The sequence below is a fragment of the Aristolochia californica genome, unplaced genomic scaffold (assembly GCF_029961685.1).
Source record: "Aristolochia californica isolate CCGP_79_NKW_82.1479 unplaced genomic scaffold, dmAriCali1.0.hap1 SCAF_13, whole genome shotgun sequence".
In the NCBI taxonomy this organism is placed as follows: domain Eukaryota; kingdom Viridiplantae; phylum Streptophyta; class Magnoliopsida; order Piperales; family Aristolochiaceae; genus Aristolochia; species Aristolochia californica.
Window position 1 is genome coordinate 1,141,081 of NW_027181804.1, and position 59,284 is coordinate 1,200,364.

At 37.5% G+C, this 59,284-nt stretch overlaps 7 protein-coding genes across 13 annotated transcripts; 4 read left to right on the forward strand and 3 right to left on the reverse strand.

Annotated features, from left to right (window-relative positions):
- The first annotated feature begins 247 nt into the window (after window positions 1–247).
- LOC137948422 (G-type lectin S-receptor-like serine/threonine-protein kinase At4g27290) lies at window positions 248–6,561 on the forward strand. Its single transcript, XM_068794508.1, has 8 exons — window positions 248–399; window positions 3,524–4,743; window positions 4,833–4,958; window positions 5,122–5,264; window positions 5,378–5,588; window positions 5,681–5,918; window positions 5,994–6,144; window positions 6,250–6,561. Exons 1-8 carry the CDS (start codon window positions 248–250, stop codon window positions 6,559–6,561), a joined length of 2,553 nt encoding a protein of 850 aa, XP_068650609.1.
- Window positions 6,562–8,766: 2,205 nt separating this feature from the next.
- Window positions 8,767–11,154, forward strand: LOC137948423 (receptor-like protein 46). The gene has a single exon (XM_068794509.1). The coding sequence runs from the start codon at window positions 8,767–8,769 to the stop codon at window positions 11,152–11,154; it is 2,388 nt and encodes a 795-aa protein (XP_068650610.1).
- Window positions 11,155–18,392: 7,238 nt separating this feature from the next.
- LOC137948330 (myosin-12-like) lies at window positions 18,393–29,575 on the reverse strand. 2 transcript variants are annotated; one of them, XM_068794387.1, is made up of 38 exons: window positions 29,347–29,575; window positions 29,133–29,261; window positions 28,442–28,585; window positions 28,201–28,346; window positions 27,948–28,104; window positions 27,797–27,855; window positions 27,523–27,682; window positions 27,248–27,397; window positions 27,022–27,158; window positions 26,799–26,945; window positions 26,506–26,607; window positions 26,341–26,398; window positions 26,139–26,240; window positions 25,855–25,892; window positions 25,639–25,765; window positions 25,366–25,536; window positions 25,145–25,276; window positions 24,948–25,054; window positions 24,729–24,789; window positions 24,442–24,619; window positions 24,147–24,352; window positions 23,808–23,927; window positions 23,620–23,718; window positions 23,007–23,222; window positions 22,652–22,791; window positions 22,449–22,550; window positions 22,186–22,312; window positions 21,979–22,092; window positions 21,720–21,890; window positions 21,268–21,420; window positions 20,659–21,000; window positions 19,853–19,923; window positions 19,634–19,733; window positions 19,462–19,518; window positions 19,315–19,371; window positions 19,127–19,207; window positions 18,838–18,920; window positions 18,393–18,714 (listed from the first exon to the last, which is right to left on the reverse strand). In XM_068794387.1, exons 1-38 carry the CDS (start codon window positions 29,347–29,349, stop codon window positions 18,591–18,593), a joined length of 4,671 nt encoding a protein of 1,556 aa, XP_068650488.1. In that variant the 5' UTR covers window positions 29,350–29,575; the 3' UTR covers window positions 18,393–18,590. The 2 variants fall into 2 exon arrangements, with proteins under 2 accessions (XP_068650488.1, XP_068650487.1); XM_068794386.1 differs by lacking the exon at window positions 29,347–29,575 and having other exon boundaries at window positions 29,133–29,267.
- Window positions 29,576–39,410: 9,835 nt separating this feature from the next.
- Window positions 39,411–41,822, forward strand: LOC137948651 (putative H/ACA ribonucleoprotein complex subunit 1-like protein 1). The gene is made up of 4 exons (XM_068794765.1): window positions 39,411–39,630; window positions 39,771–39,919; window positions 40,039–40,154; window positions 41,325–41,822. Exons 1-4 carry the CDS (start codon window positions 39,507–39,509, stop codon window positions 41,476–41,478), a joined length of 543 nt encoding a protein of 180 aa, XP_068650866.1. The 5' UTR covers window positions 39,411–39,506; the 3' UTR covers window positions 41,479–41,822.
- Window positions 41,823–42,399: 577 nt separating this feature from the next.
- On the reverse strand, window positions 42,400–48,321 carry LOC137947813 (glutamate dehydrogenase 1, mitochondrial-like). Of its 3 annotated transcripts, none has more exons than XM_068793604.1 (11): window positions 48,074–48,321; window positions 47,777–47,834; window positions 46,562–46,683; window positions 46,194–46,307; window positions 45,651–45,872; window positions 45,222–45,296; window positions 44,657–44,773; window positions 44,245–44,495; window positions 43,061–43,136; window positions 42,875–42,961; window positions 42,400–42,707 (listed from the first exon to the last, which is right to left on the reverse strand). In XM_068793604.1, exons 3-11 carry the CDS (start codon window positions 46,667–46,669, stop codon window positions 42,522–42,524), a joined length of 1,236 nt encoding a protein of 411 aa, XP_068649705.1. In that variant the 5' UTR covers window positions 46,670–46,683; window positions 47,777–47,834; window positions 48,074–48,321; the 3' UTR covers window positions 42,400–42,521. The 3 variants fall into 3 exon arrangements, with proteins under 3 accessions (XP_068649705.1, XP_068649704.1, XP_068649706.1); XM_068793603.1 differs by having other exon boundaries at window positions 47,777–47,979; XM_068793605.1 differs by having other exon boundaries at window positions 46,562–46,702; window positions 47,777–47,979.
- Window positions 48,322–49,197: 876 nt separating this feature from the next.
- On the forward strand, window positions 49,198–52,021 carry LOC137947878 (small ribosomal subunit protein eS24z-like). 2 transcript variants are annotated; one of them, XM_068793698.1, is made up of 6 exons: window positions 49,198–49,322; window positions 50,226–50,317; window positions 50,420–50,461; window positions 50,567–50,737; window positions 51,637–51,723; window positions 51,808–52,021. In XM_068793698.1, exons 2-6 carry the CDS (start codon window positions 50,246–50,248, stop codon window positions 51,847–51,849), a joined length of 414 nt encoding a protein of 137 aa, XP_068649799.1. In that variant the 5' UTR covers window positions 49,198–49,322; window positions 50,226–50,245; the 3' UTR covers window positions 51,850–52,021. The 2 variants fall into 2 exon arrangements, with proteins under 2 accessions (XP_068649799.1, XP_068649800.1); XM_068793699.1 differs by having other exon boundaries at window positions 50,229–50,317.
- A 2,012-nt stretch (window positions 52,022–54,033) lies between these two features.
- On the reverse strand, window positions 54,034–59,070 carry LOC137949076 (cysteine synthase). Of its 3 annotated transcripts, none has more exons than XM_068795349.1 (11): window positions 59,021–59,070; window positions 57,875–57,926; window positions 57,661–57,770; window positions 57,342–57,399; window positions 56,023–56,286; window positions 55,806–55,943; window positions 55,594–55,645; window positions 55,202–55,281; window positions 54,700–54,759; window positions 54,543–54,623; window positions 54,034–54,374 (listed from the first exon to the last, which is right to left on the reverse strand). In XM_068795349.1, the coding sequence occupies exons 2-11, from the start codon at window positions 57,914–57,916 to the stop codon at window positions 54,282–54,284; spliced, it is 978 nt and encodes a 325-aa protein (XP_068651450.1). In that variant the 5' UTR covers window positions 57,917–57,926; window positions 59,021–59,070; the 3' UTR covers window positions 54,034–54,281. The 3 variants fall into 3 exon arrangements, with proteins under 3 accessions (XP_068651450.1, XP_068651451.1, XP_068651449.1); XM_068795350.1 differs by lacking the exon at window positions 59,021–59,070 and adding an exon at window positions 58,595–58,984; XM_068795348.1 differs by lacking the exon at window positions 59,021–59,070 and adding an exon at window positions 58,515–58,983.
- Window positions 59,071–59,284: the final 214 nt, after the last annotated feature.

Genomic DNA, 59,284 nt, shown 5'->3' on the forward strand with positions numbered 1-59,284 from the left:
TGAAATTCCTGCCTCCATGGGCGATCTCAAAGGTCTGAAGGTACTCAACATCTCCCACAATGAGCTTTCAGGTAATATTCCTGTCAGCCTTGGTGGATTAGAGATCTTGGAGAGCATAGACTTGTCATACAACAAGCTCTCAGGGGACATTCCACAAACATTTGAGGATCTCTAGGAACTGAGCAAACTGGATGTTAGAAACAACAATCTAACAGAGCCAATCCCTTACGGTAGTCAGATGCGCACGATGAACTACCCGGTTGCCTTTGCCGGCAACAATGGGCTCTGTGGGAGTCAAATTCAGGTGCCATGTCCGATGGGGTTGCCGCCGGACGGTTCACCGGCTGGGAATGACACAGAAACTGACTTGTGGTTCTCATGGCCAGGTGCAGTGACAAGGTATCTAATTGGCTTAGTTGGGACAGGGGGGGTTGCTTATTTCAGAGGATTTCTTAGCTCAACTTAGTACAAATTTGAGATGCAGATGAGGTAGGAATAGGTTGTCAATTTATTTGATTACTCAAATTTTCATTGTTATTTATTAAATGGAACAAAAATAGATAAAAGAATCTTACTTGTATATGCAATCTGGTAATAGTACCCGTTTACCCGTTTAATAGCAACCAGAACAGCTAGAAAACCCTGTAAAACATGTAAGTATAAGTGCCCTTAGTGAATGAGGATAGTAAAGAGGACTTTTTTTTCTTTGTGGCAACACACTTGCAAATAGTTAGGAACTCATTAAAATGAAAATAAGATGTCTTGATCATGTTTAAACTCTTTAAAAGATCATTGGTATTCCACTCATCTTTTAAGACCCCGTTAGTGCCCCTAGTTGGAAATTTATATCCCAAAAAAAGTTAAAAATATTTTTCTTAGGATACACATTTTCGAGAAAACTTTAAATAAAATCCTATTAGTGCCTTACTAGGAAATTACTAGGAAAATTTTAGAAAAATTCAAGGACACTTAAATGGACATGTTAGTGTTGTTTCTAGGGAAATAAATATTGGTGTACATTGTTTTTTATTTTTGCTTCTTTTTGGAAATTTTGTTGCGAGTGCAAAAAGCAAACCAATAAATTTCGTCTTACCTTTTGTTTGTTTCTTCTTTGTACTCTGGTTCTAAGTGTAAAAAAGAAAAAACAATAAATACTGCCCCTTGCGTTGTGAAAACTGAAGAATGCAAAACAAAATCATACTTTTTTTTTTTGCTTCAATGTTGGTAATACACACATTCTCCATCAACATTTCCAAAACGCAGCAAATGTGCTGACCTTCCACCTTTAGAACCAATACTCATTGCACAAACCACCGACAACAAAGTCCAAACACTTCTTGAATCCACATGCTCCAATAAACCTTTCGAATGATGGCTAAAACAAAAATCATTCCCAAAATCAAACTTATTGATCCCAATAAGCTCATTCGTGTAAAACCCATGGTTTATACCCCTTTAGATGTTGAGGAGTTCTCCCAACAAATAAACGATTTGCCTAAACAAGGCCTTATACAAGCATAATCAATCTAATACATTACCCTACTTATTTGATAAATTTTTAGTAAAATAAAATATCAAATACAAAATTAACATAAAAAATTACTTTGTGCTGGAAGTATTGCAACTTTAATTGTCAAATATTTATTCAAAATTATTTCATAAGGTTTTTTGGCGCAACTTGGTTGAAAAATATTACCTAGAAAATTATATGATTTTCTTGGTATGAATTTCTAACTAGAAAAGTGTTTCCAAGAAACATGAGGCACTAATGGTCACTGAAAACATATTTCTACTAGGAAATTTTTGAATATGAAAAAATTCAATAAAATTTTATCAAAGGAAAATAATATTTATATCATTTTATTTTCATATGGCAAATTAACAATACAAAGAGTTTCATATAGTTAATGATTTCCTTGGTCAAATATTAATTCTTCCTATCTTATAAACAGTTGAAGTGAAGAGAGAAAAAGATGAGTTTTCTATTGCTCAAATAAAACTTATGAAAAAAAAATTACCATTAAACCAGCCTTCGACCACTCAGATGTGTTGTCTGCGCCTGTTTTTTTGTTATTTTTTTAGTAAATAATCACTATAATTAGTTCTTTTGTAATTGCCTATAGAAACACAAATGTAAGAAAATCGATCAAAAATAACTTTTCATATAGAAACTTTCAATAGAAAATTTGTTTAAAGAAAAATGATATTTCCATTATTTTATTTTATTTTTTATAACACTCCTTATTGGTGGTACTTAGAGAGAGAGAGAGAGAGTATTGAATCAATCATATGTTGATGTAATGCTAAAGACAAGTCAAATTAGGAAACCTCTTCCTAGATTCCTAGAGCTGTAACTTGCCTATCCCTTGTCTTCCTTCATTTGATGAAGAGTCTTGGAAAGAAATGGAAAGGACCCTGATTAATGTTATCATCCACGCCCGAAAGTTTCTTCTACACTCCAACGGATCTCATTGGGTGCCATAGTGCCTCTTCTTTCTTCTCCTCTTAAGTTCTTGTAGCTTAATAAATAATAACTCATATATTCAGATCTTGGAAAAAGGCTTGCAAAAGCAAAGCTGAGTATAAGTTTGATTTAGGTTCCCCTAATTAAAATTAGTGGATCAGTAAATTCATATAAAAGAAGAGTAATTTGAAGTATGATAAGTTTGATACAAAGTCAAACGGACCATTAGTGATTCAACACCGTAGATATCACTGCGAATATGATGTGAGAGACCTCTTTAATGCCGGCAGTTCGAGTCATTTGACTCATTTTTTGTAGAGAAGACTTCTCCTTCCTCTTCTTTCCCGCGGGTTTTCTGATGGTACCAGCTACCAAACAGGTGAGAGCTTTGCAATTCTCACAATCATGCCAGAATGAGGTCGAAGATGGAAAGGTTGTTAATGTCCGCGTTTTGAGCAATCTGAAAAGGTAGGATTCTCTTAGTGGAGAAGAAGCACGGGATGGATTGATAGAGTTTCAGTTTTGACTCTGAGAGCAAGTTCTGAAGATGGTTTATGAAGACCCTTCAACCAGTAAGTTTCTGGTGGTAGGTAAGAATTAAAGTTTAGTTCTTTACTGGATTGGAGATGAAAGAAGTAACTGGGTTCTGTTAAGTTGTTATTTCTTTTTTCACTGGAAAAAACTGCGCAAAAACCACCACCGGAAGAAGCTAGAAAGTCGCCCAAGAGAGAGTCAAATGCCAGGCGTTGATTCAATTCCGTGTTCAGATTAAAGAGAGAGCTATGATGTCACAACATTGTCTGACTATTCATGGTTGGACACGGTTGATCAAACGAAAGTAAATTCAACTGCAGGAAACCCTGTTCTAAATTTTTTTGTTGGCTTCCAGTAGTATTATTCTCTTGTACAGAGCCCAACTCTTTTCAGGACTTTAGCAAAAATGAAACAGCGTTTGCTTCCTTCCTAGTTCTTACTGCCCATGATTTCTTTGAGAAAATTCCAATGGGCTGCTTCGGTGGTAAGAGATTTGCTAATCGTGCTTTCATTGTTTTCTGCCAGATTTTGTGCTGCAGAAGAAATTCTAACGTCCGGGAGTTCCCTTGGTATCAATCAGACACTCATCTCTAGAGGCGGCACCTATGCTTTTGGCTTCTTCAAGCCAGGCAACTCCACTAAAACTTATGTGGGGATATGGTACAACAGTATTCCTGTCCAAGAATTTGTCTGGGTGGCTGATAGAAATGCTCCAGTTACAGATACCACTTCTGCTGTGATCACAATCAACAGTGATGGAAATATCGTTGTGTTGGAAAAGAAGGGAAATGTAATCCAGTTGTCTAATGGGTCTCTTCAAAAGAAAAATACTAGTGCAGTTCTATTAGAATCTGGTAACCTTGTTCTGAGAGATGAAGAAGAAGGGATCTTGTGGCAGAGCTTTGACTATCCAACAGATTCCTATCTGGGTGGATGGGAATTCAAGATGAATTTAACATCAGGTGTGACTAAAAACCTGGTGTCTTGGAAAGATGAGAATGACCCATCTCCAGGAGAATTTTCCTTCGGACTAGACCCGGATTGGCCATTTCAGACAGTCCTGAAAAAAGGGTCTGTTAAGGTGTTTAGGTCTAGAAGCAATAATCCGGCTATTGTAAAAGAATTCTTGGCCCGTGAGAAGGGTATTAACCTTACTATTTCTGAGGTTAAGGATGAACTGGCCATATCATATAGCCGCTTTAATTCTTCGGATCTTTCAAGAGCAATGGTGACTTCATCTGGGTCATTTACATATTTGATATGGAAGGAGGACTCCAAATCATGGGCAGCAATAACTACTAGCCCAAGCATCCCCTGCCACTCCTATGCACACTGTGGTCCATCGGGTGTCTGCAGCAGTGCCCAGTCACCCCAATGTGTATGTTTGAAGGGGTTTGAGCCCCAGAAAAGAGTAAATTGGGATAAAGGTAACTGGTCTGCAGGCTGTGTGCGGCGAGCACCCTTGGCATGTAACACAACAGATGGGTTCATCAAGATGGAGAACATGAAATTGCCTGATATTCCTACTTCTTTAGGAAGTTTGACTAATTCTGAATGTCAGTCTCAATGCCTTGGCGATTGTTCTTGCAGAGCTTACTCTCTTGTTGACGTGGTAGTTGAGCCCTTGCCAAGATGTCTGATATGGACTAGGGATCTGATCGATCTCGAAATGAATAACAGTATAGGGGAAGACCTATACATTCGTCTTGCTTCGTCTGAACTGGGTACCACTAATTTCTCCAAAGGTATGTTCAGCAGTTCAAGATGATTCTCTATTTGTAGAATTAGTTCGCTGATACTATTTAAAGAAGCGTGTACCTCTCTCCTAGTGCAGGTAGTTTGAATGATGGAGAGCCACAAAAGAGGAGACGTATAATTGCAATTTTAATATCTGCTGTTTCTGTAGGAATGTTCATCTCTTTCATATTGGGTTATTTTTCATGGAGGAGATTAAGACAAGGTTACCTATCAGTTATCTTTCTTAATGAACTTGAACATTCATTTCAGTCTTGCAGTTTTTGTTTTATAACATCGCAGAGTTGTTTTTATACTACATCGATTTCTATAAGTAACACAAATTTTTCTCTCCAATAAAGAAATAATGCAGAATAGTTTTCTAACAGGAAGAGAACAAAGAATAGACCATGGCATTGGGGAAAGCATCCAAGATCTTCCTTTCTTTAGTTTTTCTACTATATCAGTTGCCACAGATAATTTCTCTCAGCAAAATATGCTTGGGCAAGGTGGATTTGGCCCTGTCTATAAGGTAATGCTTCATTCACCAATGACTTTATAACGAATCCAATAACCCCTTTGACCAGACAAGGGGGATTCTTTAGGCTAGAACTTGCTGCCCATTACCTAAATTCTTCTCTACAGGGGAGGATGCCAAATGGTGAAGAAGTAGCTGTGAAAAGACTCTCTAAAACCTCTGGTCAAGGCCTGGAAGAGTTCAAGAATGAAGTACAACTTATTGCCAAACTACAACACAAAAATCTTGTTAGGCTTTTGGGCTGGTGTATCCATGGAGAAGAAAAGATACTGATTTATGAGTTCATGCCCAACAGAAGCTTAGATAAATTTATATTTGGTATGTCCTTTTCCTGTCGTAATTTAGTGATACATTTAAAAAAAAGCTACATTTTAGTAATTAATCACAAACTTAATTTTATCAATAACCAGATACCAATGGAAAAGCAAAGGTCGATTGGGGCAAACGCTTCCACATTGCCCAAGAGATTGCACAGGGACTCCTTTATCTTCATCGGTTCTCTAGATTAAGGATCATTCATCGGGATCTAAAAGCAAGCAATATTCTCTTAGATGATGCAATGAACCCCAAAATCTCAGACTTTGGAATGGCAAGAATATTTGGAGGAAATCAAATTGAAGGAAACACTAACAGAGTGGTGGGAACATTGTAAGTGTCTCCTGACTATATCAAATTCGGTGTTTTTCATTTATATTTATCTAATTTGTTTACTGATTCTTTCAGTGGGTATATGGCTCCCGAATATGCACTAGATGGGCTTTTCTCTGAGAAATCTGATGTGTTTAGTTTTGGGGTGCTGTTATTGGAGATTGTGAGTGGTAAAAGAAGCAGTGGCATGTCTTCATACGACCACTCAGTCTCCTTTCTGGGCCATGTATGCGGCATTAATAGTTTCTTTTCCTTTCTCATAGATTCACATTCTTTGTGCACTGACATTGTTTAGTTCTACTGGTTCACTATCGAATTCAAATTATTCCAGGTTTGGTCGTTATGGAGAGAGAGCAAAAGCTTGGAGCTGATAGATTCATCTCTATGTGATTCATTTTTACCTCATGAAGCAGAGAGGTGCATTCATGTGGGGCTCTTATGTGTTCAAGAATCTCCAGCGAACAGACCCAATATGTCATCTGTAGTTTCAATGCTGGGTAATGAAAATGCAGCTATGCCATCTCCCAGGCAACCTGCATTTTTTAATTCTGGGGCTACTACTTCACAGTCTACTTCAGATTCCACTCCATTAATGTATTTTTCATCAGAAGAAAGTAATATAACAGTTCTTCAACCCAGGTGAAAGTTGATTTTTACTATTCATGAATTGTATCTTCTGTAATCCAATATTTGATAATAATAATCAATTCCTCTTTACCAAGATATGAATATGGCAGTGTCATGGGTTTCGAAAATTTATGCTTGTCTATTTGAATTTGTAAGACTCCCGTCTTTTCTGTTCACACATGGATTCAGGTAATAAACCTGAAAAATTGTTACATGACAGCATGAGAATGACGATAGCACTGGCATTGCCGACATTTACAGGCGATTCGCCCCGTCAAATCGTTTCTCGACAGGTCTAGGTGGGAGAGAGTCTGAGAATCGAAGCGCTCAGGAGGTAAAGTGTACCTGAAAGGTCGTTGCAGGAATGGGTCGTTTCAAACCGAGTCGGCTCGAGCTCTCGGTATCCCAAGATATCGAGCGGAGTTCGAGATCAGGGATCTGCTCATTTAAATTAACGAATTGAGGTTGACCGAATCGAGATTCGTCTTGAGAGCTTCCTCATTATTGAGCTGAGTCGGGACAGGGAGGTGGAGCGGGGGAGCGGAGGAGCGGAGGAGCGGGAGCCCGCCTCTGTTTCCGTCGCCACAACTTCCGTCACCGCCACTTTCGTAGCTTCCGTCGCAGTGCCTCACCGGCGCCCCCCCCAGATAATGATTTCGCACGTGCGAGATAAAAACAGTGAATTTGTTTTTTTTTTCTTACTCTCCTTCGTTATTTGAAGAAATTTAAAATACATTTTAATAGAAATAAGTTTCTAAAGAATATTAGTGTCTCATGGTTTTTGTAAACATTTTTCTAATTGAAAAATTTTAATAAAAAAATCATATAATTTTCTAAGTAAGATTTTCCTTTCAATATGGGCTAGAAAACCGTATAGAAAATTTTTGAATAAATATTTGACAGTTGATGTTATAATACTTTTAGCATGAGGCAATAAGAGGTCCATTTAACTTTCTAAGAAAATTTTAAAATATTTCTTGTAATTTTCTAATAAGTCACTAAAAGTAATAGGATTTTATTTAAAAAAAAATTTGGAAATATGTATTATAAGAAAAATATTTCTAGTTTTTCCTAGAATATAAATTTTCAACTAGGGACACTAAGGAGGCCATGGTAAATTTATAGCCAGATTCAAAAATTAAAAAACAAGTTAGACAACATTTGGAGTAAAAAAGATTAATATTGGTGCGTTTTAATCCATTATTGAAATTCAATCTGGAACCTCCCATATCATTCTTTTTTTAAAATGTATGCATAATTTTATATATAATTTATTTGACATATATTTTATATAGAGGTTAAGCTCGAACTCGGTTAAATTTATTAGGTTCGAGTTCGATTACAATTTTAGGTTCGAGGTTAGGGTCGGCTCGAGCTCGAGTTCGAAATATTTAAATCAAACTCTGCTTTGAACAAGGTTCGAATTCAGTTGGATTCGATGTCACCCTTATGTTCAATTTTAAGTAGAGGTCATTCCCAATTTTATGTACAATGTATGCATAATTTTATTTATAATTTATTTGACATGTATTTTTTGAAAAGTTTTAAATGTATGTTGGAGTACGAACTCGAGACATGTATTTTTTGAAAAGTATTAAATGAATGTTGAAGTTCGAACTCGATAACAATTTTACGCTTGGTTCAAGTTTGAGTTTGAAATATTTAAATCAAACTCGGCTCGAACATAGACAGGTTCAAGCTCGGCTCGACTCAATACCACCCCTAGTTGCAAGGATTGTGTGGCCAATGTTCTCACTAGAATCCAAGAACCAGACTCTATTGGGTGTGAAAGCTTCCAATGAGGCCGCAAGATCTCAGAGACAACTGCGATTAGTGGTAAATTGATCAGCTTCCCTAATATAATATTTTCTCAAATGCTAGGAAAATCCCTGGAAAGCTCAGAGAAATGCTTGCGAAACTAACGAATAATAACATTATCTAAGAGACCAAAAGACAACTGGGTCAAGTCGTCATTGCTTGATGAGAGAGAGATAGGCCTTTAGGTCTTCTTTGTCACTCTCACTTTCTCATATTGATTACAAGAATTACATGAAGAAAGTGAGAGTGGCACTTGTAGAGGGACTTTTCTCTTTTTCTACAAGAATGTTGACCAGGGATCATGGCCTCAACCACGGCGGAGAGCGTATACGGCAGGGCGTCTGACTGGACCCACGAGCCTTCATAACAGGCGGTAAGAGCAGAGAGACCGCTGCAGGCACCCATGGCCATGGTTGGGCAAAGCAGGCATGGAGTTGTCTACTTCAGCTTCTTCCTCTCTTCTCTCTTCTATACATCTTCCTTTTCTTGTCCTCCAGATCAAAAACAAGCCCTCCTTGAATTCAAATCCTTGGTCGCTCTGAATTCTGAGAAGTTCCCGTTTGCTTCATGGAATGCCTCCTCGGATTGTTGTGAATGGGATTTTGTCACCTGCCGAGACAGCTCTCCTTTCCGTCCGGTTGTAAATCTCAACCTCTCTTTTACCGTTCCCTTGTCGCCATCAAACTCTGCAACCTCCGCTCTGTTGAAGCCGATTTTCCGCATAAGAAGCTTGGTCGAGCTTGACATTTCGTCGAGTTCTTTTCGGGGAGAAATCCCACCTGGGTTATCTAACTTGACCCGGTTGCTTCGTCTTAACATGAAGTCTAATAGCTTGAGTGGACTCATCCCGGCTGAACTGTTTCGGCTCACGAAGCTGCAATATCTTGATCTGAGGAGCAATTCCTTTGAAGGGAATCTGCCTCCGGAAATCGGCGCTCTGCGAGATTTGAGATATCTGAACTTGGAAGGAAATTCTCTCGACGGAGAGATCCCTTCAGAGATCGGACAGCTATACAATTTACAAAATTTGTCACTGTCCCAGAACCAATTCATAGGGGACATTCCAACTGCTATCGGAAACCTATTTAGCCTATCAGATCTGATTCTCAGCAAGAACAAATTCGGTGGAGGCATTCCGGATTCTATTCGAAAGTTGGAAAAATTAGAAACACTTCAATTGGACGATAATTTGCTTTCAGGAGGGATTCCGACATGGCTATTCGAGTTCGAGGGACTCGAAATTCTCAAACTTGGAGGAAACAATCTAACCTGGAATAATTCTTTGAATATCATTCCAAAATTCAGCTTATTCGAGCTGTCTCTGAGATCTTGCCGCCTTATTGGAAGCTTACCCAGATGGCTTTGGACCCAAATGAATCTGAATTTCTTGGATTTAAGTCAGAACGAGCTCACCGGGACAATACCTGAATGGTTGACAGACTTGGACATCCGCAGTATAATCCTCTCAGACAACAAGCTTTCAGGTACTCTCCCGCCTGAGCTCTTCACTTCAACACTCTCACTCCTAGACCTGTCGAGAAACAATTTAACGGGCGAGTTGCCTGAAAATGTCGGCAATTCCGGAATCATGGTGATTCTCATGCTGGCAAGTAACAAATTTTCAGGTTTATTACCTGAATCCATGTCTGAAATGCCGTTTCTCACCATGTTGGACCTTTCGAACAACAGTTTTTCAGGGAGTGTTTTTCCGAAATTCGATGCCTCTGATCTCGCTTATGTTGACTTATCAAACAACAAATTCTTCGGTGAGATTCCCACAAGCTTCGGAAAGTACTCTTTGAGGATTCTTTCCCTAGGCCAAAACCTTTTCTCAGGACACCTTCCTGAAAGCTTAACCACCTACAGCTATCTGGAACATCTTGATCTCAGCAGCAATAATATCACCGGAGAGTTACAGGAGTTTCTGGGTGAACTTGAGTATCTTAAGGTACTGAATTTAAGGAATAATTCCCTCGCCGGTTCAATTCCAAAATCATTACCCAACCTCACTTATCTCCAAATCCTGGATATCTCCAACAATCAATTGCAAGGAAACATCCCCACGGAGTTGAGAAATCTCATGGGTATGATCAAAGCACAACCAACTGATATGTACTTGGGTAATGGTTATTTCTTAAATCTAACAGAGAACTGGAATGCCTCAGTTGAGTTCCAAAAACTGATAGTGGAATGGAAGGGATCTCTGCGTCCTCTGGCTAGAAAGAACATTGGCATATACTTTTTGCTGGACTTATCGAAGAATCAACTTTCCGGCGAAATCCCAGCATCAATTGGTGATCTAAAATCCCTGAAGACACTGAACATTTCGCATAACAACCTGGAAGGAAGAATTCCAGGTAGGTTGGGCAATCTTGAGAAGCTAGAAAGCATGGACTTATCATACAACAAACTCTCCGGTGAGATACCCAAGTCTTTTGCGCTACTCGGCCAACTCACTACATTGCGGGTTAGTAACAACAAGCTGAAAGGCGAAATTCCGAGGAGTCCTCAGCTGGACAGAATGAACGACATCAACGATTTTGCGAACAACAGTGGTTTATGCGGGATTCAGATCCAGGTGCTGTGTGAAAAGAAGGTATCGCCGAAGGGAGGAGAAGATGAGGAGGAGGTTGAGAGTGAGCAGTGGTTTTCGTGGGAGGGGGCAGCTGTTGGATACCCGATGGGATTGTTATCGGCTGTGGGTACAATTTACGCCGCTGGGTATCTCATTCCTCCTCCAGCATCCAAGGCGCGGAGAAGCCGACGTGCTCATCGTCTCCGGCGACGGTAGGGCGGTGTTCTGTGGCTTGTCATGGTAGTAGAAAACATGGAGGAGGATTACAGGATCATTGAAAGCATGATTATGTTTTACGAAAGAAAATGAAATGCCATGCATAACCTATATTTAGTTATTAGCTCGATTACCATTTATCAACGCACGCACACTCTGACGATCAAATTAATTTCTGAAAAAGTGAAAACCACATTAGGGAAACCAGATGGGACTATCCCAAATCGGGTTAAGCGTATTGAACCATTGGTTAGACCAGCTCCAATTGGGTCACCTTCATATTTTATATTTATTATTTTATTGATACTACCTTTTTTTAAGTAGGTAGGACTTTGAATCCTCTCTCTATTAATAAATCTTTCACCATTTCTTTATAAGAAAATGATTAAACCGAACCAAACTAATTGATCCCGTTCAAGTTCAGACCAGACCAACCAGCCGAGTATTTATATTTTTAAGCAAAAACCGGAAAAAAAAAAAAAAAAAAAAAAAAAAGAGTCCTAGATCGTAACACCCACAAGTTTCTCATCAAGCTCTGTTCTCTTTCAGTTTCCAACAAGTGTGGTGTATAGGAAAATTCCAGTTGAGCTCCAAACACTATTGGTTAACTGGAAGGGATCTCTGCGTCTTCTCCCTATAAAGAACCTTGGCTTACACTTTCTTCTCGACTTATCGAACAACCAACTTTCCGGTGAGATCCCAGCATCTATGGGTGATCCCCTTGAAGACATTGAACATTTCATACAACAACTTGCATGGCGGAATTCCGGCTAGCTTGGGCAATCTAGGGGAACTAGAAAGCATGGATTTATCTCACAACAAACTCTCCGGTGAGATTCAGAAGTCGTTCACGCAACTCGGTATATCAGTACCTTGCGGGTGAGTAACAACCAGCTCAAAGGCGAAATTCCGAGGAGCAACCAGCTGGAGAGAATGAACGACATCAACGATTTCGCGAACTACAGTGGCTTATGCGGGATCCAGATTCAGGCGCCCTGTGAAAAGAACGTTGCCAAGGAGGTACTGAGCAAGGAGTCTTGGTTTTCGTGGAAGGCGGCAGGAGTTGGATACCCGATTGGGTTGTTCTCGGCGGTGGCAACGTTTTACGCTGCATGATACTTCAGTTCCCCTGCTGCAGTATCCAAGTCGCAGAGAAGTGGACGGACTCGCCGTCTCCGGCGACGGTAGCGTGTTTTCTATGGCGTACCATAGTAGTGAAAGGAAGGATTAAAAAATCACGGTAGTCATTATTTATGTTTTAGAGAATTTTAGGTTTTTACCTAACTTTGTAACCATAATTACATAAATAACGAAAATAACTGGTTAATTGTGTCATTCGAATCGCCGGGTTTTGAGATAGTAAGACGAAGGGACCCACTGACTTTTCTCGTTTCGTTTTTCATGGACGCCATTCAATTATTAAGAGAGAGGAAGTCACTTCTCCGAGTCAACCCGACCCGACCCGACCCGACCCAAAAAGAGTGTTGATTCCAAATGGCTAACCACTCTACCATGATAAATGTAAATATAAATAAACGTATATTTAACCACTAAGAGTTTGGGGATCTTACCCAACTTGAGAGAGAGCATAATTAATGGTTCATCAAAGCAAACATTTTGTGGGAATTCCAGCATCTATCCTGCAGATGGAAGGAGTTGCAGGTATCGGATTTGATTTGGGTAATCACTCTTTGTCCTTGGAGATTCAAGTTGAGATTGGTGATCTCACCAATATTGTCACTCTGGCACTAGCAAGAATGTTTTGACTGGGGGACAATACCGAATTCAATTAGGAAAACGAGGAGGCTGGAAACTCTTTTAATTTAGATGATAATTTGCTCTCTGGTGACATCCCAACATGGTTATTCACAATGGAAGCATTGAAGATACTTTTATCTTGGAGGTGACAAATTCACTTGGAACAACGGTGCTAATTTGAGTCCCACTTGGTCCAAGTCTAGATTGTCTCTAAGGTCTTGCACTACAGCTGGGAACATTCGAATCTCAATTTCTTGGATTCGAGTTACAATGATCTTAATGGAACTATTCCTGAGTGGTTCACAACATGGGCAGTGATAGTGTAATTAATTGGCTTTCAGGTTCTGCACCACCAAAACTATTCCAATCTTTAAACTTGAAGATTTGTTGATTTTCAAGACTCCATGGATTTATTTCATGGAGAAAAAGAGAAAAACACCCGTAGGGAGAAAACATAAAGAAGAATAAGTTCCCCTAGATTAATTGGACTTGTTGTCCTAACCCTCCCTCCTAAAGCTTAATTTATAGATTAATAATCTTAAAATATTACAATGATACCCCTAGAACCTTAACCTAATTACATCAATGTCATCTTTATGAGGTGACTCTTTATTTACCATCTTACCGTCATTATATGGGCTTGTGGACCTTCTTCTTTGTCTATAGGCCTTAAGCCCATCTTTCACATATTTTGAATTTGTGGGTTTTTTTTTTTTGTCTTACGGGTTTGGGCCCTTTTTTCTAATATTCCCCCTCAAGTTGGGGGTGAGAGAACATCATGAACTCCCATTTTGTTGCAAATAGTGAATAGGATCTTCTCGTAAAAAATGACAATCTTCCATATCTTCCAACACTCTCCCTTACCCTGGTGGTCTCTTCCATAAGGCCTAGCTGTCATAAGATAAGTGAGAATAAAATCACTCTAACTCATATGACATTGCTTCATACTCCAATCATAACTCATGCTGGATGTAGGACACATTCCTATCTTCTGTAGGTAGTGGGTTTATAAGCAGTGCTCAAAAGTATAATAAAACTCCATCATCGTGTCTCTCCACAGGACATCGACTCTCAAAATGGCCAATTAAGGGAGATAACGGGTAATTACCCGAAAAATAAGATTCTCGGCCACCTTCGTTTTCTTCATCATAAGAAAACTAATGCTGACAAAAATCACCAACTGAGAAGTCCTTAATAATAATGTCTTATATACATAGACATAATAGCAACAATTAAAATGGGTCTAGGCCCAATAACATGCATCAAATAATAAAAACCCTTGTAAAAGAACCTATGAAATAATCCGATGCAAGTATCTGCACCAATTAATATGTTGACCAAGGAATAAGCAGTCAATATTATAAAATAATAATCCACCGATATAGTTGAATCACAGAAGAAATTTGTATAGAACTTGGGACTTAGACCTATATAACCGAGGCAGAAAATAAGTGGGCCGAGTTGGGCTGACCGGACTAATTTGACCTAGCCGAGTTGACCGGAGTTAACTCGACATACATAAGCAAAGCTGGGTCAACAGGGTTGCTGGGTGAACTCGGCCCGGTCCGAGTTGGGTCAGAATAGGCGCGGCCCGGCGCGAGACTCAGAACCTGCGATGAATTTCTAGGAAAAATTAAAATTTTCAACAGTGCGTTTTCAACGGTGGTCGTCTTCCCCGAAGAGAGCTGGCTTTGAACAGAACGGAAAAACCAGAGAGGCGTAGCCGGCGCTGAAAGGAGTTTTCGGAATAAGAAACATAATCCGAAACATCGATCCGGTTGGTCTCTTCGTCCTCCCGAAAAGGCAACCCAACTGGCGCTGAAGACGAGCCAGAGAATTTTCTGAAAAAAGAAACAGCAGCATTGTTCGGAGCAACGGCAAGAGACGAGCCAAAGAGATCACCCAGTCTCCATAAACAGCAACAAAGTTCGATGGAGAATCGACAGCAGTAACTTCCGATAAATAATACCAGATGATCAGTAACGTTTCATAATTATAGCCTTCCGTGCTTGTCTCTCGGCAGAGTGAGGCTAGACAGAGTTTATCTTCTGGATTAACAGCAACACAAAATAAAATTCTGAAGATAGATGGCAGCTGTGCTGGTTTGAAATAATTTTTCCGGATTCTGGACTCGCTGAAAGGAAACTAAATCTGAACAGCAGTGACGATCCAGCAGCGATCTACTGGGCACTTTCTTCTTCTACACTGATCTCGAATGCCTCTTCCAATCCCATCACAATCTCGACCGTATCAAGTGAATCAGCACCAAGTTGGGAAAACTTTGATTCACCAGTGACAGAGGTATCATCAACCAACCAAAGGCCTCTGAGCTTTTGATCTTTTTTGACGAACTGGAATAATCTTTCTGTGTCGCTGCCAAATTCCAACTCCATGATTCATTTTCGTTAATGTTAGATTTGTCATTAAACAACTTTTCTGGCAACAGGTTTCTGGAATTCATTGAGGATGATGCAGAACTAGTTTATCCTGACCTGTCTCTTTAAAGTCGTTCATTGGCCAAGCTCCAGTGAGATTTGGGAAGGAGCAGGTTGTACTTGCCCGGCCACAAAACGGATTCTCTGGCCAACTGCCTTACAAGCTAACAACATTCAGGTTCTTGGAACACCTTCATCTCCACTACTATGGGTTTCTTTAGATAAACTTCCCCACTCTTTGTGTTCCAAACACAGCCTTATGACGATTGGAGAGAAAGTTTAAGAAAAATCCAAACCATACTCTAGAAAAACACATTTAACTGTTAAAGATTTGTGTATAATATAATTTTCAAAAAATAGGAATGTAAGCCTCCCTCTCATCGGCCTCTTTTGTTGGATTTGAAAGAGAATCTAGATCACATCCAAACAAGGAATTGTTCAAATCTTCTAAAAAAACACCCAGCACCTTCGTTTAACTGATTTTATTAAACAAGTATGAACATTCCTCTTTGAAATCGAATTAACGTCAGCTACAGTCCATTTATAGAGCCGAAAGGTTATCGGATTACAAACTGAATAATTCAATTCTAGTCGACTGCGACTGATGGGTTACTGAAAATTGAAATGACACTTCTGCATTGGTGACGGCGGCGGCGGTGTTTTTTCAACGGGGATGTTGCGATGGTTCGCTTGCTTGAACACTGATGAAAAGATTTTACACCCAGATTCAAGCTTTCTGTTGCTCTGACAGAAATGGGGGCGTTGTTTATTACTAATAACAAACCAGTTGATGCAACCCAAGTTGGCCTGCCGGGTTTTACGCCAAATTTTAAATCATCCCTGTCATTGACTCGCAACATCTGCTATATGATGCTTGGAAGAGAAGAAGAAACATGGTCAGAACAAGATTTTTGTTTATCCTCTTCGTCATCATCTTCATCTTCTCTTGTTTCTCCTTTATCCCGTCTTTCTCTTGTCCAGATGATCAGAAACAGGCACTCCTCCAGTTCAAATCTGTACTCCCGCAAAGGGTCAAAGCAGGCTCCTCCTCGAATCCATTATTCCCCATCTTGGAGTCATGGAATTCGACTAGTGATTGCTGTCATTGGGCTCGAGTTACCTGCAATTCTAGCACGCCGGCACGACCCATCATCCATCTCAACTTCTCAGCACTCGTTTCTTCATCATCTTCTGCTGTTTTAGCTCCTATTTTTGGTATCATGAGTTTCGTCGTGCTGGACCTCTCTTCGAATTCTCTGCAGGGTGAGATGGGTATGCTAACCTTTCTCGGCTGGTTCATCTCGATCTTAGCTTTAATAGCTTCAATGTGTCTGTTCCTGAAGAAATATTCCAGTTGATGAATCTGGAATATCTTGACTTAACTTGGTCCTGTTGATGAGTAGGAATAAATTTCTCGGCTACCTCGGAATATCGGAAATGCCTCTGGGCTCTTGGTCCTTTTGATGGGAAGTAACAACAAGCTGAAAGGCGAAATTCCGAGGAGTCCTCAGCTGGACAGAATGAACGACATCAACGATTTTGCGAACAACAGTGGCTTATGCGGGATTCAGATTCAGGTGCTGTGTGAAAAGAAGGTATCGCCGAAGGGAGGAGAGGAGGAGGAGTTTGAGAGTGAGCAGTGGTTTTCGTGGGAGGGGGCAGCTGTTGGATACCCGATGGGATTGTTATCGGCTGTGGGTACATTTTACGCCGCTGGGTATCTCATTCCTCCTCCAGCATCCAAAGCGCAGAGAAGCCGACGTGCTCATCGTCTCCGGCGACGGTGGAGCGGTGTTCTGTGGCTTGTCATGGTAGTAGAAAACGTGAAGGAGGATTACAGGATCATTGAAAGCATGATTATGTTTTACGAAAGAAAATGAAATGCCATGCATAACCCGTATTTAGTTATTTGCTCGATTACCATTTATCAACGCACGCACACTCTAACGATCAAATTAGATTCTGAAAAAGTGAAAACCACATTTAGGTCTTCTTTGTTCTTCTTTGTTCTCTCTCACCGCTTGATATCTCTTCTCTCCTCTTGCCCTCTCTCCCTGCCGGCTGCAGTTGCTTCCCCCCAATTGCTGGCTGCTATTTTATTTTATTTTTTATTTTTTTAAATTTAAAGTAATTGTATACCCAAAATTTTTATTTTTAAACTCTAATATAAAATTTTCATATTTTGTTTCAATTAATAAATATTTTAAATCAATAATAAATGGTGTTAAATAGGTAAGAAAAAAATTTTAATTAATTAATTTTTTAAATAATTTATTGTTTTAAATATATGAAAATAAAAAATATATCAATAAATTTGATTTTAAACTCTAAAATAAAATTTTTGAATAAATTTTTTAATTTATTAATATTTTAAATCGATCATAAAAGGTTTTACATAGATGATGACATGGTTTGCCATGTTATATTTTAAATTGAATATTTTTTTATCATTAAATGGGGCGGCATCTTATATGGTGATGATGTGTAAGTAAGTTGATGTGTCATTCGGGTGTTGATGTGGCATGATAACATGGCAACACATAATCAGAAAAAGCTTATGTGTTATTTTTTAATATACACATGTAGTTGATGGATCAAAGTTCAATATTTTCCTAAATAAATTTAAAATTTCATTAATTTATCTAATTATGTTTAAAATTTTGGGTAAAAACCTAAATGATCCAATGTTTTATGAAAGAAAATGATGTATAAGCCGCATCTTGTCGATTACTATTTATCAACTCGTGGCGATCAAATAAATGCATGAAATTGAGCAAAACGAACACAAAACGATAAAACCGCATTTGGCGCCAACGGCAGTAGAGGAACCACACAGACCTCCACAATGTATTCCTTTCATACGGATTCGATTCTTAAAGGCAACTGCCACCAGAAAAAACACAAAAACGACAATCATTTTTATTTCTCACTTCAGACTCTGGTACATAATGAACTGCCTTTGCTTCTTTCTTTTGATTTTCCTTTTTCCAGTCTATATATCAATGGAAAATACAACAAATCAATCAATCAGCTGTCTGTATCGCGTCTCAAAAAATTTCTTTTCCCAAACAAAAAAAAACACTCATCACGCCCATTTCAAGGAGGCGCAAAAAAATTGGCCAAGGTCATGAAAAAATTACAATTACATTTCCAGCACTCACAAAAAAGGGAAGGGGAGAGAATTTGAAGTACAATTACACTATGTTCATTGCTTTTAACCTTTCGGCAAAGGAATGTAAACTCTCAGTCTGCACGCTGCAAAAGGAAATGGAAGTCCGATTTCTGACGGAGAAGTGGTGGAGGCTCTACTTCAGCGACGTTGATTTCAAGTCCAGAACGTGAGATGTCATCCAAAGAGAAAGGTATGCTGCAGTTTTTCCAGTTCATATTTGCTAGTTAACTATTTTTGTTCGAATTACATGTCCAGGTAATAAACTTCCTCTTCTTTTTTCTTTTCTTTTTTTTTTCTTATGGTTTCATGAGCGCTTACCTTGAGTCATCATCTAGCAAGAATGAATTGTTTGGTGTGTCTATGGAATCGCCTGTCACCAAAGTTCTCATTCTGCCAATTACCTGAAATTAACGAAATTTGGAACTATAAATAGGGAGAAAAACAGCCGGTATTGGCTGTATCAGCTAATAAACAACTTCATATCAGCTTATGCTGCTGATACCTATCTTGTTTTCAGGTACTCGATGAAACAAACTGTGCTACATAATTCAATATAATTAGGAAAAAAAATTCTTCCTCTCAGATAAATAAATAAATAAATACTCACTTCTTGTGACAAGCCTTGTGTTACATATTTGTCATCCCAGAACATTGTTCCAATGCGGTAAATTTGTGTCATGCTCAAAACCTGAAATATCAGTGAAAATCTTAATGCAGATACCCTTGTAGAAAAGTTTGGCGTACTAATCAGTTATAAAAAAATGACGACTTAGAGACACGGCTCATTCAACTTACAGGGCAGAGTTCGTTTACAATCTCCTCTAAAGATTTCTGGGTCTTCTGGTGCAAAACCTGTATGCACCAAAAATCGGATTCTTAGTAATCATGAACGTGTTCTGTAATATAATAATCATAAGAGAATGTTGAATCTACTTTGCCTACCAGAAACCCAACAGCTTGTCTTATGTGCTTCAGTTCATCCCATGAATTACCAGCAAACTGCAAACAGAATTATGATTACTTACCATAATTTTGAAAGTACAATCAGTAACACAGAGTGAAATGTATTTCATGTTTTTAAGTCTTTCATTATGTTACCATTTTTAGTTATTACCTGATCAGTTGCTTGAGAACACCATCTTTCTAATTCTTGTAAACCAGATTTTACATATTCTCCATTGCTAAATGAGCAGCAGTCCCTCCGGAGCAGTAAGCTGGAGAGGAAACACAGAAGGTTTAGTGATATGAATTGTAAATGTTTGACAACAGACGTATTTTAATGGGTAAGCATTAGCATTAAAATTTGAAATCTGGAGCAATAGAAGTACCATACCCGTTAAAGAGCTGTGCATTGATGTATGAGAAGACCTGACAAAAAGTTTTCCTTATTATCATTGAAGGGACCTGCAGATCATATCCAAACAAATGAAAAAATTAAGTGATTGATGAAACTCATAAATGTTTTTCTGTCATATGTCTAAAGATCATGTCATCCTTATAGATTCAATTAGCTTCTTTAGGCACATATCTCTGACTTCAAGTAGTTTTTGTCCATTTTTAAGTTGTGGACCACTCACATGGCTGAACTCTTCATGTTCTCTTAGGGCCTGTTTGGAACCCACAGAATAAAAAAGAAAAGAAAATAAAAGAAAATGGGAGAGAGTTATTTTCTATTGTTTGGCAGTAGAGAATCATTGAGAGAAAAGAAAATAAGAGGGAAAGTCACTTTCTCTCTTAGTTAACAAATTTTCTGTCACAAAATGATGGAATTTGGGGAGAAAAGAAAACAAATAAAAACCAATTGGCTAATTGAAGTTGATAGCAATAAAGTAGTTGGCTCTTCATGCTCACTAAACGTTCATAAATCACTTGTCTAATTAAAGTGGACTCCAATATCTCAAACCCTGAAACCATGAATAAAATAGTTGGCCAGCCAGCTTTTATTGTAATTTATGAAATCTTTGGGTCACGAACAGCACGGTTGGTTGGATCTGTTGATTGGATGGTGCTTGGAATTACATGTTTTTTTCAAGAATAATGCTGTCCAAGATCTCCATCTTCAAAGAAAATTATGTCTGTCCGCTGTATGCATGCTTTTCTAAATTCTGAGTTATAAGGATCAAAATCTAAATTACTTACATAGTTTTCACATAGTATGCTCAAGGTACGGTCAAGACTGTCGACAATACTTTGCCAATGCACAGCTGATGCCTGTCTAGCAACCTGACTAGTAGATGACCTTCTTATATATCTAGTTCTTACGGGTCGTGGTGCCTGTCTGCACATGGTCAAGAATGAACTGATCTCTTTCTTTAGACTGTCTCTGATCATTCCATATATTTTCTCTACATAGGCAGTCAAGTGTTGCTTGAATAATAGTGCTGGATATTTAGCTTCTATTTTTGATTGGACATCTGGCTTGCTAGCCATCCCACTGTATCCAGTAGATATCCCAATTCCAGATGCTGATGAACGATAACCCTGAGAAAAATAAATGAACAATAATAAGGTTAACAAGGTTAGTGTAATGATGAAATAACTGTATATAAGTCAATATGTTTCCCTGTAAAAATATTTCAAGAAAAACAGTATTAACATTGTATAACATTGACTCCTTTTTCATTTATTAATTTTTACTTTTATGAGCTTAGTTTTGGCAAAAATATTGAATAAAGAAAACTTACAGATAATACACCTTGACGACAAATTGTAGTGACAAGATTTTCACCGTTGACAGAAAGACCTTACCTGTGCCATTCTACCAAACAGAGTGACAGGTGCTCGGCTGCGGTGCATAGCTGTGCCTGATGCATTGCTTGCCTTTAGAGTATTTTGTAAAAGAAATAAGAGTGTTGATGTTGTTGATAGCCAATATGCAAGGTCTCGTATGTTGTCCTGATTCTGTTGTCCATAACAAAAGTTAGCTTGATCAGATTCCAGTATTCTGAATATGAACTCATTTCTGCTTCTTCTTCCAATGATCAGTAGCTATAAAAAGTAACTACCTTGATTATCTGCTAATTTATGTGGGATTAGATCTGCTAGCACATATGAAGTTGCAAGGAGCTGGTCCCCTCCAATCACATGGAAGAGGTGAATGATACCCATTTCTCTATTTAAATGAGTCTCATTCATCATTGGAGGAGATCAGCCCCATTGCAATTACATGTACTAGCAAATCTGAACTCAATTAATGTTACCTCTATAGATGTCCTTATGGTGTGAATAATTCTATCAAAAATGGTTGTCTTGTCTGCTTCAAATGATCTCCATTGCAGAAGAGATTTGTAGACTATGCATGCAACAGCAGGTCTGTTCTTATCAAATCGCTTATCTTCGGCAAGGCACTTAATAAGAGCATCATGATTTTCCTGGTTTGCAGAAAAGGACAAAAGTTGAATAGGATGTTTAGAATGACGTGTTTTCCTTGTTAAAGATATAACAGCCTAGAGAACATACCAATTGCCTGTCAGTTAGGGACTTTTGTTTGACAAGGGCCACATGATGAGAACCAGCATCCTGCAATTTCCTTTTTTCTGTTTCTGGCTTGACTTGATGAGCATTCTCAACTTGCTGCTCCATTAAAAGAGTCAGTTATTAGTTTAATAAAATATAACTGAAATTAAACCAATTATCTTCTATTTTAATTTATAAATGAAAGATTACCTGAGTGACCACTGAGGAGCTAGGTGACTTGAGCTGCTCATGTGTAACAATTTGTTGCACCACTACAGCTGATTGGCTGCTGAGTAACTGATTCTCGGATTCTAATTCAGCAATCTTGTTCTCAAGGCTGGCATCCAATGAAACATTCAAATATGATTAAATTAAATATGGAAACTGTTGTAAAATTTTACTATGTTTTATACTTTATTCAGGATAAAGAATAAAAAGTTTTTTCTAAAACTCCTTCATCTTTATATACTCACATTTTCATCTCTTCTGAGAGTTCTTCATTTGATGATGCATCCAAAGCTTGCTGGCGTAGAACTTGATTCTCTGATTCTAAGTTGGACAAATTTGTCTCGAGTCTGATATTTACAAAAGCAAGAAGGAACTATATACCTCATAAAAAAGAAACAAACAATGTAGAAAATAGTACACTTCGTGCATATGTGAGTTATTAATGTACCTTTCTATCATCTCTTGAAGTTGCACAAGTCTTGAATGTGAGTCCTCTGCTTCTTTAATATTAACTTCATTCTGTTTATGAACCTCTAGATACCTATTCTCAAAGTCTTCAGCCTTTTCTTTCCAATCATTCAGCTTAACCTACATATGAACAAGCCTTATCCAGTTAGTCTATGCAGTTCAAAATACAAAATGGGTATAGTAAGTACCTCTGAGATAATATACATCAGTCTTTTAGAGTTAGCACAGTGAATTAGTTGAGAGAGAATCTTATTTAAAATTAAGACATGAACTAAGACAAAACTAACAAGAAAACCTTGATTCTTTCTCTTTTCGTTTTTTTTTTTTTGTTTTACCTCCAACTCCTCATTGAGACTTTTTAGCAACTCTAGCTTGGTGTTGTCTACAACAGGGACTTCTTTTATGACTGGTGGAGCTTGTTCAATTGCTATTTTAACTGCTTCCCTTTCCCTTAATATTTCAGCATTCGCTTTCTCTAGTTGTCCTTCCATTTCATGCAAGGCAGACTGCAGCTTTGCAATTTCTTGTGCTTTTGCTTCCTCAAGGTCGATCTGCATGGGTAGTATCAGTTAGTTCTCATCCCTTGTATCAATTGAGAAAAGTTTGTAAATTAGAAAAGGCTTCTTCAGTGCAGACTAAATTTAGGCAATTGTACCCTTAGGGTCTCTAGTGGTTTAGGATGTGCAGTTGCAAATATTTGTGAATAAACAAAACCATAAAAGAAAACAAGGGAAAGTTTTTCTTCTCGTGTTAAGACATGATAACTGCCTCTCCAGCTTCTTTGAACTAGAGTGATTCTGGCCAATTTCTCAATGGAGCTAAATTCCTAACTTCAGGGTGGGGCACAAGATCGAATAATAAAACCTAAACCAACTAAAATTCGGTCTGGCTGGGCACATTGACAGCCTTCTTAACTGATCAAACAGCTTAAGGAAAGAGAAAGTATACCCTCATATGCTTTTCAAACTCTAACCGCCATGTTAGATCTTCCACACGCTTCTCTAGTTTGTCCTTTGCCTCTTTGAGTGCACCAGTCTCCCTTGCAGCCTGCATTTGAAAATGCATCTTTTTTAGCCCTCATCTAATTGGACATTTTAAAAGCAATCTATGGTTTCCTTTTAAGTAGAAAACTTCACCATTCTGAGTTTTCTAAGCTCCTTCCTTGCTGTTCGTGCTCTCCAGAGGCACTGAAGAGTAAGAGCAGCCTTCTTCTGCTGCTCATAAGCTGAAAAGGCTCGGAATCTACGCCAGCGAGTCTGTAATAAAAAAGTATTGGTTATTGCTTTGGCAAACATATATTTGTTCTACTTCAATTATCATTTTTTGAGTAGTTTAAGCAAATAAAAAAAAGTCTTTATAAAAGTGCATTTAATTTTTATTTTGGCAAAAAAATATCTGTTCTAGAATTCTAGTTCAATGAGCATTTTTTATTAAGTTGAAACAGAAAAAAATTAAAAAAAAGCCCATCATATGACCTGGATAATTTTAGCAGCCTTAGTTTGCCTTCTAAATCTGTACTCATTCTTAGCTGTCATGGCACGTAAACCAGTTTGAATCACAATTACTGCACCACGTAATTCTGTGTAAGCTTTTCTTGCTCGGTGGGCACGTGAATGTTTCTGTATACGTATCGATGCATCTTCTCTCCTCATCTGCTCATATAGTTTGCGTGCAAGCTGGGCTGTAGCACTCAAAATGTAAAAATGTCGGTTCCTATTGAAACATGGTCTTTCTTGTGCACAAATTAAAAATATGGCAAATAAGATAAACCTCTCCAGAATTTTTGGAACTGAATAGTGGCTTTGCGTAGTGAAATGAATTCCTTTCGAGTGAGATGTGTTCGTATCTGTCTCTGGACAAATCTTGCAGCTGTTGCCAAGACTTCAATTCTTCGAGCATCTAGTTCAGCCATCTGACCTGCTCTGAGGAACACTTTTGTTTTCCCTATCTGAAATTAGGAATTTGGATAAAATTACTATTAAATTTTTAATTATATTTTTAAAAATTTATGTAAACTATTTATATGTCATATTACAGGAGATAGATTTTCTACTTACCTGATAGCCTTTCAATCCCATTCTGTCACAGATGGCTGAACATGGCACTTTCTCATCAGAGCTGCCATAAGTTAATGTAGAAGGTATATTTAAGAAGAGGAACATTTGTGATTATTCATTCTGGTAGTCTAGGTTCAACCAAACTAATATTCTTTTTCTTATTTTTGATCATTTTCCTTGCTTACTAGCCACAAAAAAAAATACATGAATTTTACTTACCCATCTAAGACATCTGGAGCAAGCATCCCAAAACGATCTAGGAACTCATCGAAAGTTCTCTTTGTGGGGTAACCAGCACAACTTATTCTAATGGCCTCTAGCACACCCTGATACAATGTTCATATCATAGAGAAGTGAAGTTATTAGCAGATGAAACCCAAAAAGTTGAATGTCTATATTTACAGGAAAATACTTACCCCACATCTCAATTGGTTCAAGACATTAAAATTTTCAAAGATGCCTGGCTTCAAGACGGTATTTGGCTTCACACATCTAATGTAATGAGGTTCCGCCGTGCTTAAGGTTTCCATAAGGGATTGTAATTGTTGCTGAATGGAATATTGAAGGAGAAGACAGTTACATCAGAGTTCAAAAAGAAAGGATTAAAAATTCTAACTTCCAAAGTCTTGGCAGGTACCTTGAAGCGGGTCCCAATTGATGAGAATTTGGACTGCTTTGAAGATTCCTCTGGTAATGGAGGAAAAAGATTTGCCACAAAGAAGCATTTTGATGCATTCAGTAAAGCTTGGTGCTCCGCTACTACATAGTCCTTGTTTTTGTCAATGAATTGGTCTGCCTGGTAAATAACCTATTGAGCAGAAGATTACATCAGAATTTTTTTTCCATGAGATATTGAAGCAGGTAAATTACTTTATATGGAACTGAGCAACTCTGTTTTATCTCTTCTTACATCGCCAGCATAATGGTTGATGGTGAAGTCTGTCCGTGCAAGCTTTGGTTTGCTGAAGCGCTTGTGACCTTTGTATGTTTGGTACATCTTCTGAGCAAACGTTTCGTGAGTTGATTTCGGAAACATGCTGTGAGAAGTGAATAAAATTCATTAATCCAAAGTCTACCTATTATGTAGAAACAATTGCTAAAGGTCCCTAGGAATTGGAATACAAACCATGCTTCATCAAGAAGTGCAATAATTCCTCCTGGTTTCTGCATAATACATACGCAATCATTAATCCAAAATTAGAATTACCATCTTCAATTTTTAAATAATGATATCATAAAACTAAACGAATTTATATTCTTATTTCTTTAGCTGGCTAGCTAATTTGTTTGGTGCAGTTGGAACACACCGCCATATGACTTTAGAAGTATGTAGACACTGTTCTATAACGTCACATTATTGTGCTACAGGCTACACCTAATCCGAGTAAAGTCATTCTGTGAAACAAGTACCTTTTCTATCAGATCCAAAACATCTTGGTTGTCTACAAATTCAACATAGCTCCAGTTGATCTCTTCCCTGGTGTACTCCTCTTGCTCCATTTTGAATACATGCTGTAGTTTAGAAACAAATGACTCATTCAATCTCATATAGTAGATCTGCTTATCCAAAACAGCTAGGTATGCCAGGTTGAACAGTCGGTAGTAATATTACTTGATTGAAATGTTGTTGCAACTTCTCATTTGTAAGATTGATGCATAGCTGCTCAAAGCTGCCAGATAAGTTAGTAAGCTACCTGAATCATCCCGATTCTTTATAAACAGATGCAACATAGATGTCCCTTTTATTAGTTCCATTAAAGCAATTCTTATGTTTCACCTGTTGACCTTGAAGCTCTCAAAGCCATATATATCAAGGACTCCGATTATGCTGGAGGCGTTCTGATCCTGGCCAATAGAACTGTTGATCTTCTGCACAATCCTACAATGTGTTCATATGAAAATGAGTTTCTGAATATCAGATATTGGTGCAAGTAGAGTTGCTTAAATACAATATCCATCATTTTATATTTCGTATTTCAGAGTATTTTGGGTGCTTCATTAATCTATGGAATTTTTTATTGCATTTGACTCAAAGACACATATAGCAGAAATTGATATCGTAAATCTTACCAATCAAATAGTCTAGAATAAATTGTCTTTGCTAAAGCATCACGATTTGAAGCTGCTGATCCTGGATCAAGTGGTTTTGTTATATCACCATCTGGTGTAACAATGACCCGCTTGCATAGTGAATCTTCAAGGGCCTTCTTATCACACCTGGTAGAAACCATAATACCCTGTCAGAAAACTGCACACTCACAAGATAGCCAAGAAGGTTTGATGGATTATATACATTAGTAATTCGGCAGCTGTTTGAAGGTGGTATAGTGATTTTTCATCTTTTAGTTGGGAAGAGTCCGTTTCCTTCCCCTTAATGAAGTCAATGTTTCCAAGGTGAAGAATTGCTGCCACCACACGGAATATGCTCTCCTGCATATGGAAAAGTTTTACTATTAATATAATTCAGATGGACCTAAGCTAAAAGTATTCATTTATAACAGAACAAATAATTCCACTACCTGTTCTTCCTGGCTGATTCCAACAATGTCCATCGCATTTCGAGTCTCCAGATACTCTCGTGCATCATTCACATTTGCCACCTCGTAACAGTTTGTCTGGTTAAGGTAATGAAATGTTCTGGGATCCCCCAACTTGTATTTTTGAAGATCCTGAAAACAAATGACAACTTGTCACCTCAAGCTTCTATGCATCAATTTGGTGGGGAACTAGACATTGATTAGTCTGGCAACGTTCCCTAGGTACGCAAAAAGGTATTGTAATGACAAACAGTTACCTCGGGTGGTGCAGCACAGAGCATATAGAAGCAATGGTAGTTTCTCTCAGGATCAGACACTTGGCAAACACGAGACCTTTCAAGAAGATATGTTCGCACAGCAGCTCCAGAGATCTTGCCGTACTTGTCAAATTGGATTTCAACAAATTTACCAAATCGACTGGTAAAAGTTGACAGTCGTAATGTAAGATTTCACCTTGGAATGAAACTTCTGTTTTTTCCCTTTGAAATGAAAATGTAATTTATGTACTGAATCGATTACTCAAGTGTTCACCTTGAATTGTTGTTCTTCACTGTTTTTGCATTTCCAAATGCTTCCAAGACTGGGTTGGACTGGAATAGAGCAATAAAATAAATAAAACACAAAAAAAAAATCTTTTCAAATTACGGTTTCTTGTAGTGTCTAGTTTAGTCCTAATCCATACCTCCAAAACCTGTTGCTCTACTGTTCTTCCTTCAGTACCTGATCTTCCACCCATGAAAGCCAAATATCTCATTAGCATCTTAGTCGTCTCTGTCTTACCAGCACCACTCTCACCACTTACCAGGATGGATTGGCTCCCATGTTCATTTATCATAGCCCTGAAATATACAGGAATAAAGGAAGACCGGCTAGATTACAACTTCACACTCTTCTGCATACAAACTACCCAAGTCTACAATTTCGCGGTCATTTACCTGTAGCATGCATCTGCAACGGCAAAAAGATGAGGACTAAGCTCTCCAAATGCAGCTCCTTTGTACTGCTCCATCATGTGGACGTCATATAAATGGGGGAATCTTTGGAATGGATTCACAGCTATTAAGATGTTTCCTGTGTAAGTCTGTTAAATTAAAGCTCAGATTAATTTATCAGACCTCTTTCTGAAACTCGGTTAATATCTATTAATATTGAGCTAACTACTAACTAGCAACTCACATATATCTCATTAAGAGCAAACCGAGAAGCAAGATTCTGCAGAACTCCTGGCTCATGCAGATAAGCCAACTTGGTCATGTCATCAACCCCTGCAGGTGGAGCCTCTGTATCTTTTGGGTAGATACTGGAAAGATTCGCTATAACCTGGATTTCATAAGCATCCGCTTTAGTTTCATTTTTCTGAATAAAACATCCTAGTTTTTCCACCCACCCCTGTATACCAGCGTCCTATTTTCAAGATGATCTGATCAATTTATGCATTTCCTATTTTGAAGTAACCGAGCATCTTAATTTCTCTGTTAAGGTCCTCCTATGTACTTATTCTTACTTCTATGATGTCTTTAAAAACTGATATTCTCTAAATATTATCAGTTTAAACAAACGATCTGTTCCATCATATAATACTTCAGAGACGAAGTGAAGATATAATAGATTGTTTGTAGTTTATAAGTAACTAAATTAGACATGCAGGATCTAGAAGTGATGGTGAATTTCAGATTCTGGACGCAAGACAATCGTTTTCAAGAACAATAATAACAAGGTTAAATTAAGATTGTTCATCATCAATTATCGTCAACATACTTATTGAATCTCTTAAGTTCAGAAGCCAATCAAAAAATATGAAATCTGAACTGTAGGTGCTCATTAATGGAAGTATATATCTTTTGTCTAAATGACCAGACAATCTTACAGTTTTGCCATCCGTAGTAATAATGGTGGCATCGATGCCTTTGATTTCTATCACCTCTCCATCGATCCATGCTACCTCCGGTTCTTCCACCCAAACGTGCGAGCCGACGATTATATTCACCGGCGTCCCCTGCATCACTCAAAAGATCAGAATCAATAACAAGAATCAAACGTGTTCGTCAGTCAGAGCAGGAATCCAAGATCAAACTACTCACCATGATTTCAGCCCTATCCGATGCTCATCGATTTCAAAGAATCCAATGAATGAAGAAACAATAGAATTTGATCTCGCCGAGAAAGAACCAGAAAAGAATAAAAAACAGAGGATGGAAGAAAAAGATCTGCCAGAAGGAGGCCGGAGGCGAATTTGAAGGCAATGGCGGTGCGGTGGACGGCTGGCGACTAAGAATAAAGAAGAAAAGAGGATCAAGAAAAGGAGAAATAGTCTGTGGGGGAAAGATTGAAAAGCAGGGGAAACGCAGGGTGAAGTGTTAACTCAAAAAGCTAAAAGCCTCCCCCACCCGCCAACTTTTGGGGCCATGTAGGATGCTGACCTGGCAGTTGACGATGACTCGAGATTCCCTCCCTGGTCGGTTTCAGATAGGTGGGCCCGGTTGGTAGCCGTCCACTTGTGGGTCCTACTGGAGCAAGGACGGTGCGGATCACGTTGGGTTACGAATCTGGGAATCCGGATGCGCCGGGATTTTTTTCTTTGCAGCGACTGGAAGTGTACTGTGAGCCAGTGGCGACTGTGAAGAAGAATGTACTGTTTGATGACACGTCAGATGGTGAAATCTGTGTCAGCTGGAGATCTCTGTCCGGATGTCTCAGAAATAACTGCCATAACAAAAAGACAAAAGAGTCCTTTTTTAGATGGGAACTGGAGAATGAAAAGATTTAACTTGAGAAGCATTTAAGAATCGAGACTGTTCATCGGATCCGTCCATCTATAAGGGTCCACGTGAATGGACGATTCAAAATCCATCTCATTATTCATACACTGATAGCCTCATCATAGTAAGAGAAAATTAAATAAATAAATAGTGGTTGTAACTTGTGTATCAAGTTTAATATTTATTTCTATTATTTTAATTATTTTTATATTTAAAATAGTAATATTTATTTTCTGATAATAATTAAAAAATTCAAAAATAATGAAAAAAAACTTTCAAGATCAAATATAATCATATATTAAAAATCAAGTTAAAAAGTCTCTAATATTTTTTAATAATAAAATTTCAAACATTGACTATTTTAGCCCTCAAGTTATTTAATGTAAATCTAGGCATATCATAATTTTATCTAAAATCTGAAATTATTATTAAATGATTTTTTTTATATTCTAGGCGCTCGTGTATGAGACTTCCCACTCTCGCGGAATAACGAAAAGTCAAGAGGGCAAATTAGTCACTTGTGTAAATGAAGAAGTTCGGCGACCGAATTTGATGCGGGCCCAGGTTGGAGCCGACGAGGAGCCCACCATTTCCGCTTTCAAGACCGATATCCTTGGTGGGGCGGTGGAGACGTAAACCGGGGGAGAATTTTTCCCGGTCAGACGGGGACCGCCGATATCCGCGGCCGGCGGCGACTGGCCACGTGGGAAAAGCGCCGGGGGAGAAGCTTTTCGCTAATCTGGCGCTTTTCTTTAATCAGCAATAATTACGGTCTAAAAAAGAATATTAATTTCCGGGCCCTTGCTTTGTGATTCTTAAATGGAGGCGCCACTGGCAAAAGAGGGATCTGGTCCTCACGAGCGCGTGCCACGTACTTGAATCAGATTGGTGGGGCCCAGTCGTGCCTAACAGATCTGAATTGTCCGTTCAATGGGGCGCGTTTAGGGAGCTTGGGTTTTCTTGGATTGTTAGGGTTGAACCCTGGGTGGGCATATCGGCCATACATCGTTACATCTGGTGCTCCATATGGAGCAAGAGAGCTGCTCCCAGCAATCATGGGTGAGAACAAACTGAGAGAGAAAAACCGGTCTTAATTCATACTTCCCAGTGAAGACAGGAGCAGCAAATCCCATCACATCTTAGTAAACATAGTCTCCTGCTGCTTCTGCATTTCAATTAACCACCTGTGATTCATATCAAACATTGGAAAATAAGCACATAAAAGAATTATCCATGTTTTGATCCAAGCAAATGTTTTATCAGGAAAGAATCTCCTGATAGAGAAAAAAGGGATGAAATGCTTGGTCACTGATATTGAGCTCTGTAAATTCAACTTGGTGAAGTAATGGAGATCTCTATTCTGCTGAACCATCTGAAGGTGAAGCTCCTGCACTCTTCAGAATCTATACATCGGACTGCTTCCCTATTGATAAAAAAGTTCATTCAAATTCTGGCTTTTCTCACTTGATATGCTTATCATCAGCAACAAATTCTCTGTTGTTATCATTGTTGTCATATTTGAATAAATAGAAATTGCACCATTATCAGTCAAAAGAACAGGATGCTTGAATTGTGGTCCTTCCATGAAGAATTTACAAAGAGAAAATCACTGAATAACACAAATACATCCTCCGTGACCATCGGTTTCATCGTCTGAGTCGCCTGATTCACTGCAAACAAAAAAATTCCAAACGTTATGTTGAAATAGCTTGAGGAACCCAACTCTACCAGTTCAAAGACCAACAAAGTACAGAAGTGATTATCCCATTTCAGGTTGTGCATCATTTGTGTTTTAATCATCAGTACCTGACAAGAATATGTCTTTATTGTTACATATAAAAGACCCCCCACCACAACAAGCATTTGCCATTTAAAAAATAAAGTCATAGAGATTCAGGTTTGGCTATATATTTTGAACTTAACTATATATTACATTTGAAACCAAAAGATCAATTAATGGCATTGCTCAACTATACAAAAGTGTGAATCTAACCATACTTGGAGTCTGCAATCACAATGGATACAAAACCGTTTGAATGGCCAAAAATTCTGATTTGTCTGCTCAAGAGCACTCCACAGGTTCATGCAACTCCTACTGAACAGTAGTTGGGAAGAAAAAAGAATTTTGAAGTTATTACTATTCCCATTAAGCCATTACTGTTCTGAACCAAATCAAGTGGCTTAAAGAGCAATGTGGACAATGTAGCCAAAATAGCAGCAGGGTTTCAATAATCTCTCAACCTTTTTTTATTCAAAATATTTAGTCAAGACATGCCTAAAAAAGTAGAGGAACAGTGTCACAAAAAAAGATTAAACATAAATAAGAAGTCCACAAAAGAAGAGCAGAAAAAATAAGGAAATACAAACCCTATATGCAATATTTTACCAAGTTATCATACCAATTCCATTTTTTAGTGACACTGGTAGTCATAAGGAAAGATTAATGGTCAGGTGCAAAACTTATTAACAGCAAGGGCACTTAACTCTCCAAATTATTACTATTTTGCTCCTTCAACTTTGAATGGGGATACTGTTAAACAGAATACATGCAGCTTCAGCAATGAAAATGCAACTTTTAACCCACACTGGGTAAGTATATGAGCCTTATCTAACTAAAATCTGCTCAAAGAAAGCCAGAAGTTTAAAACGCTAATATGAGCGTAACCCAGCTCCGTCAAGCTGATTATAAACGTTGATTGCGAAAGTAGTTAAAATTTAAAGAATATTAATATGAAAAATGTCCATCAAACAATGTTGATATGATTTGTATCAGAGGAACAAGCTATCTTATCTCTAACCCCCATTTTTCATCAGTGAAAATGTGACAGAAGAACACTTTAAGAAACGCCGTCATTGATTCACCAAGTTGAAGATATTGTAATTAGTATTTACTTTTCTCAAGTAGTTTATTGGTGTTCACGTAATGATCATCATCATTGTCAGAGCAACTATTTAGAGATAAAATGTATGAACCATCAGAGCAACTATTTAGAGATAAAATGTATGAACACCCCCCCTCCTCTCTCTCTCTCTCTCCTCCATTCTGCTCTATCATGACAGAAGAATGGATTCACATTCATGTTCTAATAATTGACTACAATTTTTATACATCAGCTGTCAACCTGCATTTGCCAGGAGATGTGATCTGTAGTAAACTCTAAAAGGGAAGGTTGGTACTAGCAATCTGAGTTTATGGTTTTATACTTAAATATGTATAACAAGCATTCCAGAATATCAACATAAGATTTATAAGTCTTCTTCTTTAGAAGTACAGAGATGTTCTATCAATATGGATATTGATGAAAAAGAGTTCAAGTATAAGCATACACGTTAAGCTTTCCAAGTCGATCTTTGCTTCAGACAGCATAAGATAACTTTTAAGCATCTAGCCAATACTACCCAAAAGACCGGCCTGTTAGGAGCGGAAGACATAGGTACTTAACACCCAGGACCCTAACATTACACCCCCCTTCGCGAGCTGACGTCCACGGCGGCCAGCACCAGCGGCGGCCCACTCAAGCGGCTGCCCCATCCCAGTTCTCCAGGTCAGCCCCTTCCGCTTCGGTAGCACACACCGGGATTCGAACTCGCGATCGAGCGCTAGCTCTGATACCAAATGTTAAGCACCTAGCCAATACTACCCAAAAAACCGGCCTGTTAGGAGTGGAAGACATAGGTACTTAACACCCAGGACCCTAACAATAACCAAACATGTTATCAATCTCTCTTGACTTGTCTTGCAACTACCTAGCACCATTTTTTTTTTCCTTCAATAATTCAGTGTAGAAAGAAGATCAAGAAGCTTTTCCAATCAACAATGCTCCAGTATGGATACCAATCCACTTCCGTGCCACTTCCAATCATTTTTATCCCAATGGGTGAAACATGCAGAATCTCGTTCTGTTGTATTCCAAACTTAACTTATATACTCCTTTTATTTTTTTATTCCTAACAATCCGAAGATGTAATCTAGTGAAATATTGGAATTGATTGGGTTTGAGAATGATTAGCTTCTCTTGCAACCATTTTTTTTTTGAAAATTCTTGCAACCATCCATTATCATGTGACTCTTGATCAGCTTGAAGAATTGGGAATCAGCTACAATGACAGAAAGCACAACTACAACTACCAAAAAACATATAACCTCAACAAACTACAGCAATTACTGCAAACATATCAGAACAACTTGACTCAAGTTTTATTGCGATGCTGCTTAAATTTTGTCTGCACTAGGCATAATAAATCAAATATATACATAAGAGGTGATGAAATAAACTGGTTAAGGAAAAGTACACTACTTCAAGCCATAATGTCTCCAAAGGGCAAACACTTTCCTGTAGATTTCTAAGTTTAAGATTTAGAATTCCGAGCATAAGAGTACATGCTTTCTCGTATTAGGCATTAACAAACTTAAATCACCATGAAAATGAAAAATACAAGAGGAAATTTCATAGATACCTGGGTTCGAATTCCTTGATTTCCACAAGTTCTTTGCCTAAGAAATCCATCCATTGCACTTTTCCCTTGACGACCTCCTTTGGGTCTGATCCAGATGGCTTTCTGAGACTGCTCTTGGGTAAAACCTCAGCTTCCCTATCTAATACATCCTTCTCCTTCTCTTTTTCAACCTCAATTTTCTCATCATTTAACTGTCTCCCAGAATCAGGAAATGGAGACAAAGTTGGAGAAACATTTTGGGTATCTTCCAGTTTCAATGGGCAAGGAGAAAAAATCGGTACAGGAGATTTGCAGAAGCAAACAAAAGAAGGGCATTGAAACTTGCAGAACAAAACCCTCATTAAACCACCTAGGAGAAGTTAACTGATTACGAGAAATCAATGCCCATATCAAATTTTAAATGATTCGATTGAGTCACCCGAAGAACACCCAATTCGGTGTCGTGCCTGTAGAACTGACCAGAAGAAACCCAAACTCTTCATCAAATAAAACTACTAAAATTCATTTAAACTAGCAACTGATTAAAATCTTTCACGAGATCTGCAAAGAAAACTGTACCAGAGAAAAAAACTTATCGTTTGACCAAAGGAAAGAACCCAACTCTTGTGCTTGCCGAAAGGAACCTAATTACGAATCTTTACCGAAACAACATCCTTCTTCGACCATTCTCTACTGCAAAACCACCCAGAAAGGAACCAAACACACACACACACATGCACACAAAAAAAAAAAAAAAAAAACCCTTTTTACAAACAAAGAAAACAACTCTTCAAAGTTTATTAAGATTCCAGAGAGCTGACACAGGAACAATTAATAATATTGAAGTATAAACACTGCGGAAACTCGCCCCAAAGAAAAAAGTCCAGAAAGAGTACGGTGAAATTAACAAACTCGTCCAGACATGGACAATCGCAGAAATGCGTATGACTCGAACATGTACTGATTATCCTGAAACACAGTTTTTACCATTTTTTTTATCAACTGTAACTAGCAAAAGCTGCAATCCTGCAACAGCATCTCTCTCCCAGAAGGAAAAAAACTGGAGAAGGAAAAAAAAAAAGGAAAAAAAGTATTACCAACTGTTCAGATTCCCCAAATGACCAACACACCCTCTCCACGTCTCTGATAATGTTCCACTTTCCCTCAGAAAGTTCCTTTCTACTGCATGGAATGCTGTCGAGAAAAAAGCTAGTAAAAAGCATGACAGACAAAACACCGAATCACTCTCAGAGCAGAAAAAAAGCAGAACGTGAAGCATATGAGCTGGAAAGCCTCCCTTCCTCCGTAAACATGAAACAGAGTGAAACCCCCACTATTATGCAGAATATGAATCACACCCCCATTTACAGTTCCATCCCATCCGTTCATCCATATCTGAAATAAGATTCCCATTATAGAAATACCCATTGAAAAGATGCCCTTGCTCGGAAATTGCAGAGCTTCCATTATCGATTTTTTCTGGTTAAATAAAACCAAAATTTTGAATAGACGGATGAGATGGTGGGATGAGTGCCAGAGTTCCCTTAGAAGAAACAGTACAAAAAACCAGCAATGATGATGCTTCCCACCAACCCAACGTCATTATCGGCAGGGAACTACTATCTGCACTCGAATCAGCCAAGAACTAGGAAGAGGATATAATTTTTTATTTTTTTATATTGCTCTTCTTTTTTGAATCAAGATTTATGATTTCACGGCTAATGAAAGAAAAAATAAAATCTCACAAATGAATCTTCCAAGATAATGGATGTTGGGTAGGTTGTTTACCAAACGCTGAGCTGGGAATTCAAGTGTTTTTTTTATTAAATATCATATTTGTTGATTGGAGGGACATGTTGCAGATAAATGATTAAAAAATTAGATTCTGGGAACATCGTCTGTATTAAAAATCCCAAATGTGCAACATTCTCATATCCCAAATGTATTAAAAATCAAATTTTACAACAACCTTTGTTACTAGTGATCTTATTAGTTTAAAAATGATGATTCCAAACATTTTAGGCTTGCTTTGTTCTTAAATAAATTACTTGCAATGTTGTTTGCTTTTAAATTAAAATTTCTAAAAGTTTTTTTTTCACAAAGGGAAAAGGGGTATGGTGATATATTGATTCATGAATTATATTTGGACAATTTCATAATTTTGGAAAATAATCACTTGAGTCTAACTTGAAAAATTATTTTCTGAGAGTCCTACAAAAAGACAAATTAAAAGAAAAAGGAAAAAAAACATAGGAAACAACTTCCGATATTGTTCGAACAAAATATTTTAGAGCTTTTGAAACATAGCACTCTTATTATATTTTTCGATCCAACTCATTCACATTCGTAAATGAGTCTCATTCATAAGTCCAATGAGAGTATTTTAGCTTCAACAAATTTTGTTGGGTGAAAATTTCACAATCCAAATAATGTCGAGAAAGAATAACAATCTAAAGGAGCTTTAAATAAAATAATATATACTTGAGACATCTTTAATGTAGAAAGTAGTTTCCTTGAAGAGTGTTTAAAGATTTTTTTAGTACCTTGAAGACACATAAGAGTTCTTGAAGTTTGAAGCTAAAGCAAGCAAAATTGTGTGCAACAAAAGTCTTTAGATGACTCCCCACCTATTAGGGTTATCCCAAGTGTATTATCACCTTGGACACTCATATCAAGTCATCTTTGGGTGTATTTCTTAGAATAGAAGGGATTGATTGGAATTTCAGACGTTCATGTCTTGAGGGTTTGAGATTGTATACAAATACAGTATTGTTGTCTTAACTAAAATCGCGAAAGAAAAGGGGGTTCGTACCTTATAGAGGTGAATGACAATCAAATAGTTATCCACAAATCTTATTGGATTTGTTAAGAAATAAGCGGAAGGGTCCTTTGGTTATTTTATACCACTAGTGTTTTTATATTTTACATCACTTTGTTCAGCATGTTGAATTATATCTATGGTTTTAATTTTCATGTATTTTGAGTTAGTATTATAGGAGATATAAGGTGTTAAATGAATTTTAAGTATAAAGGGGCATTCTTATAAATTATACTATTTTCACTTAATAAAAATTCTAGGAGTAAAGCACTGTCCCCCAAGAAGACTAAAATTTACGTCTCTCTTAGTTCCTTCTCTCTTCTCAATTTCTCTGTTCTTCCTCGATTTCAAGATTTTTCAAGACGGATTGAATTAGGCACATCAACTAGAGGGAGCAAGTTTAAGAATTTCAACTTTCATATTATGACAGAAAAGTTAGTAAACCAACTTAATCAAATAAATAAATAAATAATATATAATATAGACAGTTTTCTTTAAAATAAATGAATAAGAATTTACATGGTTGGGCCATGGTCTACAATTATGAGCAAGAAAGAAAAAATATAATTTTATTAAATATTTGGTAGATTTTTATTTAAAAAAAAAAAAAGTGATACCTTTCTTGCCCTAATAAAGGGGGTTTTTGGATCTTAATCAAGAGTCCAAATTTTCATGATTTTGGTAGGTAATGTTGATCATTCTCTTAATTAGCATTGACTTGCTAATTACATAAGTTAAAGGTACTATCACAATATTAAGTCAAGATAGATATTGTGAAAGTGTTTCCCTCTCTCAAATCTAAAAAGCAATAGATTTGAATGTTGGGAAGCTGCCATTTTGATGTTAATTTTTTTAGAAGAATCCAATGGCAACTATCTCAACATGACCATTTCCATAATTTTTTTAAGGTAAAAACATGAAATCAGCTTTTGCATGGAACTTTAGGGGAGACTGGTTTGATTCATGCCACCAATTTAGACTGCATGTAGGGTCTACACCATGACACAATCATCAAACTCACTTTAAATCCTAAGCTTGTGAACATTATATAAAGGGTTATTAGAGACAAGGTCAAAAGAAAAGGGCACATTAGGTCTCAATCATGTTAAAGATATGTTAAAGTAGACTTGCATGCAACATATCATGAAGACTCTAGGTTTGAAGGTTTAGAATCTAGAATCCAATGAGTTTGGAATTCTCTTTCTCTTCATGATTTGAGTTCTACAATTTATAGTCCAAGTGAGGGTTATAGTCATGGTTTTGCTATTCACTAGATCGACATACGACTCAATTGATCTGATTTATCGAATTCAAATTCAAAATTCAAAAATAAGACCTCGAGTCCTTTCTGGATCTCAAGCAAAATATTAATGGAATCAAATTTTTATTTAATAAAATATATTTTACTTAAACTTTTTTAATTGATTTAAAAAAAACAAGTACAACTTACCATGTGGTTAATCAAAAAGCTCAATCTCATGAGCAATTGTTAATCAAAATCAAAGATCGAAAAATCACTGATTACCTATTTTACCGTTCTACGGGTTCATTTAAAAATAAATAAGAATAAATTTGTTATTTTAACTGTCTCGCTGATATAAAATTTAGAACAAAGTGGGTGGTCTGATCAATTTTTATAACATTCAGTGAGACTCATGTGAGAGTATTCAATTTTATATCTCACCAAAAAATCTAATTTTTATTATCTAATTTATTATATATATATTATAATATAATCATCCACTTTCTAAAGGATTTTCTTAGAATTTTTTTATTTTTATTTAACTATTGAAACTTTGGATAAACCATTTATAAAGTATTTATATTATTATTTTATAATTTTATAATATTTTTTAAATATTTGATTTTTCTTTGAGAGTCCATGAAATCTTTATATTTTTAGTAACTCAAAATTACTGGCATTTTCTATTATTACATTTTGTAATCAAATTATATTTTAACTTAAATTATAATAAATAATGACAGGTTATTCCCATTTCTTCTAATGTGCGTCTCACTTTAAATACCTCTCCTGAATCAGTAAAAAATACTGCCGTAAATTTAAGAGAAAAGTGCGTCGGATTAAGTCATTTCCCTCTTTTCTATTCAAACTGACGCATAAACCCTAAACCCTCCTACGCAAGCTGCGAGGGAGGGGAAAAGAGACTGGGAGCTCCTCGTCCCTCTTATTCGGATTTCCGTTTAATCGCTATTCCTTGCTGGAAAAATGAGACCGCCTCGCGGTGGCGGAGGTTTTAGGGGCAGGGGGGACCGTGGCGGGGGCAGAGGTGGCCGTTTTGGTGGCAGAGGCGGTGGCTTCCGCGACGAGGGTCCTCCGACCGAAGTTGTTGGTTAGTTCTTCTCGAATCTTATACTATTTCGTCCGCTGTTGATTTTTTTCTTCAATTTCTTTTCCTTTGAGGCTCTCTGTGGTTGTCCATTTCGGTTTGATTTTTTCATTTTTCTCATGTTGTGCTGTGTCCAACTACAGAGGTTTCGGCTTTTATGCATGCGTGTGAGGGGGATGCGGTCGCTAAGCTGACGAACGAGAAAGTTCCTTTCTTTAATGCTCCCATATATTTGCAGAACAAGACCCAGATTGGCAAAGTTGATGAAATATACGGCCCAATTAACGACTCTGTGAGTAGCCATTGCTTTAATTAGCTGTGTCTGGATTGAGTTTTGCATTGCTTTGATCTTGTAGTAGTAGTTCTTGTTAAAGTGCTCATGTTTGCATTATTTTGCTTTTCATGTTTTAGTATTTTTCGATTAAGATGATGGAGGGCATTATAGCAACTTCATATGCGAAGGGAGACAGATTTTACATTGACCCGGCTAAGCTGCTACCTCTTACAAGATTTCTTCCCCAGCCAAAGTATGTTGTTCCCCTCATCCATGAGCTTTATGTTTGGAATTTACTCTTTTTTTCTTCTCTTATTTGTTGCCGTTACCGCAATCTCTTATATTCCTCACTGGCAAGTGGCAAGTTTTTGTGAATCCAAAATATTCCTCTTATCAAGTTTGAATTGGATCATTTAATTTATAGGACTGTATGTCAACTTATAAGATACAGATATGCTGTTGAGGCACATAACTAATTGAATTAGACGAATAGAAGTTTCCCCCTTGCCACATATATGAGAACCTGTGGTTACTTTATAGTGCACATGCCTGTGCTCCATCCATCATCAAGCCCCCGTGTTATACCCTATAATTCAACTATTTTTTTAATCCATAATTACAGTGCATTGCTAGGATAGGAAGTGAAAATCTCCATTATTATTTTTTTCTTCAACTTTTGATACTGCTATTATGTAATGTTGGTATTGTTGGTAATGTTGGTACTCTTAATTTTTGGGCTTGTTGCTACTTAATTGATCTCATGACAAAAATTAGTATTAGATTTTAAAACTTGAATACTGTAATTAGAGCATGACTGAGGTAGAAATTTATCCATAATCTCTGCCTACAGACCTTTAGGCTTTAATCCTTAATACATTGGATGTATAGCAAAGAAACTCACCGCTACCGTGGTGTTGACTTACAGGAGCTTTGCTTTAGGTTTTAGTTTTGTTATTTGTTACTGTTGTCCAAAGTGTTACACTTACTGTTGCATCACTGTGAGTGTTTGTAGCAAATAGTAGGGGAATGGATGTGTATAACTCAATAAGAATAATCTGAAGCAAGAAATACTTGGAAGATGTCTTTGCAATGTGGTTTCTGAAGTTGCCAAGCAGGTCCCATGGATCTGTGATTTAAAATAAGCACTCAGTATTAATAAATAAATAAATACATATATATATAATTCCTAGTGATCATGAATTGTGCATTTGGCTTACATTACCGGTCCAAAACTAAAGCTTAACTTTTATTTCTGTAATCTCATAGATATAGAAGAAATCATCTAACACAATGTGTTATACTTGTACCTGTTGGTGATCTCCTGTATGAGAACTACGACCCTAGTTCAAAGTACTTCTGGTTATGCATTAGGGAAGCATTTCGTTTTTGTGTTCTCTTAATGTTGTGGGTGTTTTTTGTGTAGAGGGCAGGCACAAGCTGCAACAAGAGGTGGCCGTGGGGGAGGCAGAGGAGGTGGATTCCGTGGGGGAGGCAGAGGTGGATTCCGTGGTCGAGGTGCACCTAGGGGAGGCAGAGGTGGAGGTCGTGGTGGCTTCAGAGGTCGTGGCAGATCATAGGATCACATGGGACTTGAGACTGCTTATAATCAATTTGCAAAAATCTTTTCTGCGTCCAAATTGAGAAATTTTCTTTTGTAGGATAATGGTAATGTGCTGTAATTTGTACTTTGCTATGATGGGTAATTCTAAGCCTGTATCTATTGAGTGTTGTTCGGTGTGGATGAGGCCAGAGTCTAACTTTCACTTAGAGAGAAGCCCTTCTTGTAGGGCAAAGCAGATTATGCCTTCTCCACTCCTAATTTAATCCCGTGAGGATCTTTCAGGTCTTGTAATACTTTCTTTCTCTGTTGGTTCAGCAGGGTTTGTAAAAAGCTGCTCTGCGTTAACAAGCTTCTGCAGAATCTGGTTATCAGAATGCCAAGACCAAATTTATTTTCTTCTGAAAATGTATTGTTTTTTGCTGAAATGGCATGTCTGTTCATTGTGGGCGAGATTGCTAATGCATAATTTCAGTGCAAATGGTCCTGACAACCAGTTGAACGAGGCTGTTCAACTGTTGACGATGTAAATCTGTTGAACAGGTTGAATCTCTGTAACTGATGTCATTAGAGCACTATATTAGAGATTAGGAGAATATACAAATGAAAAGAATTTGTTCTTCCAAAGGTTGGTTCAATTTTTGTGCCATTGCAAAGAGGGAGTAGGCTTTGATCGAGCAGGAGAAATACAGTCCTAAAGAAAAATTTAGTCAATGGGTGGCTAGCTTGAGAGACTGGTAGTAATTTTTTGTATATTCAGGTAAATTGGTCGGTAGTGAGGCTCATCCTGTTGGCATGAACCAGAGGAGGAAGTCTTCGGTAAAATCAAGAGGAAGTAGTCTTCTGGAAAATCAGAGCTAAAATCCGATTTTACACAGTCCTAGTGTTATATCTAACAGATTTATATCTCATCAGGGGTCTCTTCATGGGTAAAATCATGTTAAGGAAGATATAAACGAGGAAGCCTCTTAGCATTTCTCTATAAGTTATGCCATGCAAACTAGTTTAGGAATTGACAATAGAAAAGGAACTCAAACGAAACTACAATGGTCATTTATCATCTCAGGCTTCCCATCCCCTGAGAACGGTTGCTCGTGCAACTCGGTTCACTCCAAGTGTGAAAGCTCCCATCCGCAGATCACATTGGTGGGTCTTGCACATTTCCTTCATGGCTTTAAAGCCTTTGGTCATGTATGACTTCAGCTCACTGTTCACTTTCTCTTCATCCCACATGAAACCTTGGATGTTCTGTGGATCAATGTAATACGATATAGTCAATATGAATTCATTCAATGTTGATACTGAAAAGAAAATTCTCTAGTCAGATGTTTTTGCCTAATTTGAAGACCAAAATGTACAAACTCTGGCTTCAGTAAAGAGTATCGTGAAAGAAGAAAATTTTCAATGGGATTTACCTGAACCCATTCAAAATAGCTTACTGTAACACCTCCAGAATTTGCATAAATATCTGGGAGAATTTTTACACCTTTCTTGGTTAGAATCTGCACATTGAGAATAAAATCTAAATTTATGAGCATACGACTATGTTTATTAAGGCTTTATAGGTGTTTATGGTTAGGAGATCGGAGATCGATTGTCACCTCATCGGCCTCCGGATCAGTTGGGTGATTGGCTGCCTCAATAATGAATTTGGCCCTAATATCATTTGCATTCTCCCTATATCAAAAGATAAAAGTAATAAAATTTCCAACAAAAGATGGAAAAAAAATAATGCCTTGTCAAACTAAGCAAGTTTCTGATGTTATTGAGCCATTTTGCTATTTAAATGATTTTCAGCCATACCCTGCTGGCATTTTCATTAAAATAGTGCCCAGTTCTCCATTTTCCTTTAACACTCACCAGTAGTCGGTCAGAAACAAATGATATTTGGCTTATGGTAATGCACATGTAAAGCAATTACTTTATGTGTAAGCTTTGGAAGAAACTTGTTTCATTACCGATTGGGATATACCCATGTTTCCAAAAGTTGCAACAACTCTTAGAGTACCTCTCAGAAGAATCATGCTCTGCACTGGCTGGTATTTTTGTTATTACTTATTACCACTCGTCAGAGAAGTGCCCTGCGGAAATAATTCTACCCCTTCGGGTCTGTTTGGAACCCACATAAAAGAAAAAGGGAGAGAAAGGTATTTTCTGTTGTTTGGCAGTAGAGAATCATTGAGAGAAAATAAAGTAAGAGAGAAAGTCTTAGTTAATAAGTTTCCTCTTACAAAATATTGGAATTTGGGGAGAAAAGAAAGGAAATAGAAACTTGAACGGAAATCTTAATCATCAAAATTTTAAAATATTACTATTACTTTTTCATTTTCCACGTATATCCAAACAAGAGAAACTACATTTCTCTTCCATTTTTTCTTTCATTTTCCATGAGCAGCCAAACAAGTTCTTTTCTTTTCTCTTCATTTCTTTTCTCTTTCTCTTTCTCTTCTCTTCCTTTTCTTTTCTCTCCACTTTCTGTGTTCCAAACACAGCCTTTGTGTCAATAGAGAATCCTTCATGTCCATATTGGAGCTCATTTTGTCATTTTGTATATGGTTAGAGACTATACGATATTTATAGTTAAAAATGACTTGTAATAAAATGAAAGTGGGGATATTTCAGAAGTTTTAATTGCACAAAAAAAAAAGAAAAAAAAAACAGCTCTTCGAATAAGTCATAGAAGTCAATAATGAAACAGCAAAAAGATAGATCAAGGAGTTATGCATAATAAACATGATACTTTGAGTTTGTATTTTTAGTAGAGATTAGTAGGAAGGGAAAGAACCTGTGGATCACCCCACCAAGGGCAGCAGGGATAAGAACATCACAGTCTTCAGACAATAAGTCTGTAGGATCAATATAGTCTCCTCCATCAAAACCTTTAATGCCACGATTCTCAGTTGAATGTTTGATTAGTCTCGGTATATCAAGACCTTTGCTGTTCTTTAAAGCCCCAGTAATATCACTGATTGCCACAATCTTACCACCATGTTCACTGATAAGTTGTGCTGCCCAAGAACCTACGTTTCCAAATCCCTGGTTTGTGCGAAAGAAAGGCAAACAAGAGAACAAAATATATACATTATTTACCATGTTGTGTGCCACATGACATATAATAGCTGACATAGTTGATCACCACCCAAGTGCCACAAAATATGAAGAAAACTATAATCACTATAAAGAATGAAAAAACGAACCTGGATAACAAATCGCTGGCCAGCAATGCTCTTTCCATACTCTGCCAACAAGGCCTCTGTGGCAAAGAGGACTCCCCTTCCAGTAGCTGCATCTCTGCCCAGAGACCCACCGAGATCCTGGAACAGTATAGTTTTATAATCAGCCATTACTAGAGTTGCTCTGTAACTTAGAAAATGTTAACTTGCAAAATCTGACAAAGAAAAGGTTACAAGGCAGACATAAACAGTAACTAAAATGATTTTTTAGGTGGTTGGGCAATTAACATAACAAGCTCGATATTTGCCTAAAGTACCAAATTTGTTATAGGAATCAATAAAGTTCAGTGACGGACAACTGTTATTAAATTTGAACAAATTGTGGTAGCATAAATTTGATCATAAACTTAAAAGACTTCTAACCAATAAGATGAAGTTTGAGCAATCTCATAATGATAAAAGAATATTTTTCAGGTGAACATGATATGTTGTACCACATGACTGGCCATCTCCAGTATTTTTACAATTCTTACTAGTATTAGCAAGGACATCTTCAGAATGTGGACCTTCCAGAAGATTTAATACTTACAACTGGCTTTCCTGTCACCACTGCAGGAGAGTAGCCATGAAATTTTGAGTACTCATCCAGTATCCAAGCCATTGTCTGCCATAAGATCCAATAAACAGAAATCAGATATCAATGAAATTTCAAATTCACTTAGTCAACCTCTTTAACAATTTAGCCTTTCCAAGAACCATTCGGACATTGGTTAGTAATCCACCACATTACCAGCACATAAGAGTGCGGAATGCCTGATGCAAAGAGAAGCAACAGCTATCATTCAATTAAATAACTTATATACCCTTGGAAGTACAAGAAGCATCCAATTAAAGATCGTGAAGTAGTGGAGAAGGACAATAAAAATTTGCTAATATACAGACAGATTATGGAAGAAGAATTAAAACTCAAAATTTACTGTAGTGAAAGAAGAAATCTAATTTATTTCTCGAAACCAACCTGTGGATTTGTTCCCATGTCAGGTGCAGGAACATCAGTATGGACTCCAATAAGATCATGAATCTTTTGTGTGAAAACTCGGGTGAGTCGTTCAAGCTCAGACATGCTTAAATCCCCTGGACAGCAGCCTATTCCTCCTTTTGCCCCTCCATATGGGATATTTGCAACTGCAGTCTTCCATGTCATTAATTGCGCCAATGCATTGACTTCATCAGGATCCACCTGAATTTGTATAGCAACACTTCATGATGCAGAAATAAAGCATGTGACTTGGTTTCAGTTCACATCCCTTTTTCTAGTAAGTAGGAAATCCATCTCTTCTTAGAAGAAAACTCATATGGAACTTGAGATCCATTTAAGGCTACCATACTTCAGTTCTTTTTGAAAAGAGGAATTCTAAGGACCAGGGCCTGGTCTTACAGCGACGCCATATTTCTCATACTAACTACAGCACTAGAATCTCAGTGATCTTCAGTTTTTGAGGAAAAAAAATGTGAAAAGAGAGTTTCTTTGGAGTTCAACAGTACGAGAAGCATGACTAACCTCAGGGTGGTACCTAATCCCTCCCTTCATAGGGCCTCTTGCATTGTCATGCTGCACCCTGAATCCAACATAAGACACCAAGCTACCGTCGTCTCTGGGAATAGTACATTCCACCTGTAAAATAGTTCAACCGCAGAAAAAGTGGGTAACCGTTGAAAGACATGGTAAAGGAGAGAAAAGGAAACTCGGAAAATGAAGGAAATGCCCCAAAAGTTTTCAATGTAAGGTTATCACGAATTCCCATGACAAGAAACAGCCAAGGAATAAGCTGCGAGTTTTCCAGATCTCTGTCCAGACCGAAAACAAGTATACAGATTCCAAAACCATCAAGGAAAAGAAAGGAGGAAGCGAGGTTGACTTCGATTTACCTTGATCTCTCTAAATGGAATCAGAAGGCTCTTTTGCAGCTTCGAGTCCAGACCCAGAAGCCGAGCAGCCAGCTTGAAGTTCCTACTGGTCGCAGTCAAAGCATTCATGGTCGATGAAGCAGCTGAGGAACAAGAGACAGACTGCTACTGATCACTAGGATAAACATTCTTAATACTGGGTCATCACCCAAAGCCGAAAATAACAACCGACAGGCCTCTGGGTGTCACCCAATCCACTAAACCGGCAGAAAAGTAAACTATCAAAGACAAAGCCAAGTGGATGTAGATAATTAGGACTTGGAACGCTTCAGAATTTTAAGTAAATATGTAAATCATATTTTGCTGCAGGCACCGAGACTGCAGCGGAGGAAGACAACCACGTGGATTGGGTAGGCTGCGCAAGCATGCTAAATTGTGGCTGGTGGGCATTCTTGCCAACATTCACCCAGCATACAGCAAGATTTTTCCATACCTTCCGCCAGGCGACGGAAATCTTTCTGTCTGTCAGCAAGCAGGCGAAAATGGTATCTCTTAAAGACATTTTCTTCTCATTATTTGTTTGATTATCAGATACACGAAGAAAAGCCAATTTTTTACAAAAGTAAGCTGTCTTGTTCGCGACTGAACGTGGATGTATCTCCGTGCTTTATCCTGAACGACCAAATGACCAGTTTCGACTGACACTAAAACGTACCTCGGACGCTCTGCGTTCGACGGGGACAAGACGCCAGAATCGACCGTGGCTTCTACGACTTCGATAAGAAAAAAAATATATATATAAAATGTGGAAAAAGTGGATCGATTACAGAACAAGATGGATAGAGAAGGCCGTGGAGAGCATAAAAGACAAATTTGACCGCGTGGATTGGTCCGACTTTAATGCTTGACAGGAGGAAGAAACGAAACAGATCTCCGATACCTCTGGCCGTAACCATCATCGCAACTGCTTGTCGAAACGCCCATTTGGGAGATCACTTCTCCCGTGAACGAACGATGAAGCCGGAAGTCAAGGCAGCAGGAAGCAGGACTTTTTAAGCAAAAACAAATTTCAGGTTTTTAAGATCTAAAAGAAAAGCTCTGCCTAAGGAGATAGAGTACAGATGATTATAAAGTCCTTGGACCTCATGATGCTGATTCACAGGGAGAGAAAATAAACTTACGGGAGATTCAGAACTGGCAATCTCTCAAGAAAAGATTCGTGAAAGGAATACAAACCTCAGTTTGCTGATTGGTCGAACGAAACGCTGTACTCCTTCCAACAACAGCGATTTTTCTACAACGAAGAAATCAAATAAGCGAACAACCTCATTTAACTATCGCTTTTGGTACAAAGAAACAAAAAAAAAAAAAAAAAAACACGAAGCCTATTCGTAGAAAAAATCCCAGTTTCCTGAACTCTCGGCTCCGAGCAAGCAGATCTGCAAATAAATATGAAAAAAATCCACCTTGGTGAGAAGAATATGATTCGATTTCAGAGATTTCACGTCCTACCACCCTGACAACATCCATTACCTCCAACGAGACAGAGAATAATCAGACGTGGAGACCTAATACCCCAGCCTCCTCCAATCCTCTACTCCAATTGTGGATCCAACGCGAAGTCCACGACGATAAGTTCTCATTCCCACTAATCACCGTTCAGATTCCCTCTCACCAGGAGCGACGTCTAAATTTTTTTTCTTCTTTTATTCTTTTGCAGCTTTTCGAACCTGAGCGATGAGGCGGGACGATGGAGTCTGCGTCGGTTTCCATGGAAGCCGTTCTGTTAGGAGTACCGGGAAAGAAGGTAGGGAACGACCCAGGATCCGATTGTCGGATCCGATTACTGAAGACTCAATTATTACCCGTTTAATACCCTTATCCGGGTCCGGAATTTCTTGGATCCGAATCCCGATAATTTTATTTAAGAGTATAAAAAGTTAGTAATTGAGATAGGCACAACAAATTAAGGAATAACCCATGAAGATTTTAAAAAATAATTATTTTAAATGAATATAAGTATAATTATCACTTGAATAATGCAAGAACTTACTAGATATGATTTTTTTATTTTAATTAATTTATATTTTAATCACCCAAATAAATTTTGATACATGGTACAATCAAAATATTATATTTAGATATAGATTTAATGTAACAAATATCATATCATAGTTTAGATTTATTGAAATAAAATGTGATTTACCATGTAATTTTACTAATTAACCAAAAATTTATAAAATTCATTTAGATATAAAAATAAATTCCAAAATTAACTGAATAAGAAAAACGAAAAATTAAATATGCGATCGAAGTAGTTTTACGAGTAATCTTTTTCCCATATAAAACGCATAAAGGCATAAGATAAATAAGTAATAAAAATCTATCAAAATTTGAATATTAAAATGTGATAATAAAAAAATCCTACCAATTGTGGGTTGAGGGTGGTAGATCAAATGGCACTTAAAAGAAATCTTTCAATCCTTTTACAGATTTGCACGTGTCATGGAACTTTACTACTTTCCCACTTTTCCCCCATTTGGGAAAGAGAGTAGAGTGGGATTCTATTTGGACCCTAAACTTGGGCTAGTGGGCTTGACAACTTTAACAATCGGATTCGGGTCTGCCAAACCTCGACAAAAACGTTCGAGAGTTCTAGGGCACTTCTCGCTTCAGGGACATATAAAATCGCAAAAGCTCAAGCAGCTCCGTTCTCGGCTGCTGCGGAAGGAGAGAAGTGAATCCTGTCACTCTTGTTTTCCAAAAGAAGAAGCAGAAGAAGGTACGCCATTTGGGATACGATCAAGCATTTTTTTTCTTCCTTATTAGTAAACAGTGTTACCTTGCTTGTGTTTGTTCTTGGTTTCTACCCTGACTTTCATATATGTTTAAGGGTCGTTCTGCTTTATTTCTGGTGGGTTTTCTTCTCTTTGTTGTTCTCTGCGAAGTTCATGTGTCTGAGGATTTGTCTGTTAAAGTTTGCTTGTATTTCTTCGTTATGGTGTGAGGTCACTAATTGGTGCCGGCGATGGTCTTTGTGTTTTTGGTATGAATGCGATATTTAGACAATTAGTGAATAGTGGCGGCTTCGAATGTTTGCGGGATCCTGCGTTTGGTTTGTTAATACTGCTTGCTAGGGAATTTTTCTGTAGTGCTGCCATGTTTCAGCTGTGATGTGGTGGATCATGGTACTGTGGTTAATTTTTGAAATTCGTGTTTGCTTGTTGATACTGGTAGAAGTTCAGTTTTATTCATCTATTGAAAGTATTTGTCTAGTTAGTTCACACTTTTCTTCCCACTTCATAGAAGTGGATTGAGTCCGCTTTACAAGGAGGACAGTCCGGAGGTCTGTGTTTTGGATATATCTTATTATCTATTGAGCTTGGGACAAAAACTTGGGTTTACTAAGGTGGTTGCAGTTTTATATCGTAGTTTGTAGAAACTGTGTTTGATTTTATTTTTTTTGGTACTAGAATGTTATAGAAAGGTGAGAAGCACAGCTAGTTATTCTGCATTCATTGAGGTTGGTAGTATCCATAAACCAGAAGCCGAATCTTGATTTTGTCACCTTCCTGTAATTGCAAATTTCATAGTCTAGGGAGTCTGTAAAATTGGCCTCTAAATAATAGACAATAAGTTTTATTTGTGCTTTGTCCTGGTTTATATTTTTTGTGATCCCTTTCAGCAGCCAAGGCCTTGGAAAACATGGCTGACAAGGCAGTTACTATCCGCACCAGGAAATTCATGACAAACCGGCTCCTCTCAAGGAAGCAGTTTGTGAGTTATTTTGCTTCTCATATCTGCTTGTCCACTGTGGATTCCTGGTTTAATGTTCCTAGATGTAAGATACTCTACTAAGCTTTTACACTTTCTGCTCAGGTTATCGACGTGCTTCACCCAGGGAGAGCTAATGTGTCCAAGGTACTGTCTCTATCAAGTGCAAAAGTATTTCTGTTCGTATTTTTTCACTTTTTTCATACTAGTCTTTTCACCGAATTCCTTTGTTATCGTGTGTGTATTATGAAGGTGGAGTTGAAAGAGAAGTTGTCAAGAATGTATGAAGTTAAAGATCCAAACACCATCTTTGTTTTCAAATTCAGGACACATTTTGGTGGGGGTAAATCAACTGGTTTTGGACTAATTTACGACACCTTGGAGAATGCAAAGAAGTATGAGCCAAAGTATAGGCTTATCAGGGTAAGATGTTTCCAGTGGTTGCACATTTAATTTGTCAGTGATCTTTTTCTTTATATTTCTTGTAGTTGCATTTTTGTTACAGAATGCCTATGATCTTATGCTCTGTATTTCTTGTAGTTGAATTTTTCCAATAGAATGTATCACATATGTTCTTTTATGTTGAACTGTATGCTTCAAACAATGTTGCATTTATCTATGTTTTGGTTTCTTTAGCTTACGCTATGAAAAATTCGTTATGTTTCTTCACCTGATTACTCGTGGAGCTCCAAAATGAAATTTCAACCCTTACTGTTTGGAGGTTACTCTGTGTCCTTTTGTGTGTGCTAAAGGGAGAAGGATTCCAGAGGGAGTAGGTTTCCACATTGTCAACACCTTAGCTTATTTTCCCAAGTACTTAAGTTTGGGTATACTTTTGCCGATAATATGTTCCCCATTATCTTGTTTTGTGTTTTTTATCTGTCTTAAGACTGTCTATGGAGGATGGATGTGTCACTTTTTGTAAAACAAAGGTTCTAGAGTTTATGTTTGTTATTAAGTCAGTTTTTAAAGTAAATGTGCCTGTGTTTGTAGTGACACTTCACTTTATTATTGAAAATATTAGTCTGTTTAAAGTATATTATTTTCTTTACTTCGGGTCGTTTTTGAAATCTAGTGATTTGGTGTGCCTGGCATGTCAAATAATTGATCTATTTTGCAATTATTGTTGCTCTTGGGGAAACAGAAGAATAGGCTATATGTGCAATTGATGCTATTGTCAATGGAAAATTTAAAACTTTTTTCTATCACCACAGGTTTGTTTTCTTCACCAAATTGTTTTTGTGCAGAGCTCATAAAACTGTTGTGTCATAGCGATGACCGTTCTCTATATTAGTTCTCAACATCTTATAACTATTTTGCAGAATGGTCTTGCTACCAAAGTGGAGAAGTCTAGGAAGCAGCTCAAGGAAAGAAAGAATCGGACCAAGAAAATTAGGGGAGTTAAGAAGGTAAGAAGATACTAGTTGTGTTTCCTATTATTTTGTTCTTGATCTATACTGCATTCATGGTTAACGTGTTTTCTACTTTCACAGACAAAGGCCGGAGATGCAGCCAAGGCAGGCAAGAAGAAGTGATCTGGTTTGCATGATTTATGTCACTTTTGTTGTCCGTTTTCATTTCTGCTGTGTAGTAGCGGTTGGATTTTCTTCTTAATTGGTTTGAGCCTGAGTAGATATTAATTGATGGGAGTATTTTGATAACAAGGTCTTGTTATTTTTAAAAGTTTTTGAAATTTTCTTTAGTTAAGAGATGCTGACTAAAAACAATTTCTTAACAGTTCAAAATACAATTGCAGCTGACAATCTCACTGAATGCAATTAGAGAACAAAAAGAAAGACCTGTCCTCATCCCCAATAACAAACAGAGACGTACATTTGATACAACAACAGATCTCCCAAATATTTTTTTTTATCTCAGCTGAATTCAAACAGAAAAGAAAAAGCAGAAGAAGGTACATGGTTAAATTATAGAAGAAGAGGAACAGGATTGAAGAACATGAAACCTATGGCAGTATCAAAACTCCTTCACAGGATCCATAAACAAGTAGCCAAAAATGGAACCCAAAACAATCATCCCTGGATAACTCATCGTTTGTTGAAGACACTAACAGTCTTGCCCCGTCGGCCAGTGGTCTGTGTTGCCCATGTCCACGTAGACCCAGTAGTGTCGCAGACAACGATGATTCCTAAACAAAATAAATTAACATCTTACAATCAAACTGCCTTACAATTCTAATCAGAACCCAGTTAACCAAATGACAGATGGAATATACGACACATGAGCTTTTATATCTTCAAGAGGGAATTCGACAAGGCAAAGAGTAAACTATTAGAAGTTTTATTCCAGTAAATAGGGAAAAGTTTTATCCCTCAGTTTCATGTCCAGTGCATTTGAGACAACCTGAGAGTACCTACCATCTTTGTAATCCTTCTGCCTGTTCAAAAACCAATCAGGGATTCTGAACTGGCGAGGATGTCCAACAATGACCATGATATTCTCAAGCTCGGCTGCAGGAAGTGATACAAGGAAGAACATAACATGGGAATCATGTAAGCTAAAATCTAGGTAGGGAAAAAAAATTACATTACAAATTTAATAGGAGGCCGTTGGATCATAATTCAGAACAAACGGAAAATTTAAAACTTACCACAAAAAAAAAGGCCTACTGCTATGATGAATAAGAATGAAACACAGTAACAAGACTAAGTTCTTGCTGAAGAAAATCTATCTAGAAATACAAGACAAAGAAAAGAGAAAATAGTTATCTAATCATTTCATTGCTCATCAAAATCCCAATTCTAAAAGAAAGCAGCAGAAGACTCTAAACATTTTCTTCTTCTTTTATAAACACTTTTGTTTAGCAACCATTCAACCCTACTGACTTAGCAAAGTCTACGTGAAAGAGCAAAAATAAAAACGACAATGTCTCACGTTAAGTAGAAACAGCTTGTGCATTCTGACATGTAATGGTTGACAATTCAATCTGCCGATGCTGAAAAAAGATAACTTAGTATAAAATAATCAATACAGGACACTGGCTAGTGGTGACTACCCGAGCACACTAAAGCTACGAATCAGTGAACTCCAAAATCACACAGCACAAACCACGAGAAGAACAGCAAAGTTTTAGTTTTTCGTTTTTCGTTTTTTTTCTATAGAATTAAAATTCAAAAAGAGAGATAAGTGAAGATCGAAAACCAGCAAGAGAATACACAAACCTCTTGTTCATATCGACATCGGCTTTCTTGCAGACGATATTAGCCAAACGGCGGTCGATACCCTTAATAGAAGTAAGGGCAAACATAATCTTCTGCTTCCCATCGACATTAGTCCTCGATGGTCACCAGAGACTGCATCCGAGTCCAGAAAATTTATTCCAATCAAAGTAGTAAAATCAAACCAAAGAACCTGCCGAAGAGAGGTTCATCCACAAACCATGATTAGGGATTCTTAAGTTTCCGTCTCTGTCTGTTCTCCTAATTCGCGAGGACGAAGGACTCGTCAGGAATGGCGGCCCTTTTAAGCGAGATGAGAAGAGTAAAGCTTTCAGACTAGAACCCTAGGGAGAGTATCATACATTTAAAAAGAGGGTAAATAAATTGCAATTGTATTGTTCCATTATTTATAAAATCTACATTTTTTGTTAAAATTTATTTTTAATAAAAAATTGCGTTTTTGCCCTCGTTTATCACATTGAACCGTAGGTTTGACCAAAGTGGAATGGTTATGTTCATTGTAATGGCTTTTTATGACCGATTTTATTGTGGAGGTATCGACACTCTTGAAATTTAATACTTCCAACAATCATATCAGATTTAAGAGTGTTAATCCAATGATGAGAGAGAGAGAAAGAGAGAGGAGAAAGAATGGCCTCCCAAGGACCACAACCATGAACTAGAAAGACTTATTGAGAGTCCCCCCAAGGGTCACAACCATGAACTAGAAAGACTTGATGAGAGCTCCCCAAGGGCCACAATTGGCAACTAGAAAGGCTAGTTTTCATTTTTCAAGCCTCAAATACCATGTTCTCTGCTTCGTGCTTCACAGACTGGAACAGAACAGAGGACAGATAACGCTCTCCAAAACTGGGGAAGACAACCTGCAGATAGAGGATCAAGGGGAAATCAATCTCGGGTAAGGAGGATGAAAGACTGACTTGAAAGGGACACTGCTGTTCTGAAGTTCTAACCGATGCTTCCTTCCAGGTGATAAAACAGATAAAAGAGTTAACATAAATGGTAACTAGGGAGATGAAGGAGAAACTTACAACTATGAGCTTTCCCGCATTCTCTGATCTCTTAGCAATCTTAATTGCAGCTGCAGCTGCGGCTCCGGATGATATCCCTACCTGAAATTAGTTCCCATCATCAGAAGAAATTAGAAGTTCAATAAGATCTGCCTATTCAGGAGGACAGGCAACATACCAGTAACCCCTCTTTTAGGGCAAGAAGCTTTGCGGTTTCAATTGCTTCTTCACTTGAGACCTGCAAAGCGAGCAAATAGACCATCTTCAGATGAAAAGTAAAACCAGAATAACTAGTGAAAAAAAATGCATACTACGTGCACATATTTGTGGTTCATACTTATACAAGCTATTCTTTAAACACTAATCACGATCTCCATTATGTTTTGTCAATCAGCCAGCTGAATGAATCACAACCACAGGAGTAACAAACACTACCTAGAAGATGAAAATATTGGCAAATCTGATTAAGCGTGTTTTTAGTGGTTTTAGGAGCAATTCCAATTACTTCCCTTATTTTTCCATTTTCCCAGATTTCTCAGTAACCACTATCTACTTCAGTTTTTGTCAATTATTTTTCAAATGTAAGAGGAATGGAAGGATGGGTCTAAGATGAAGCAACAAACAACAAGTATTTGCACAAGGTAACCGACAGCCTATTGAAGGGAGTTCTTGAAGCTTACTTGGATAACTTCATCAATAATATTCACTTCCAAAACTCCTGGAATGAAACCAGCTCCAATACCTTGGATCTTGTGCGGACCTATTTTGCATAGCATTTTGAAATCATAATATTCAAGGGAAACATGGGATTCAAAGTTAAAGAGTAAGTGTTATCTACTCATAACCAGAGAAAATAACTCAACTTTCAATCTTAAGCTAGATCATCAGAATAAGCTAAAGATAAATGAAAGAAAACATTCTAGCCAATAGAAATATAATCAAATTTCTTGAAAAGAAATCTACAAGTACCATTTGAGCCATGAAGCATCTCAGGCATTCTTAATAATGCCTACATTTACACTATGAATCTCTACAAAAAATGCAATAAGTGGATAAAAGAATTGACAATTACCAGGCTTTCCTCCAGATAAAACTGCACTTTCAACTGGTTCAACTCCATATAGCTAAAAGAGAAAAGGAGAGATGAAATAAGAACCATGGTCAAAAGCTAAATTAGAAGAGAATGCCTACCAGTATCATTCATTTCACCAAATATACACACCAGAAGACAAATTGGAAACTGAAACCTTCCTTCGCTATATCCAATTTGTATTATAATCTCACCTTGATGTCAGGATTTTGCTCTTTGAGGAACTTTCCTGCACCAGTTATTGTACCACCAGTTCCAATCCCAGAAACAAAGGCATCGATCTTGCCATCTGAGTCTTTCCATATCTCTGGCCCAGTAGTCTCATAATGAATCTGCATAAACAGCAAGTTAAGCAGGCCGTAGAATCTACAGATTGATGCAATTTTTTACAAGTCCAAGATAGAAGTGTACCTTTGGGTTGGCAGGGTTTTCAAACTGCTGAAGAATATAAGCATTTGGTGTCTTAGCCAAAATCTCCTCAGCCTTCTGAACAGCACCTTTCATGCCTCTAGCAGGGTCTGTGAGGACCAATTCAGCTCCAAAAGCTCGGAGAATGATCCTTCTTTCGAGACTCATAGAAGCTGGCATGGTGATGATGAGTCTATAACCCTTTGCAGCAGCCATGAAAGCCAACCCAATGCCCGTGTTTCCACTAGTTGGCTCAATTAGAACACTCTACAAAAACAAGCACAAACCACATGACAAATACAACAAAGTCTCAAGAAGCACCAAAATTGATAACAAATCATTCTTATACAAATTTTTAGAGGTAAATGTAAAAGATAGTCTATTTATATTAGATTATAAAATAACAAAAATCACTAGAATTTACAGATAGTTTGTAGTTCAGCACCTGGTTTATCAAACATGAGTATGGCTTTTTTAAGGGATTTTTTTTTTTATGAAAGGATGTAAAATTTTTATGAAAGAGGGAGAGAAATATACAAACCTAACTAAGCAAATTACTATCAAGTTACCATGAATATGGTCCACCAATTAGATATAGCACAGTTTTAGCTTCAGAAATGAATATGAGGGCGCTGTTAGCATGAGGTCAGGCGGAATCTGAGAGAGGATTAAATACACGGCCAAATAGTAAAAAATTCAGAGAAAAAATTTCAAAAGCTCAACCTAAGAAACTCAAATATTATCAGCAGTCTGACTTGAGATAGCCCTATTGCTGCATTGATAACTCTAAAGAATTGCCAACCAATAAGGCAATATTTTTCATTTTGAAGGCAGCAATAAATGGAGAAAGATTTATCCATCACTCTATACCATTTATGAGAGGGTTTAGAATTGAGACTACGCTATGAGGCTGCATGAAGTTGAGACTCGGAGAAGAAGACAAAAACCAGGTGACTCAATTCCACAATATATGTGATCAGATCTGCAAGTACATGTACTAGCAATGGGGCTGGTACCCTCCAATGATTAGAAAAAGATTAATGAGATTCGTCTAAATGAAGAAATGGGTCCCCTTCATTCTCTCGATGTGATTGGAGGGGACAACTCAATGTTAGTACATTTATACTGGCAGATTTGACTTATTGTACACAAAAAAAGAAGAGAAGGCATGGCTGAATGTATGTATAACCTGCAACTAATTAATCATATGCAAATACATACATAAAGAAAGAAATACATAAAAAATTATAGTAAGTATCCTCTATATGCGAAATAATAAGCAGGAGAATCATGACGAAGATAGAAACATAGTTTAAACTAACCTTGCCAGGTGTTATAAGACCTTTCTCCTCTGCATCAGTGATCATACTGTACCCAATCCTGCCAGTTTGAGAGGAAATGACACAGTGCGCTTAAACAGTTCAGATATTCAAAGATCATATAGATGCTCAGACATAGTGCCCAGGATGTCATCTCTTAGCAAAATCCCACAACAGTAAAGTGTCAAAATAAGGTAAATTTTAGCAACTTAATCTACGCAGTGTGTGACAAAAAAATGAAGAATACTTCAGGACCAACCTCAAAATCTCCGTATCCTTCATTTCTACAACTATACTCAAAAAACAGAAATGGAAATAGTACCTGTCCTTAACACTGGAGCAGGGCTCCATCGTTTCTAATTTGGCAGCAATTTTGGCTACGCAGCCATCTACCACATTGTTGAGGTACACCATGGGCGTTCTACCGATTAACTGTCACCATACAAGCATAATTTGTAGACAGGTGAAAATCCAGCCAAAAACTCGGGAAAGAAAGACATATTCAATAAAAATAAACGAAGTATTTGCAAACTCACTTCAGTAACATCTTTTGCAATTCCAGGACGCTCTCCCGCCATCTTTCAGCTCCTGCAGGTCAGTAATAAAGCAATCATTACAAACACTTAACGATAATACTGCAAATATCAAAGAATAATTTATTGCTCGGTCCAGAAAACAAAGCGCCGAATCACATTTTGACAAATTCATAACAGCGGTTTATGGATAACGAAGATGAATTTAAAAGACCCTTCCCTCCGCACTGGTAGATTTTAAATATTTCAAGCAAAGATACAAAGACGGAAACAGATAGACATATTTCAAACAAACATTTAAAGTAGTTCTATAACAAAAGATTCAAAAACTAAAGCAGCAAAAAGTGATAAAAAGCAGAAGTCATTCATCTGAAGAGACAATCGGCGAATACACTCGAACTCATACAAAAGCCTCTCAACCTTGATCAAACTTTAATTTCGCGCCAATAAACAAATAAAAGTATCCGTACATACTTCACCAAAAAACACGAATTTTAAAAACCAAAAATGCACTACGCAAAATGCATCAAATAAGATGAAATCCTGTAACAAGTCAACCAAAGCAGAGGATTATCAAAAAAAAAAAAAAAAAAGATAATGGAAGCAAGTAAACCTGATGCTAAACAGGAAATTCGAAACTTACAACTCTCTTCCGGAGAAATCCGAAGTCGAACTCGAAAACTCCGAGGGATAGCAATATAAATGTGTTGGAAGAAGAATGACCTTTGGAACGTCCGTAGGGGCGGATTATTTTGGATTATATTATCCGTCGCGCTTTCAGCCCACGGCCAGGCTGACGCACATTCTCACATGGAAGTTTCTGAAGTTCAGATAATTGTCTTTGAGAAATTTAATTTCTCATCACCTTTTTTTACGCCCTAAAGTTATTAATCAAACAGATCGTAATCTGCGTGGGAAATGAGGGGCTACATGAGAATCTGACGCCGGATTTATCGCCTAGATTTAAGAGCAACTATATCAGGATCCGAAGGGAAAGTCACCGTCAGCGCTAGATGCCTAGACTTGAGATGAAGACGGATCTTAAATTTTTCGAAATTACTAATTAGTGTAATTTATATTTTCATTTCATTTGTGAAAGAATGAGAGGTAATGAGAAGAAGTAGAAGAGTACAAGAGAGAAAGACTGACCTATGGTGCCAAGAAGAAGAAGAGTACAAGAGAGAAGCAGGCCATGACAAAGAAGTAAGAAAAAGAGGGTGCATGACCTTGAAAGAAGTATAAGAGTACAAGAGAGAAGCAAACCATGACAAGAAGTAAGAAAAAGAGGGTGCATGACCTTGAAATTGTCATAGAGAAATGGAAAATCCTCTCCAAATAAAGGTTTTAAAGAAAGAACTAGAGCAAATTATAAAACTAAGATAACTGGGAACAATACAGAAGACAGATTAATCT

Bases quoted from the DNA above. Each gene is read 5' to 3' on its own strand.
- LOC137948422 (XM_068794508.1), top strand. From the start codon at position 248: ATGAACTACCCGGTTGCCTTTGCCGGCAACAATGGGCTCTGTGGGAGT. The intron at 400-3,523 runs GTATCTAATTGG...GTTTTCTGCCAG, and splicing joins TGGCCAGGTGCAGTGACAAG to ATTTTGTGCTGCAGAAGAAA. The intron at 4,744-4,832 runs GTATGTTCAGCA...CTCCTAGTGCAG, and splicing joins TACCACTAATTTCTCCAAAG to GTAGTTTGAATGATGGAGAG.
- LOC137948423 (XM_068794509.1), top strand. From the start codon at position 8,767: ATGGCCATGGTTGGGCAAAGCAGGCATGGAGTTGTCTACTTCAGCTTC.
- LOC137948330 (XM_068794386.1), bottom strand. From the start codon at position 29,267: ATGCAGGGGACGCCGGTGAATATAATCGTCGGCTCGCACGTTTGGGTG. The intron at 28,586-29,132 runs GTAAGATTGTCT...TATGAAATCCAG, and splicing joins TTACTACGGATGGCAAAACT to GTTATAGCGAATCTTTCCAG. The intron at 25,055-25,144 runs GTAAGTATTTTC...ACATTGTATCAG, and splicing joins TGAACCAATTGAGATGTGGG to GGTGTGCTAGAGGCCATTAG.
- LOC137948651 (XM_068794765.1), top strand. From the start codon at position 39,507: ATGAGACCGCCTCGCGGTGGCGGAGGTTTTAGGGGCAGGGGGGACCGT. The intron at 39,631-39,770 runs GTTAGTTCTTCT...GTCCAACTACAG, and splicing joins TCCTCCGACCGAAGTTGTTG to AGGTTTCGGCTTTTATGCAT. The intron at 40,155-41,324 runs GTATGTTGTTCC...TTTTTTGTGTAG, and splicing joins AGATTTCTTCCCCAGCCAAA to AGGGCAGGCACAAGCTGCAA.
- LOC137947813 (XM_068793604.1), bottom strand. From the start codon at position 46,669: ATGAATGCTTTGACTGCGACCAGTAGGAACTTCAAGCTGGCTGCTCGG. The intron at 45,297-45,650 runs GTTGGTTTCGAG...ATCTTATGGCAG, and splicing joins ACATGGGAACAAATCCACAG to ACAATGGCTTGGATACTGGA. The intron at 42,962-43,060 runs GTGACAATCGAT...CTCAATGTGCAG, and splicing joins CTGATCCGGAGGCCGATGAG to ATTCTAACCAAGAAAGGTGT.
- LOC137947878 (XM_068793698.1), top strand. From the start codon at position 50,246: ATGGCTGACAAGGCAGTTACTATCCGCACCAGGAAATTCATGACAAAC. The intron at 50,462-50,566 runs GTACTGTCTCTA...TGTATTATGAAG, and splicing joins GGAGAGCTAATGTGTCCAAG to GTGGAGTTGAAAGAGAAGTT. The intron at 50,738-51,636 runs GTAAGATGTTTC...ACTATTTTGCAG, and splicing joins CAAAGTATAGGCTTATCAGG to AATGGTCTTGCTACCAAAGT.
- LOC137949076 (XM_068795349.1), bottom strand. From the start codon at position 57,916: ATGGCGGGAGAGCGTCCTGGAATTGCAAAAGATGTTACTGAA. The intron at 56,287-57,341 runs GTTAGTTTAAAC...TTGTTTTTGTAG, and splicing joins GTCTTATAACACCTGGCAAG to AGTGTTCTAATTGAGCCAAC. The intron at 54,624-54,699 runs GTATGTTGCCTG...AACTAATTTCAG, and splicing joins CCCTAAAAGAGGGGTTACTG to GTAGGGATATCATCCGGAGC.